The following is a 72,089-nucleotide window of genomic DNA, read 5'->3' as shown; positions in this document are numbered from 1 at the left end:
TAACATAGCGTAGTCAACTTCACAACTCACCCTAATCTATGAAAATGTATTAACATTTTTTTGTAATTTTGAAGATATCCAAACAAAATCAAAACTTGAAACTTCGAACAACCGAAAGCAACAAAATCTTGAAGATGTATATATATAATAACAAGATGAAGAACTTACAAACCAAGATAAAATTAATAACTAAAAGAATATAAAAGTACATACTATTAGGGCACAAAAATAATCACGCAACTATCACACCCCCTACTGACACTATCGTAGACGAGTATGACCGGCCACAACTCCTTTTTAATAGTGCTTAATAGAGCGCAAGGCCTATAACACCTCTGTAATATTTGATAATCTACTTATGCTATAATATGAGCGACTTTTTTTCAATGTGCTAAACTTAATAAACATAATATTAAAAAAACACAACCACGATGCATCTATGTAATTTGGGGATACAACAGCACCACTAAAAGTGTTACAAACCAAATCTGGACATATTCGGTTGTAATAAAATTATAAAAATTTAGATGTTGGTAGCCTAGAGAGTTAGAGTTCTAGCTCTCGTTTCACGTCAACCGGATGTCTGGATAAAAATATATAACTAAAATAGTGGAGCAACGTTAAAATAGAGCAAAACGGTAAATATCCGATATGGTGGTGACCGTCCGAGGGTAGCGAACGGCCAAGGGTGGTAGTGAATGGCAGCAGGGTTGGGTGGCTGCTGTAGGTGATGGTGGCTATTAGTTGGAGGTAGAATTAGGATGTGATCCGGGTCTGATCGAATCAATTCACGGGGAGATTGAGCTCGATTGATCAAATCTATTTATTTTTTAATTATTTCATGATGTAAGCCTTTTAAGGAAGTCTAATTTAGTCATGTGAGCCATTAAGGAAAGTCAAATAAGTGTTTAAGACAAGTCCAATTAAGTCATGTAAACATATAAGACAAATCCTAATTCGAGTCGTGTCAACCTTTAGGGCTAGTCCTAAAAGTTGTAACCTACCTTTATATATAGAGGGGTTAGGGCTCTTGTTAAGCATCCAAGCATTGAGAACTAATTGAGTTTAGTTATTTTCTTATTATTGTATTTATCGTTTTATCGTAGCCCTTTGATCGTCTTTACCTTTCTAGGAGTATATCATAGCCGTAGAACCTCCAAAGCTTTCAAACCCTAGCCACCACCTTCCTCCAGCAGCCACCTTACCCTACAGCCATTCACCATCCTCCGACGACTACCACAACATCAAATATTTACCATTCTATCATATACTGACCTATCTCCACTGTTTTATTTTTAACTTTTCATCCTGATCTCCGATTTATATGAAACTAGATTTATTAGAACTCTAACTCAAGAGGCTATCACTACCTAAATTTTCATAATTTTCTTACGTACGGATCAGTTCAGATATGGTTCCTAACAAATTAGGATTTCTAACTTAGATCTACTCATAAGAAAATAAATAGCTATGATTAACTTACTCCTACTCTTAGATTATCTTACTCTTACTCCTAAGATATACTTAGTATTAAACTAATTTATCAATGCTTAGATGCTTAAATTAATAAAGCCTGGCCTCTCTAAATATAGAGGTCATGTACAATGAATCTTATTTGGACTTACCCCTAAAGGCTTATATGACTCGAACTAGGACTTACCTTAGAGGCTTACATAACTTTATTGAACTTGTCTTAGTAGCTTATATGACTTAACTAGACTTGCCTTAAGGGCTTATATAAGTATGAATCAATTAAAAGATAAATAGACTCAATCCATCAAGCCTAATATCCTCATGATAAGATTCGATCTAACTAGGTTCGCATCAAAAATTAGTATACATAGTAAACTTCTACTTTTGACATCCAACACAAGCCACATTGGTATAATCAAAATGTAACTACTAGTAATATGCTACCAAAATTATATTGCAGAGAATCCCACTATACATTCTAACACTTTATAAGGGTCATCAGAAATAGGGAGAAATAACATAATGAGCTCACATCACAGTTCAATAAGTAGAATTGTTTTGAAAATCAGATACATAATTGAAAATATAATAAAGTAAGTGATACGATCCGTGTCTAATTGTATCTAATCATAAGGATATTGGGCTTGATGGATCGAGTCTATTTATTTTTTAATTGGTTCATATTTATCTCTTATGTAAGCTCTTAAAACAAGTCTAATTAAGTCATGTAAGCCACTAAGACAAATTCAATTAAGTCATATAAGCTTCTAAGGCAAGTTCAATTAACTCATGTAAACATCTAAGACAAATCTTAGTTCGAGTCGTATAAGTCTTTATGGCTAAGTCTAAATAGAACTCATTATACCCGACCTCTATATATAGGAAGTTGAGCTTTAATCATCTATGTATCCAAGCATTGAGAAATTAATCGAGTTTAGTTTTTTTTTATTATCGCATTTACTATTTTTATCGTAGTCACTAGATTGTCTTTATCTTTATAGGAGTATATCGTAACTGTAGAACCCTTCCAAACACCCAAACCCTAGCCACCACCTTCCTCCATCAGCCAGCCTCCTATACGGCCGTCCACCACTATCTTTAATTGTCCACCACCCTTCAACGTCCGCAGTAATGTTGGATAATTATCGTTCTGCTCTGTTCTGATCTTGTTCCACTATTTTAATTATATCGTTTCATTCAAATATCCGATTGGCGTGAAACTAGAGCTATTAGAACTCTAACTCACGAAGTTATCACCATCTAAATTTTTATAATTTTATTATGTCCAAATCAGTCCAGATTTGATTTGTAGCAATAAGCAAATAATTAATATTCAAATTTAAGCATCAAATCATAACGTAGAATCAGATCGATTACACTATACAAAATAAATCATTATACACTATATCACAATTAAAATATCAAAATATGTCAATTTAGGCAACCATCGTTAGCTTTAGCCCACTAAAGCCCATCTTATTTTAATTTGGAGATACCAGAGTATTAATGTATTGGCTCCACTGGTAGTCCCCATCCCTATTAATTATAGGGGTATCAAGGTTAGTCTCATTTATGTTAGGATTTTAGTGTTGGCAATTGTGTACAAAATATGCTAAGTATTTTTATATATGTACATGAGTATTTATACAAATCTAGAAAGTATTGGGATTGAAGAATTGCAAGATCAAAGGAGAAAGGTTTTTGCGTTCACACCGCGTTTGAACGCACTCTCAGGAGTTCACATATATAGAGAAAATACATTCAAGCCATTCAAACACGTACACAGGCGTTCGCACATACAGAGAACGTGTTCGAGACATTCGAACGCGAGCACAAGCATTCACATATACAGAGAACGCGTTCGGGCCGTTCGAACGCGTGTGTAGGAGTTCGCACATATAGAGAATGTTGTGTCTGTCATTCGAACGTAGTCAAGGGTCGTTCGAACGCACCTTGCATATGTTCACAGCACGTTCACACATACAGAGGAGTGTTTTTGCGGGTTCAAATGCAACCTGTGAAAATCAAGCCACCGCGTTCGAACGCACTTAAGCCCGTTCAAACACACCCGAGAACAAGTCAGGTCATTCGAAAGCACTCAGGCCGCATTCAAACGCACCTGCGTAATATGCAAATTTTGGACTTTCGTGATTACGAATATAACTTGGATTTGGCTCTATCTTGGCTACATATATAAGCATTGTGATGTCCTAACTCTAGGGTGGTTGGTGAATGCCATTGAAGGAGAATTCTTGAGGCTATATCGTTTCTTCAACCAACAAGGTCCGGCTCTTCTACAAAGCATTAAACTTTTGTCTTAAGGGCTATCTAGACGAAAGATCAATCTCGAGGGCTACTGAGGTTAGATATCAATCACGAGAAGCGGTGAATCATGGGTTCTAACGAGCAAGACTAAGAGGAACAAAGTCGTGGGGATCGATGAGTTGTTTTATGAGTCAGTGTTGTAGCTGTCATTATTCTAGTGATTGGTTTTGATCCAAGTTTGGATCCGTGATTTTTTCCGTTTAGGTTTTTCTAAGTTAAAATCTTGGTGTTCATTTTTGTTTTTATTTTTTAATATTTCTTTTGCTTTTTACTTAAGCAAAGAAGTGATATCATTGCCTAGGGTTTAGATATATATGTGTGTCTAGATATTTTTCAATTTATACTATGGGATACCAAAGCTTTTGGATTTCTATCATGTGATCACATTCTAGTGTTCGCCCATTAAGCAAGCCATATAATACATGATTCCTATAAAATAACTTCAACAATGGCTTTCAAGCCCATAGTCCAACATATAGCTTAGCCAAACTTTCAAATAATTAAATCTTATTTCAACATAAAAAGCATTAGATAAACAATCTAAAATATAGTTTTACAAAGCTTTCAAATAGTTAAATCTCATTCCGGTATAAAATCAGCACAAAGACAAATGTAAAAATAAATAATCTTACTCGAAATCTAAATCTCCATGCTTCAAGCACGCATTTGCTTATGAAAATCAATTTTGCTCACTCATAAGGTATAAAATATATTTCATTTTGGCTACATTCATAGATTAGAAAACCAGACCTAAATAAAAGATTTTGAAAACCAGATCTTGCACCAAAATTTGACTTGGAAGAACATTTGCATCCTATCTTGAAAAAGTCAAACAATACTTGAAATACTATCTACACTTCAATAGTATGGGATCACTTAATAACATCACCGTAAAGGGGGCATTGCGAGGTCATTTCTCTCATCTAACTTGTTCTCATATACACTTTCTTGTCACTCACTAGGAGAGCTAGGATATAAGATTGATGCTTAGGCTTTCTTCTTAGACTTTGACTTTCCATTCCTCCTACCGTCAACCCTATCATGGTCAAAATAAGGAATCACATACGATATGTCATGGCAATCAAATACATTATTCTTAGTTAGCATCAAAACTACCAAAAGCATGAATATAATTGTTCCTAGATGCATTATGCCAAATGTTATTCAATGACATGCTATTATTAGTGAAATATTTGACTCCACATGACCCTACCCTTGATCCCACAATGGTGACATGTAGAAACATAACCCTTTTAAGTTAATATTTCTAGATGTCCTAAAATCTGCATTAAAGTTCTCTACATGTTTATCAAAATTTACCTTACAATTAATACAAGAAATACTTACGTCACAAGATGATTTAACAAAAAAAGAAGAGTATATATAACATTGGAATTTTGGAGAAGTGGCGTTTGAGCATTTACCAGCATATCCTAATCCTTTTTTCTCCTTTCTCTTGTTTTAAGATCCAAGGAGTTGATTCAAATTTTTAAACCTTGCAATGTCAAATATTGTAGTCTTAGCGTTATATAACTCAAAATCAAGAGAAGTTTGCCCACCATATACACATTAACTTTCAAAAATTTAACATTATTAAGTAAACATATGTTTTCATAAGTTAAGGAGATTAAGTTTAAAAAAACATTTTTCAAATTTTCTTAGAACTTTTAAGTTTTCTCTTTGAGATGCCCTACTTCTTGACAGATTCCTCTTGTTTCTCCATCAATGTCATCTTTAAGCTTCAAATTTAGCCTCTTAACCTGGGAGTATTTATTGAAGAGTCCATCAAAGTTGACTTGGAGATCCTTTTCTCCATCTTCTTCTGTGTCGCTCTCTATTGTTGGACACTCCACAAGAAGCATTAGAAGATAATAAGGATGAATGGAAAGCCAAATAATATCTTTGATTCTTCTTCTTGCTATTTAGGCAATCTTGCTCATTATGCTCAAAACCTTGACAACCAAAATCAAAGGCATTAATTTCCTTCCGGCCTATCTTTGCTCTCAATCCTTAAGCTTTTAGCAATGGACTTTGAAGGATTCATTTGGGCTCTTGGTCAAGCTTTTTAGTCCATTCATCATCAACATTATTCACATTAATCAAAGAAATCACATGATCATCATGAAACATGGCAGATGATGATCTAAATGAATAAAAAGAAAAAGGTGATATGAGTCTACAAAGAAGTACATATGATAAACATTTGAAGTGCGCAAGCAATCAAACAAGGAGATATATATCAACTAGGATGATCTAAGATATAGAAAAAAAAATGTAGAGCAACTAGATCAAACACACAATAGTAAAAGATTTCATTTTATTTGCCTAACAAAGAAATAGATCTCTATCAGAAATTAATATAAACAGTTAGTGTGCAGCACACCTAAAGTTTTGTATCAACAAGTATATGATATCTAAGTAAATGTGATATTATTATAGCTACTAGATCATATACAAAACCACCACAGCTTAATAAAGAAAAAATAACATGCTCAAGGAATATGGAACTAAGGAACTCAACAAGCATGCAAAAACCAGCATTTATAAACCCTCTGGAAATGATCTACACACGCTATAATAATAAGTCAATGTAGAATAATAAACCATGGAGTAAGCAATCTCAAATAGGCAAAATTTTATTTGGAAAAAACCCTAGATTAAACCAGGGTAAAAAAGAATCGAACCAATCAATAAAATCAGTGTAGCAATTGTAAGATAGGCTTATTGAATGCCCATTTGATACCCGTGATTATATTTGTAAGGTCTTATTTGCTCAAACTCGAATGTAGTACTTTTCGTGATTGATTATTAATCTCAATGACTCGCGAGGTTGATGCTTTCGTCTCAGTGACCCTCAAAATAGAACCCTTTGTAGTGATGGGATCCCAAGAGAATATTAAAGCATCTTTCATACTAACTCTTCCAAAGCCGCGATCATGATCACTTCAAAACTTCAAAGTGAAGGCTACCTAAAAAAAATGAAACTTACATGAATACTTAGGTATGCTCTGATACCAATTATAAAAAACAAAAACTAACGTGAATATTTAGGTATGCTCTTAGACCAATTAAAAATTGTAAGAAATGCCCTAGGAGATGAGATTTATAACACGCTATCGATAATAATGTGCGAAAAATAAAGCATAAAAAAGACGATCGCAAACACAAAAGTTTTTACGTGAAAAAACCCAAAATCGAGTAAAAAAACTATGGATCCAAACTCAAATCAAAACTGATCACTAAAACTTGTATCAGTTAGCAATGAGCTTACAGATCACCTGCCGATCTCCACGACTCAATCCGTACCAACCTTGCTCGCTAGAACCCCCCGACACACTACTTCCCGTGATTGGTTTTTAAACCTCAGTAACCCTCAAGTTTGATCCCTCTATCTCAATGACCCTCAAGACGTAGTTCTTCTAAATCGAATGTAGATGCGATGAGATGAGAACGATTGAGCACGTTCCATCTAAAACTAAGAATTGATCTTTAATAGCCTCCCAAAGGTGATCTCTAGATTAATACTTAATGGTCCTCCATCCTAGGATTAGATTAAATTATTTTATATTCTTAGAGATAAGTTAAATACCTCTTAGAAATAAAACTAAATCTAAGTCAAATTAGATCTCACATAACTTCAGAAATTCCAAATTCGAATGCAGCCTAACTGTGTTAGAATATGATGACTTGAAGTGTGAGCACGTTGTGAACTCTGTATGTGTGAACACCTGCGGGTTGCGTTTGAACGACAAAAATAATCTCTCTGTATGTGCTAACGTGGTGTGAACTCTTGTATGGTGCATTCGAACGCCTTATTCAAACGGCAAACTAAATAGTTGAATACATAGTGTATGTTTCTTTGTCTTTAGGTAAACTTTCGTACTTCTTCAACCATCATGACACATTTTAAGCACTTTAATAATGATTCCAAAATCATTTCGAATACTTTGATTTTAAAATTAATCTTCCACTTTAATATTCTTTATCAAATATCTCATATCTTGTATATATGCTCATACATAAAATTTAGAAGCATTACATGAATATAAATTTGTTTCGAAATACAATTTGCCAATTATATAAGTACAAATAAATCTAACAAGACCAAGTTAGATCAGATCACATCATGAGGACATTTGGCTCGATGAATCGTTTATTTTTTTTTAATTAATTTATTTTTTTATGTAAGCTCTTAAAGCAAATCTAGTTAAGTCATGTAAACCAATAAAATAAGTCTAATTAAGTCATGTAAGCTAGTAAGATAATTTTTAATTAAGTCATGTAAGTCTCTAAGGTAAATCCTAGTTCGAGTCATATAAACCTTTAGTAGCAGTTCGAATATGATTGATAGTACCTGACCTCTATATATATAGGAATTAGGCTTCTTTGTTTAATCATCTAAGTATCCAATGAAGAATTAAAAATTATGTTTTAGTCTTAGACTATCTTAAAAGTAAGAGTAAGATAATCTTTGTCCTGTTGCAGGTAGGAAAAGAGTACCACAACTCAAGAATTTGTCGTATAGAAAGACAACAGTTATGCATATCAATTTTAAGGATCAATATCAATTTAAGGATCATCCTTACTGCCATCCACCACCATTCTTAGTCGTCCACCACCCTCCTACGACCATCGCAACGTCGAATAATTAATAATCTATCCAATTCTAATCTTCCTCCACTGTTTTTAATTTTATCTTTTCACTTTGATCCTAAAATCATGTGAAACTAAAGCCATTAAATCAGTGACTTTTAAGACTTTCCTCTATTAAAATATCATAATTATTTTATATCTAGATCATTCCAAATTTGGTTCGTAATAGTGATATTAAAGCCACCATTCCTTAGACATTAGTTATCACGCGATCCAAAACAAACAAGGAAAGAGCAACCATAGAGAACTAGGAACTTAAATTCTTGTTGGAGTTTCTTTGGCGCTCTCTCCACCACCAATAACCACTGACAATGAACCACCCACATAGGCAAAGGCATTGATTGAATCATCGAAGAAAGCCATAGAGAGCTCCGAGAGGGATGAGAATGTGATCCAAGCCTTGACAGCGATCTCCTAGCCCAGCACGATCACCCCATGCCAGCAACACTATCAGACACGGTGAAAACTGGCCAGGCACGGCCACCAACTCCAAGCCATGAGGGAGGGGACAAGACGGCCCAAACTACGTCCTCAACCCCTCCTCCGGCCGTAATGGAGGTCCCTCAACCATCGCAAAGCCTCACAATCATTGTTGTTGTGTCGAAGCAACTATCACCGTAAGGGCTAAGGACTTCTTCCCAGCGTAAGGTGGAAACTAGCTTTATCTTTCTATTTTGAATTTCAAATAAATCGGATAATCTACATGTGGATCCGATCCGTTAGGAATTTTACTCCTATAAATAGGGGTGGACATGAGTTGATAATGATCATTGAGAGAAATCTGAGTTTAGCCAGTTATTATTCTCGTCCTTATCTTTTTTTATATTAACCGTTGGATTGTCTTTATCTTCATATGAGTAGATTTTAACCGTACATCTCTTTCAAGCATCCAAACCATAGCCACCTTCTACCTCCAGCAGCCATCCTACTACACGGCCATCCACCACCACCCTTAGCCGTCCACCACCCTTCGACGACCGCCACAACGTCAGAAATTACCATTTTACCTCCCTGACCTATCTCCACTATTTTATTTTTATCTTTTCATCCCAACCTTCGATTTAGGTAAAACTAAATCCATTAAAACCCTAATTCATGAGGCTAGCTCCACCTAAATTTTTGCAATCATCCTACGGGCGAATCGTTCCAGATTTGGTCCGTAACATTGGTATCAAAGCCGACGTTCCTCGGAAGATGGTTAACACACGTTCCAAGGCCAACGAGGAGGCATCGACCATGGAGGACCATGATCTGATTTCCGTTCCTGTGGGAGTTGATCTGGCACCCCCTCCAATCCCACCAATAGTTGACGATGAGCCGTCGATGTGGGCAAAGGTGATTTTTAAAGATTTTTCTAACGAGATCACTAGATCCATTATGGAGAGGATGGACAAAGCTATTCAAACCTTGGCGATAGCCCTCTTGACTCACAACAGCCACCTTGCGCCGCCAACACTACCGACCACGACGGGACAAAGCCAATGCAGCCACCATTATCAACCCGTGAGGGAGGGGATGAGCCAGCCCAAATCGTGGCCTCAACCCCTCCTCTAGCAGCGGTGAGGACCTCTCCTACCCTGCAGATCTTCCCAGATGCTGCTGCCACGCCAAAACCACTCGCAATAGTGTCCGCGAGATCATCTTCCCCACCCGCGGTGGAAGCTAGGGACGAAAACCCTACCTTCTCACCAGCGGTTGTCCAAACGCTCACAACCCCTATCGCCATGACCAGTCTCTTCCACGAGGCCCCCGCACCCGAGCCCAGGCTGCCTTTCGCGCCAGCACTGGCTGGAAGACCGCTAGCCGCGGCGGTTCATGCTGCAGCAAATCTGCAGCTGGTGGCCGCAGGTCTGACACTCACGGCCACTAGTGGCCACGGCTGGCTTCCTAGGGTTGACTGCTAGCCAATGGTGGCCACCGCAGCCGTCGGTGACAGTCGGGTGGCCAAACCCGATAGCCACAGCCGCAGGGAGCTACCCTTACGTCGGGGTAGCTCCGCCGTAGTTTTTCGCCGCCACTACTCCATTGTAGTGGGGCCACTGGTCCCTTCCGCAGCCGTTGGGGGTCGATGGACTGGCCAGCGACACACCAGGACCGCCACTACAACAGCTCGAGCCCGAATTCAAGTTTGGCCCTCTATCGCCACTCACCGCCGTTCCACCGCCGCGAGGACCAACCAAGGGTCGACTGCCGATGATCCTCGATCGAGTCCAGCCACCGCCGCTCCCCATGCACCCAATGGCAGCACCCCTAGGCTGAATTCCAAATTCAGCCCTAGGGTTAGGTTATTGGAATGAAGGAGATGAAGCGCACGATTTTTCAAGGCAGGCCAAATTTTCGTGAATCGATTCGACCACTTCGTGCGAACCAGTTTGGAACCCATGAATAAGACCCTGAGCATAAGTACGAGCCCAAGGATGAATGATGGAATGAACCGGTGGGCCCGCGTCATCAGATTGAGCCGAACCCGCATGTAGCCCGGGGGCGACATGAGCCAAACTCATGGGCCTATGACCCACGAGACTAGCCTCGACCCCGAGGTCACTTCGCCCGTGATGACAGACCATATTTTGGGATACAAGCTCGGACCGTCAAGCTTAATTTTTCAAAATTTTCTAGAGGAGACCCGCTAGATTGGACCTATCTGGCGAAGCAGTTTATCACGTACCATGGCACGCCCGACCACTAGAAGGTCCAGCTAGCCTCATTTCACTTGGAGGTTGTGGCAATTAGGTGGTACCAGTCGGCTGAGCAGACTCAACCATTTAAGTCTTGGCAGGACTTTACGGATGCGATTTGTGCTCGATTTGATCCGACTTAGTACGAGGACTTTCAAGCCATGTTGACTAAGCTGACTCAGTCAACAACAATTCGAGCTTACTGGGAGGAGTTCGAGTGGATATGCAACCGAGTTACTAACTGGTTTGACTCGGCCTTGAAGAGTACCTTCATTAGTGGGCTTCAGGCTGAGGTCAAGGCTTTGAGGCCCACTACTTTTGAAGAGACCTTCTCCTTAGCTGTTCTGATGGAGTCCAAGTTGAATCAACTAAACCAGATCCACAAGGAGGAGAGAAGAAAGGCGACCCAAGCCCACGGCCCACTAGAGACGGCATCTGCCCTGACTCAGACTGCACCAACGGCTCAGCCTAACCGATAGATGATCACGCACCGCTTTGTGCCCAACGATTTGGAAGAGCGTCGAAGAAAAGGCTTGTGCTTTACTGTGATGATTGATTTACCCCCGGTCATAAATGCAAGCGTCAGCTAGCCCACATCATGTTCCTAGGCGGACTCGAAGAAGACGAACCCGAATCCACTTATTGGCACGACAGGTTATATGAGTACAAAGACGTGAGAGACTAGTCACCTTGAGGACAAGGTGTCGGAAGCGTGGTGGATTGTTACAATCCGACCACGTGGGTTAAGTCAAGTCGAGTCAAATTAGTTACTTAGCTTTATCTTTCTGTTTTGAATTTTAAATAAATCGGACAATCCGTATGTGGATCCGATCCATTAGGGATTTTACTCCTATAAATAGGGGTGGACATGAGTTGATAATGATCATTGAGAAAAATCTAAGTTTAGCCAGTTATTATTCTCGTCATTATCTTTTTTTACACTAACCGTTGGATTATCTTTATCTTCATAGAAGTAGATTTTAATCGTAAATCCCTTTCAAGCATCCAAACCCTAGCCACCTTCTACCTCTAGCAGCCACCCTACTACATGGCCATCCACCACCACCCTTAGCCATCCACCACCACATTTGGCTGTCCATCACCCTCTGATGATCGCCACAACATCGAAAATTATCGTTCTGCCCTCCCTGATCTATCTCCACTATTTTATTTTTATCTTTTCATCCCTATATCCGATTTAGGTGAAACTAGAGCTATTAGAACCGTAACTCACGAGGCTACCTCCACTTAAATTTTTATAATCATCCTACAGGCAAATCATTCCAGATCTGGTCCGTAACAACCTAGCTTTCCTTTGGTGGCAATCCAGCCCCTACCAACACTGAACTCCACGTCCAACACATTCCTCAAACCACCCACGCCTGAGCCTTAACCCTAAGGAATGGCCCTACTTCTTCTCTATCTCTTCTCAACTGATTACATCAATAACTACCATTGCCATCTCCACCACCGTACCAAAACCTTAGGCTGAATCTATCTCAAACCTAAAAACACTCAACCATCTAACCATTTGATCTTGAGTTACCACTTAACTTTGGAGATCCAATGTAACCCTAACTTCTTGCTCAAGAGTCAAAATCCAATTCCATTTTTTGGGGGTTAGGAAAGCGTGCGTTATAATTATTAATCTCCGTGACCCGCGGGGTTAACGCTTACATCTCAATGACCCTTGAGATGTAACCCTTTATAGTGCAGTAAAGATGGGATCCCAAGATAATATTTCAGCACCTTTCATCCGGACTCTTCCAAAGCCGCGATTGTGATCTCTTCAATACTTCAAAGTGGAGGCTTAAATAACACCAAGATGACCTAGGTTAGGTCTCAAATCCTTGTATAGCTCCTCTAAAGATAGCTCCAAACTATCACTCAAGATTTGTGAAAATAAGTTAACCAGATCAAATTTCACCCATGAGTTTGACCCAGGCCAGAGTGAGTTATGAACTACTATTTAATTTCTAATTTCCTAGAAATTTAGTTTTTTAAATCGATATTTGTTGTTCTAACCATTGCACCAAAACTGTAAATATATATTCTTCTTGCAAATTAGTGTCATAGAAGTAAAATTCTTAACTTCAAAATCAATATTCTATTTTAATATTCTCTATCAAACATCATAATTCACTTGTGCTAAAATTATAGTTGAAATATATATCAATTATATAAGTATAAATAAGACCGTATTGAATAAACTCAATGGATCTCTTTAGCTTCTAAGTCATAATGTAAGTTATTGTCCTTTGTAGTTGGCAGCCTTTCAACCTTTGGTTCGAAGAAGTCAAGTCTCCTCTAGTCCGAGGCTCCCACCCTGGTTTTCTTCTCTCCTAGGAGAGTTTACCTGATAGCCTTAATGGCAACCTTCCTTGTTACTAATCCTCCCGCATCAGCCTGGAGCTAGCATCTTTGGTGATCTCTGACCTTACCTTCCCTCTCTTCCATTTGGGGTTTGGGTTTTGGCAACCCACCCTCCATCTCTCCGACTTTGGAGTCTCCTTCAACATCAGCTTCCCCGCCTGACGAGGTTTCCACTTCTTTTACATCCTTGGACTTGCAAAAGAGTCTACAGATGATGACCTTGTGAAGAAATTTTCGGCCCTCCTCCAAGAGGAAAGAATGGAGGAGACCATTCCTCCTGTAGAAGAAAATATTCTACCCAACAGAAACCCCAACCTATGTCTGGTTGGAAAGATCATCTCAGATAGGGCTGGCAATATTCTAGCCTGAGGAACGCTCTCTCCCGGGCTTGGAACTTGGAAGGGTCTGTGGAGTTCATTGAAGCTAGCAAAAACACCTTCCTGATTTCCTTTAACAAGGAAAAAGATAAATGGAGAGTCTGGTTTGGAACTCCATGGACTTTCAACAGGGATCTCTTCATCTTGGCCCCATTTGCACCTAACTTTCCTATTGATAGTTGGTCCTTCACCAACTGCACCTTTTGGGTACAGTTTCATGGCTTACCCTTGGAATATCTTTCACCCTCCACCGCTCAAAAGCTGATTCTAAGGGTGGGGAGAGAAATGGTTGGCGAAGCCCAAGAAGCCTCTCAGTGGTCCAAATTCATTCAAGCAAGAATTAGCGTGGATATAACCAAACCTCTGGTGAGATCACTCTCGGTCTCCCTCCTCAATGGGGAAGCAAGAGAGGTGCAAGTTCGCTACGAAAGACTACCCCGCTACGGCTCATTCTGTGCGAGACTCGGCCATGACCACTCTGAGTGCATGTACAAGGGGGCTCTAGAAGTGAAAATGAAATCAGAGTACCCAGCTCGTCTTCACCCACTACTAGCTGACTTGTTGAAACCTATGTTCTAGAATCTAAATGGCTCCCTAAGCTCTCTTGAATCAAGTGTAAGAAGCGGTGGGTTCTCTCCGACAGCCCGCCAATGGAGGGGCTCCGTTCCTCTAAGGATAATCCAATCACTAAGATGGCTGACCTCAGTGACGTGTCACCCAACCCGGCTACCCTTGGGACTAAGGAGGACCAAGTGTCAAAGACCTGCATGAAATCAAGATCAGATGCTACTACCCAAGAAGTGACGGGCTTTGTGGCCTACTCCCATGCGGGGGAAAGTTTTGACAAGTCTTGCTACTGGAGCCCCAAAAAAGGGACAGAACTGCCCACACGCTAGCATGGCGTCTGAAGCGGGATCTGACAGCCCATCACTCGTCAATATCCCAATTAAAGAGGTATGCTCCCTAGCCAATCCCTACACTACAGCTCCAAACATACCACACACCAGGAAAAAAAACTACTATGGTTTCCAACCCAAAACTGCTCTCGTCATTGGACGAAACTGCCAAAAATCAGGCAGTTCACATCCTTTCCCCCAGCAGCCCTGCATCTATTATTCTAGAACATTTGGGCCTAGTACACACTTCACACCTCTCGCCACAGCCACTACAGTTTCCCCTACCAAAAGGACAACCTTGCTACCTGAAAGAGGCAGTGGTGCTGCCGAAGGATCGCACTCGATTTACTACCCAAAACAATCCGGTGGACAAGCCACCGGCACAACGAGAGGCGGCGAGGCCAAGCCCGCCGCAAGGGGACCTATGAACATTTTGTCCTGGAACTGTCGAGGGTGTGGAGGACCAGCAATAATCCGAAATTTGAAAAGCATCCTCCACAGTACTAGAGCTAAGATCACCTTTCTTTCAGAAATGAAGTGTGGTCTAGCAAAGACAAGGAGAATCATCTCTCAAGTCCCTCTAAAGAACTCTTTTGTGGTGAATCCCATTGGTCAGGCGGGGGGCCTCTGGCTCCTTTGGAAGGAGGATACTAGAGTCGAAGTGTTAGATGCTGACCAGAACTCCATTTTTGCCCATATCCATGGTCTCTCGTCGAAGATGGATTGGATTTTTGTGGGAGTTTACGGTAATCCACACAGCTCAGATCACTCTCCCCTTTGGAACAAGATCAACCATTTTGTGGCCAACTCCACCCTCCTATGCTGCTGCATGGGAGACTTTAATAATATTTCAAAGGCATCGGAAAAGGAAGGAGGACTCCCGTCAAAACAAACAAGGATGAGAAATTTTGCAGATTGGATTAGCAGATCCGGGTTAATGGATCTAGGCTTTTCCGGTCCAGCCTACACTTGGTCCAATAGAAGAGGTGCCAACTATCTTATAAGAGAAAGACTGGATAGGGTCCTCGTGTCTCCTTCAAGGTGTATGCTCTTCTATGCGGCGAAGGTGTTTCATCTACCCACTCTGCAAGCAAGCCAAAGAGTAAGTTCAGGATGGAGAACTGGTGGCTAACCATGGACTCCTTCACCACCTGCTGCAAGGAGGCCTGGATAATGACAAATGATCGCAACCTATCACTCTCAAAATTGACTAAACTCAAGGGCAGAATCAAACTGTGGGCCAGGAAGAATGGTCGTAGACCAAAAGAAAGGCTCCAAGTCATCGAGAAAGAGATTCTACATATCCAGACCAAAGGCTCGAGGGAGGAGGAATGGGCCAAGGAGCGAATCTTGTGAAGCATGCACGAGGACACTCTTCTCTAAGAGGAGATCTATTGGCACCAGCGATCTAGGGTGAGATTGCTCTGGTGGGGAGATAGGAACACGACTTTTTTCCATTCCCAGGCCACTTCCCATAAGAGGAAAAGCAATGTCGACTGCCTCAAGATTAATAGCAGTGAATGGACCCATTACTAGAGCAAAATTAGAAAAGCTTTTGTCGACTATTTTAGGAAGCTTTTTACTTCTAGCAACCCCTCCTCGGTGTCAAATCATCATCTGTTCAATAGCATGAATTGGCCAAGGATAGATCCTGGAGCTGCTGCTAGGCTCTATCTCAGCCCTACAAACAAAGAGTTCTGAAGAGCCTAGCTCTGGACTGGGCACCGGGGCCTGAAGGTCTAAACGCAAGATTCTTCCAAGTGCATTGGCAAGACCTAAGCGCCGCCATCTGTGAGGAAGTCAGGTGATTCTTCGCCGCCAAAAAGATAGACAAGGCGTTGAATAGAACCAATATTGTTCTCATCCCTAAGAAGGAAGCCCCTACCACGGATTGTGATTTTACGCCAATTAGCCTTTGTAATACTACTTACAAAGTCATCTCCAAGTTGCTAGCTATGAGAATCAAGCCGCTACTTTCAACTCTCATTTCCCCAGCCCAAAATGCCTTTATCCCTGGATGCCAAATCGTTGACAACCAAGTTATGGCTCAGGAAGTGATGCATTTTCTCAAAAACTCAAAGAGTAGGTCAGGGAATTTCATGGTTAAGGCGGACCTATCCAAAGCGTTTGATCGTATGGAATGGCTTTTCATCTGCGACTCACTAAAACTATTTGGCTTTCCAAACAACTTCATCCATCTTATCAAGGCTTGCATCTCCACGACTTCTCTGGCAATTGAAGTAAATGGCAAAGCAGACAGGTATTTTCTTCCTTCGAGAGGTATCAGACATGGGTGCCCTTTATCACCATATTTATTCATCATCGGCTCCAATGTATTATCACTACACCTTGAAAATGAAATGAGGCTCAGCAGAATACGAGGGATCAAGATAGCCAAAGCTGCACCTCCGATCTCTCACCTTATGTTTGCTGATGATTTATTACTTTTTGGGAAGGCTAACGAGAAGGAGGCGGCAAACTTCAATAGTTGTCAAGACCTATACTACAACTGGTCAAGACAAGCTATCAACTTTGAGAAATCGGCCATTCAATTCAGCTCTAAAACAAGTCATGGGCAGAAGAACATAGTATTGAATCTGGTCAAGGTAAAAAACCTAGACCGAAATGATAAATATCTTGGCAATCTGCTGCTTCTACCAAGATCAAAGGCAGAAGCTCTCAGTTTCATCGTGGATAAATTCAAACATAAGCTTGTGAGGTGGAAAGAAAAACAACTGTCACATACAGGACACCTAACTCTTATCAAATTGGTGCTTAGTGCAATGCCAATCTACTACATGGCATCTGCTATCTTCCCTAAAGGCTTGCTAGAGAAAATGACTACTCTCATGAGGAATTTCTAGTGGGGATTCGAAGAAGGAAAGAACAAATATGTAAACCTATCAATCTGGGGGGGCTCGGCATTAGAAGGTTAGTAGAGGTCAATCAGGCTCTTATGGCTAAGCTAACCTGGAGGATGCTGAGTGAACCTAACTCTATTTGGGCTAAAATATTAAAAGCCAAATACTTCAGATCTACTTCCTTCTAGAACACTAAAGGGAAGCAAAAGAAATCATGGGTTTGGAGCTCCATAGTTCACGTCAAAAACTGGGTACAACAAGGTGCTCGTTGGAACGTAGGCAATAGAAGATCGATTGCCATCATTGAGGATCCCTGGGTTCCTCAATTTAGTTTGGACCACATTCAATTGCCCCATGGAGTCACTCACACCAACCATCTGATGGAAGCGAGGAATTGGAAAGAAGAGTTGGTGAGGGCTATCTTCCCAGAGGACATTGCCTTAACAATCCTCAATATCAAAGTAAATCAAGCAGCAGCAGCTTACCTAGCTAAGCTTATTTGGATGTACACCCCAACAGGAGTATTCTCAGCAAAGTCCTTCTACAAGGTCCGTTGTGGTGCTGACCTGGCGAGCTCATCAAACCAAAGTACCATGAAGAGATTATGGAAGATCATTTGGCACAAGAACAACTCAATACCACGCATCAGAACTTTTATTTGGCGCTGTGTGGTGGATGCCCTTCCAGTACTATCGGTGCTGAATAAACACATCTCTACCATCTCCACAACCTGCACTATTTGCAAATCAGAGAACGAGACTATAGAGCACCTGTTGGTAGGGTGCAATATGGCTAGAGCTGTTTGGTTTGCCTCGAGTTTGGGTTACAAGTTTGACAACAGCCCCTCAAGGATGGACCTGTGGATCATGGAGCTAAGCAACTCCTTCTCTACTGAGCAACTTTCATTGGCTTTCTCAATTATATGGGCCATCTGGAAAGCTAGAAACAGCTGGGTATTCAAGCAAGTGAAGCCTTACCCTACTAAGATTCTAGAGGAAGCAATTAGGAATGCAAACCAAAACTTTGGCTACATCAATCAACCGCTATTCCCAGTATCCGGAAGGGAGGACAACGAGGTGGTAAACCCCTTAATGGGGGAGTACATCTGCTGGGTAGATGCCTCTTGGAAGGGCAATTGCAGTGGGGACATTGGTATTGCAATATGCGAATTCCTGAACACCTTTTGCTTGGGCAAATCTATATTCTTGAATCACTGCTCCGACACAAAAATGGAGGAAGCAATGGCGCTCTTGGAAGGTCTGAAAGAAATCCACAACATGAGAGTGACTTCTTAGTGCTGGCTTTTTAGTGACTCTCAAATGGTGGTTAAAGCGGTCAATGCTGTGAAGATTTGGATATTGGCTGGGAGATCCTAAATGTGATCAAAGAATGCAGATGGTGGATACACAAGCTACAGGATATCAAGATACTCTTTACGAGTAGATGCAACAACACTCTTGCTCACTCTCTTGCCAACCTAGCTGAGCAGAGAGACCCTTGTAAGATCTGGACCCACCCCCCAAAGGGTGAGGCTTGTACGTTGGGTATTTAAGGAATATATCAGTCCACGCACTTTCATCAAAAAAAAAAAGTTATTATCCTTTGTTACTTCTAAAATATTTCTCTTTTGTTAAAGGTCTCTCATGTAAGGAAGTCAATCGTCCTTTCGATAGGTTGGCTGATCGCGAGAGATCTTCTGACTTCGACTGTGGGGTCATCTGTGTTCTTTGCTTCACAGTTATTTACCTCATATCTTAGTGGGATTCTTTTGTTATTGGGGCTCTTAATTTTTAAGCTCTTAATTTTTAATTCATTGTTTATTTTTGAGGAAAAAAAAAGAGAATGTAAATCATCTAAATTTATATTACATATGGTAAAGGGTTTACTTTTACCAGTAACAGTTCTGAGCAGTTCTGTTAATTAAGTTTTGTGTGTATTGAATATCAAATGGGAATTGTTTAGTCCCATAACAAATAAAAGGATTATTATAGTTACTTTTGGGCTATATAGACTATCTAGACTATCTCCCCAACAGTGTGATCTATGATCTCTTCATGGCCATCATAAATAAATGGGATAATTTAACTTAGCCTCCTTAATTAAATTAGCATCACTTTTTATATACAAAACTTAAAAGTTTTTTATATTCACATAAGTCCTTTGAAGTAAAACAAAAATTAAAATTATACATAGCCCCGTGAACTATCACAATTTTTTACATACATACTTTGAACTTCTTTATTATCAAGGTAGGACTATTAAACCAAGAAAAATATCAACATAGACCCATCTAAGAAAAAAGAAAGTTATATGAACGAGGATCTATGCAGTAAAAGAAAAAGTTTAGAAAGTATATGCAGAAAATAATGATAATTAATTCATGGGAGTTTAGTGTAACTAATCCAAAAAAAATCTACATAAACCTCTTAATTCAGGGTTCTATGTGGTAAAAAAAAATTAAGGGAAGCATATAAAAATCGGTGATAGTTCATTGGAGCTAAGTGTTATTAATCCTAAGTTAATTATAACAACAGCTTTATCATCATCACTAATTAGTTGCATCCAAAAAAAAAGTGACTCTTAATTTCACTTACAGAATTGAGTCAATTCCTGCTTGAATTCTTGTAATTTCTTCAATCTGCATGTGTATATATATCTAATACAAGGCAACCCTCCAAATTAATCCACTGGAGATTAACTACAGCCTAAACCTTTTACATGCATGCTTCATGAGCTTAGTATCCTACTCTAGCATCCAAACTTCTTCTCCAATCTTCTAAAGAACTACTACCAAAGCCCTTCATTCCGTCCCCTCGAGTATCGTCTCTAGCTGTGGTTTCCAGTTTGCAGCACATCCAATGCTACGTTTACTTCTCCTCTGAAGCCCAGATAGCACCACCTCCAATGGCATCCTATTCGCAACCAACTCCTGCAGCTGTTGCTTTGTGATCACCACCTTAATTCTCTTACAACCGTCATCTTCTCGCGAGACGCCGACGCCGAGGCCATCGAAGCTCGATGATAAGAGATCGCCGACGAGCCCCGGCGCCGCATACTCAAGCTCTCTACTCGCCCTTGAGAGAGCAATGCAGTTGCCCATGGCTATGTTAGAGAAAGTAAATAGATAGATAGATAGATAGAGAGAGAGAGAGAGAGAGAGATAGAAAGAGCTTGTGAATATAAATAACTCATGGCAATTTGGAACATTAGGATGTAGTGGAGTTAACTTTATTATTTTTTTCTCCTCCTCTCTCTTTCTCTCTCTCTCTCTCTCTCTCTCTCTCTCTCTCTCTCTGCACTTTCATTGCGTAGAGTTGGCGAAGGAATGATGAGTGGGGGAGTAAAATAGGTAAAAAGTGAAGAGAGGTAGAAAGAAAGAGTATTTGATTTTAATTCAACGCGCATGCAGTTGGTCGGTTTAGTGGAGGGTGGATGATTGGTCCCCGCCGCCCCCTCCCCTCTATATTATATGTACTAGTTAACGGTGTGATTAACGCAAGATACTTAGATTAGAGGTTAATTTTCAAATATTACCGTCCACTTTAGTGATTTCGTGATTAATACCCTTTTCTTTGAACTATTTTTATATAATAATCTATTACTACTTTGACTCACGTCTACCCTTAACCCTACGTTATAGTTCTTTTTAATACTCTCTCTATGAATAAAAATTATAAAAATTAGCATATTAATCAAAACAATGTTGTTGAAAAAAGTGTACGTGGATTTATAATATTGATACTTTAGAGAAGGGTATTTTAGAAGTTAGTAAAAGTGAAAAGAAAAGACAAGTAGCTATTGAATTGACCTTATATAGTTAAGGGTGTGATTAATGCAAGGTACTTAAATTATGGGTAAATTTTCATATAACACCATCCACTTTAGATTAGTCTCCCAAGTCTATGAGTTATTTTTATATGATAGCTTACCGTTATTCTTCCTAACTACTCTTAACACTAGGTTATATATTATATATATATATATATATAATCAAGTTCACTACAATATCCCTGACAACAATGTTCTGAGAAAAAATCGATTTATAATAATTCTGATTAATCTAAAGAGTGATATAAAATTATAAGAAAAAAGAGACGAGTTTAATTATAAATAGCTCAAAGGCAAGGTATTAATCACCAAATTACTTTAAGATGTATGATATTATTCGAAAAGTCTCATAAATTATATGTGTTCTAATAGTTTGTAGCAAATCTTAACCCCATGTGGATGGATTAAACACTAACCTACGAAGTGAAAAAAATGCATTTAAACGAACCAATTATAGTAGAATTGGTAGGTATCTTACTCATGACCAAGGAGGTCATGAGTTCAACTCCAATCCCGAATAATATTGTGGAGAAATTATTTGGTAGTTAGTGGTTTAGTGGTGGCTTGGCTCGATTCAGTTGATGGCTCAACAATGCAGTTAGCTTGGAAGAACATCTTGACAACGCAATGGCTTAGAGTAGATCTCAGCGACATTTGGTTCAAAACAATTGTTCGGCGACGCATATAGCTTGAAGCCTAGACTAGACAGCTAAAAGCTCGGTGGGGCCTAAAGTGCCTCCGTATATAGGGAGGGTTGGCAGTTTATCCAACTCATATCTAGCATTCGGACTTATGAATGATCACAAAAAAAAAATACATTTGAGGTAAGAATTGTGTATATAGATAGATATGATCAATTTAAAGGATGGTTGAGGCTGTTCAGGTCCTAATTATCTTCTAACCGAAAGTGCAAAGATATGCTTCAAAAGAAGGATCAAAAGTTTTTGTGAAGATAATAGAAACACAACAAACTTCTCTTTTATCTCCCTTCTCCTTTCTCCAAAGCTCTCCTATTATTCTCTTTGGCAATTCCAAAGAAGAAGAGACAGTGCCCAAAAAGCTGCAACTAATCGGTCCCTTCTAAGTGGGGTCCTCTTTGATATATATTTGAGAAAAATATCTCAAACATTGATGGGCTTTAGATTCTTTCTTCTAACTCATCATACTTGCATCACTAATCTAGCTAGTTATATGTTTATCAAGCTTGCTTTTCTTTTCAGAAAATACTTTGATAGATTTCCTCAACTGTTGCTCATATACTGACATTTTATGTGATATAGATAAAATATCAACTATTATTATTAATTTTTCAAATATATATATTGTTGATGATGCCAAGATTGTGAAAGTATTTCATGGGTTGGCCTTAGTGCTTCTGCCTGAGGGCCTGCAATTGGGAGATTTTTGACCCTACTATCCCTCTCAAAAAGATATTTTAAGTGGTCTTAATAAGCTTAGTATAAAAATTTTAAAATCACTCAGAAAATTTGTTGAATTCGATAGGAAAATTTTCGTTTATATGGAAATTATTGAACCGGAAAAAACAACTTCATATGAAAAAAATAAAAATTCTCAAGACATTTAATTTTCTTTTAGCCGATTACTTATATTTGAAAATCGTTAACTGTGATAGTAATTGTAAATGCACCTAATTTTATATATATAATTAAAAGTGAATTAGACGTGTAAAATAAATTAGGGGCAAACTTAAAATAGTCAAAAAAAACTCTTGCAATTGGAATCTATTTTATCATGCTCTCTCTCTCTCTCTCTCTTTCTCTATGTCTCCTCCTCTCACTCTCACCTGGTCTTTGTGTGTGATTGATCTTACTTTTATACATATATTGTCTGGATGTGGATCATTGGATTTCGCTATCGGAAGTGCTCTCCCTTCCTTTGGGTCTATTTTTAAGTCTTAAGCATTTGGGTATTTGGGTTGGTAGGTATGTCTGTTGCATTCCTTAGTTGTTTTGGTCCAATTTGGAGGTTTCTGAAGTAGTGGCCATCAACATCTTCAAAGGTACAAGCATCATTTAGTTCCATTTTCAACTCTTGTACTGTGACCTAATGTTATATATTCATATACGCGCTCTTGAAGAGTAAAAGAATATAGTTCATCCTTTCCACTATATATATATATATATTACAATTTGCACACCTTATATTGAGATATAGACTATAGCATTTTAAATAGTTTGGGAGGCAAAGGGTGACAATTTGTTGCATCCAATTGGGTCCATTATCAATAAAATTGGTATAAAGAAGTCCATCACAAGATAATGAGATAGTGCTCACATAGTTAAGAGGGCTTATATTGTATAAGTACTTCTCAGAAGCATCGGTTTAATTGAAGCACCATTAACTTTCTACTTCTCTGAAAAAAAAATGTCCATCTTAGTAAGCTGTCAGGGACAGCTCAAGTAAGCCATTGATAGAAGAACCAATAAATCAATCGTTAAACTGTATGAAAAGACGCTTCATACCTTTGCTTAAGAACACCCTTATAAATGAAGATGATAAAGGAGACACATGCTTGATCTCTACTAAAAGAACTCTTTATTGTAAGCTGCTCTTACTTTGTAAAGAGTCTTTCCTCTTCTTCTTCTTCTTGCCCTATTTTTCATATCTCTACTCATGTGAGCAAGCCTTGTTACAATTGGAGTGTGTGTCAAAATTATCAGAACCCTGTTCGTAAAAAAATATGAGTACTAGACTCAAGTACTATTATAAGCGGTTAGGGTCATATCTCCTCAACCAAGAGGTTAGAAGTTTGGACTCCTATATAGATGTTAGAAGAATTTTGTCACTCAAATGAGTTGTGTCTCATGCACTGTGACAGAAGTTTACTTGTTTATATGAAAGCATATATTGGCTTAGTTATATAATACAATTGTTTGAAGAGGGTTGACCTCAAATATATAATGTATGAGAAAATTTGTGATAATTTAGAGTGGCTAAGTGTACTAATCCATAATTTTGTTATGATTCGACCACATAAATCAAGTTATAAATCAAGTTAATTGAGTCAGTGAGTTGAGTCGAGTTAGTCTAATTTTACTTATTATCTTTAATTTTGAATTAAAGTGGATAACTCGCATGTGAACCTGATCGACTATGATTCTACTCTTATAAATAAAAATAATTATAAAATAATTATAAAGAGTGGAATGATATTGTGTTTAATTATTTTTATTATCTCGTTTTTATCTTTATCGTAATCATTATATCATCCTTATCTTCATAGGAGTAGATCATAACATTAGATCCATTCGAAGCTCCCAAAATTTAGCCACTATCCTCTGTCATGAGACTGTTAAAGATTAACACGAATCAACACAATTATTAGAACGAGAATGGATCTGTTCAAACAGCCTTGCTGTAGATTAGTTTTCCTGGCATAAATATGCCGGGGTGTTCGAATGCCGAAACCCAAGAAGATTTACACTCTCTAAGCGTTTGAACGGCCTTATAGGCATTTGAACGCCCTCCTACGTCCTTGTTTGGCATGTTACGTTTGAATGAACCCATGAATGTTCAAATGGCTCATGAGTTTTTCTTCTTTTTTATTTTTTTGGCTTCAAATCAGCCATATAAATAGATAATTTGAGATTTTAGGATTTTGAAGGCTTTATTTGACAAGAGAGAAAGCTTAAAAAAGAGAGTCGCAATTGTATTAAGAGAGTTGGAGAGCAAAAACCCTTTATAAATGCATCTCTACTTGAATTTGGATTAGTGAATTGAAGCTTTGTACCACCCACAGATGTAGGCATATCATCGAACCACGTAAATCTTATCTCTCTCACTTTCTTCTTTGTGGCTTGTATTTATTTAAAGTTCTTATTTGTAATTAGCTTGGGTATTAGAATATCTCTACTCCTAGCATCTTGATTGTGGATTTCTTATTTGGTGATATTAGCTTTGCTAATATTTGATTTACTCTAATCTATTTTTCTTCCATTTGGATTTGTCTGTGGGTGTTAGGATTGTTTAGGATTGTTTTCGCTACCTTCTACTCATTTGGCATTTAGCACAACAGAGCCACCCTACGTTATAGTATTTCATCACTGTTTTTATCTATCCGTCATCCTCCAACGACAATCACAACGTCAAATAATTATCAATTTATCCAGATTCGACCTTATCTCACTATTTAATTAACTTTTCACCCCGATCTGGTTCAGGATTACGTCCAATAGAAAAACAAAGAATATCGCTACTGTGTAAACAAAGAGTTTGAAAGTAACAAATTTTTACGTAGAAAAAAATCTATAATAACTAATACAAAGGTATTTCAAAGAGGCGAAAAAGAAACTAATGATGAGGCCCATGTTAAAATAGGCAAAAGATTAGGAAGTTTTGTATAAGATGAATACTCGTCAATAAGCTAGCTAATAATAAGTAGTTATCACAAGATACATGAATCTTCCATTAAAAAGGAGCTCCATCAATCAACTACTAGACCTAAAGCAAATCCCCAAACCTCCTGACTTAAAAGTAAGTCAACGGAAAGCAATGGCCGGCCCACTAATGTTAAGTCAACCTAATGAAGTCTCCTTTAAAGCACCTTTTCTCTATCAAAGCAGATATATTCTTAGTAGCTTCTTGACCCCCACTCGAGTCAACCACTTGGTGAGTTGTCTTCAACTATTCAAGTAGGTTCTTTATTGGGTTGGATCTGCAATTGTTACAGATTGTTACCCATTAGATTTGGACCAATCCGAAAATAAAAAAAATTATGAAAATTTAGATAATAAAAATAGAGTTCTAACGTCTAGATAAAATGATATTATTATAATAGTGGAGAAATGTCAGAAAAGTAAATATCCGATGTTGCGGCAATCATCAGTTGTGGCAGATGGCCAATGGTGGTGGCGGACGGTCGTAAGGTAGAGTGGTTGCTGGTGAAGAAAGATGGCTAGGGTTTAAAAGTTCTATCTACTTCTAAAAAAATAAAGGCAATCTAAAAGCTACTATAAAAGATAAAAATGAAAAAAATAATTTGGTAATTTACCTAATCTCATATTCATTTAATGATTCATAATAATTAACACATGATCATTCCAATTTATAGGGGTAATAGATCAACACGTAGATTATCTGATTTATTTAAAATTTAAAATAATAAAATAAAACTAACTAACTAACTTGACTCGACTTAACTCACGTGGTCGGATCGTAACACAGATCTAATTATTTTAGGGTTTAGAAGAGTTCTATACAGATTTAACAGCTCTCAGAGTAGGGTTAATGAGATTAAAATAGTTAAACAAGAACACAAACAATTTAATATTGATGCTAAAATGAGTCAATCTATACTTTCGCTTGATTTTAACCTACCCAGCTTAAGCAACTTGCAACAGTTAAATTTCTTATCCAAAACTAGTGGTATATTATTAGTGCCAAATTTTTTGGCCATGAATAAATAGTCCGTAAAATAAACTACCCCTCCATCAATAAACCAACGAGCTCAATGTCTCACATCGAGAATAAATAATGTGAAAATTTAGAGTATGACATGGTCATTAACATGTCCAAAACTGGCCTCTTGTGAGTATAGATTAGATAGTGGTAAAATTATATCTGATACAGGTAGTGAGCTAATAATAAACTTAATTATCATATCTTCTAAGTAGAACTAAAACTCGGATCTAAATCTGGTTAAAGAGAATGTTATAAAAATAAATAAAAACTACTCCAGAAAGCAATCTCCTTAGAGATGGGAACTAATAAGTTTCATACGTCAAGCACTGTTCTGTATGACGATGGATGGAAGTGCCAGTGAAGTCTCTGTAGGTCTAAGCAATGACAGTGTGGATGAACATATGTTTGTTTCAGAAAGAAAGGGGAGTTATTCAAAGAGTGACAGCAATAGCAACAGAAAGTATGGACTCTTTTTTATGTGCCTTGCAAGAAAGAAAGAACGCGCTCTTCTCAGAGAGAGCAGCTGCCATGGCGTGTGTAAAGTAGCGTCTATTCACACTGCCACCACCCCCTCCCTTCCCAAAATATATAATGAACTAACCTTCCACTGAATAGGAATTAGCTAGATTTAATTTCTCTTATTTGTGTTGCACTCCAACAACATATATATATAGTCTTTTTTTCTTTTCTTTCTCTCTTTTTTTTCTAGCAATTATTATAAATCATACAGTATATTTTATTTATTTTTATGATTCGCACCTCATTTTTAAAGATTTTATAACCCGACTCCTCTCTTTTTTTTTTTATAATTCATATTTAAAACTCTAAATTAACTTTGACGGTACTAGAAAAGAGATATTTCGTTATAATATATAAAATAATTTATGAATACATAAATTACCTCTGTCTTCTTTTTTTTTCTCTTACCAAAAGAAGAAGAAGAAGAAGAAGAGGAGCGGGAGGGGGACGGGTGTGATGAAGAAAAGTGGTGGTGGTGGCGATGGCGACAGCGACGGTGGAGGGGTATGTGTGGAAGATGATTGAAGGATATAGAAAATGAGAAGGAATGGTACGAATATTTTAGTTACTTGATCGAATAACGTTAGAATATTAAATAAAAATTAGAAAAAAAAAGGATCATGTTACAAAATCATTAAAGATGAGATGTGAAATTATAAAATAAATAAAATATAGGATGTGATTCGTCTTTTTTTTTTCTCTTCCCAAAAGAAGAAGAAAAAAGAGGAGCGGGAGAGGGACGGGTGTAGATGAAGAAAAGTGGTGGTGGTAGCGGCGGCGATAACGACGGCAACGGTGGAGGAGGTATGTGGGGAAGATGATTGAGGGATATAGAAAATGAGATGAAATGGTAGGAATATTTTAGTAACTTGATCGGCATTAATCAGTCAAAATAACATTAGAATATTAAATAAAAAAATAGAAAAAAAAAGGATCATGTTACAAAACTATTAAAAATGAGATGTGAAATTATAAAATAAATAAAATATAGAATGTGATTTATAAAAATCCTATTCTTTTCAATTATATCCATTGCAAGATCCTTATTTGATGGAGAGTAACATATTTCTTTTCTTTTTCTTTTCTTTTTTTCGTCTGTTACTATTAAGGGGATCAAAAATATAGTGTTACTTAACCTTTATTAGTATCCATGCAAAGATAAGAATTTTCAAAGATATCTATATAAAAATTAAGGTTTTTTTAAGGGTATTATACATATAAATATCAGGTTTGAAGTGGTTTAACGAGAAGACCTATATAAAAATAGACAATAATTTAGGAGCTTAAGTATAATTATTCTTTAATTAAAAATAATTGAGCCTAGGTTTAGACTTAGGGTTTAGCGTGTTTCCATGTTCTAATACGCTCCAATAATTCCCCCTCTCTTCATCCCGTGAGCTGTAGTCAATCATTAACCCCCAATTTGATTTCGTCCTATTACGGCAAACTGAAACTCCACAGTTATAGCCAATTATAGGCTGCCAAGTGTCCAAACCGCATATTTTTATACGCCTGGCCTGCAGAGGATCCCGTTTGGATAAGATCTCGAGTGATGTAACATAATTGTAAGCTAAACATGAGTTTTTGTCAAAACTACCCCTCCAAAAAAAATTATTATACAAAATTATAAATCTTTGTCGCAATGATTTTCAAATATATGTTGATGTTATATGAAAATCTTAAAATTTCTTAAAAAATTGCCAATTTCACAATTTTCTGAGTACCTTTTTGTAAAATTTTCGTACAAGTTTAATTATATTTGAAAATTATTGATTAGGGCAGTAATTCTAAACACCTGCTTTTATATTTAAATTTTCAAGTAAATTAAAAGTGTAAAAAAAATTAGGAACAAACTTAAATAAGGTTCCTAACCTTGAATTCCTTTCACAATGACCCATCCACTTAGTTTAATAACATCCACTTGGAAAAAAAAAATGCCCCAAAAAATCTACATTATGGACTCTTTTCATTATTTTATTCTCTACCTTATTATTTTTTTAAGAAAGTCCCTATCTTTTGTATAAATTCCAATCATCACTTTAGTGTTATCACCAAAGCACGGAATTTAAAGACACGATAATGTAGGGTTTGAACTAAAATATTAAAAAAAAATCCACAAGGTAGGGTTTTTTTTTCTTAATTTCCAATAAGAAATAGAAATATGTAAGCATAGTCTTCTGAGCAGTATGGCGTGTGCTTGAATACAAACGGTTCCCGGACGGCAAAGGAAAGCTCCATTCCATACTTCCAGTGTGCTCAATATTGAGACACATTTATATCATGAATGTGTCTCAATACTTGTCCTTCTAATCCCTTTCCTTGCCGTCTCCATGAATTCAATCTTGACGTTTGTCTAACAACATTATCCAACTTGTCACATTACCTCGTTCACTCTCTCTCTCTCTCTTTCTCTCTCTATATATATATATAAGTTTAGAACAAAAGAGTAGTGCAAGTGTGATATAGAATGGGTAGTTGTGTTGGTAAGAGCAGTTCAATTTATCCTCTGGCGCCGGCCGGCGAGACTGGCCGGATTAGGGTTATGATGAGTGTGAGAGAGTTCAGGGAGTTGGTGGGCCGGACGAGAGACGACGGCGAGATCGGGCGGCTCATCGTGGAAGGATGCAGGAGAGGGAGGTGGGAGATGAGGAGTGTTTGTGGACATGATGAGGAGAGGGAGAGGGAGAGGGAGAGGAAGGTTGAGGTGGGGAGGAGTTTGGAGACTATTGATGAGAGGAGATAAGATGGTGATGTTTGTTGTTAATTAGTTATCTATATTGGATATTTAGATGAGAAATATTCTCTGTGTCTCTTCTTCAATTATTTTCTTTGTATTAATTTTTCTTTTGATGTACTTTGAATATATAGTCTACTTTTCCAACTCTTTTTTTTCTTTTAGTTATTTTTTTTTATCTTTTAAGAGTAGAGACATGGAAAAATTGTATATATTTAACACCTCAGTGAAGAATCAGTATCATGAATACCATATTAATGTATAATGTTCATGCTATATAATACTGTTTTCACTAAAAAAAAGAGGCTTAAATATATGTGGGATAAGCAAAATAGGGGCTTAAATTTATTTTTATTCTACAAATAAATAGGGGTTTAAATTATTGGTGTTAACTTCAAGGGCAGACACTAAAATAAGAGAGCAATATAGGGTTCACATGAGAGCTTTAGTAATTTAATTCTACAAAATGTCTTCCAAGCTATCTACTTCTCCGAGCTCTAAACTTTTCCTGATGCTTGAGCCATACATTAGCATTCTTCAAAGTTGAGTAAAAAAAGTTCAGATGAAAGTTCTGCGATGAGAGTGGCAGATTAAAGAGAAAAAAGAGGAAGAAGAAGAAGGTGAAGTAGGTAAAAGTAAATAAGTAATTTTAAGTTATCAGCTAATTAATATTTTCCTCCAACAATAATAAAAAGGCATAGAAAGATAAATTTAGGATATCTGTTGTTAAACGACGTTTAACGAGTTGTAGCTTTTAAGTCAAGGAGTATTTATACGCTTTTATAATGCAGAAGATAAAATAATACCGAGTCAAAATATAATTAAAAAATTAAATATAATTAAATTGTAAAATCCCTAGTATGCATGCACAAACAAAGGAAACACCTTTATTTCATCGAGGCTGACGATATTAATTTGACTCAAATTTCTATTTATGCATTGAACTTTTCTTCAGGAACTCTCTCTCTTGTTGCAAAACCTTTTGACACTGGGTCATGAATAAAACGTTTGGCGACCACTACACCCCACTGTATATTTAGGTGGGGCTGGGAAATAGTATTAGATTAGGAAATACGTGGACTGTTTATTTGAGAAATAAAGTTAATTAAAATGAGATATTTATTCTAAGAATAATTATTCTTATATTTATTTATATTATGAAATAAGAGTGTAATAATTATCTTTAATGTGATATAAAATGACGGAAAAGATAGAAAAAAAGTATTTTATTTTTTATGAAATTATCATAAATATTCTTTGATTTGATATAAAGTAGGTTGATGAGATAGATATCAAGGGTAATTAGTAATTGAGTTAGTGTGTGGTATAAGATATAATTTTAATTAATATTGTTTATATTTTATAATAGAATTATTATGATGTTTAGGTGTTATTCTGAAATTAAGAGTTGTATTTCAAAATAAGAAAAAAAGTATTTTCTGAAAGTGAATAGTTAGGAAAAAGATCAATTTTAGATTTTTAATTTAATAATATTCTTATATTCACTTGTATTCTAGAATAAGGGTGTAATAATTATTTTTGATGTGATATAAAGTGAAAGAAAAGATTAAAAAATATTTCATTTTATAAAAAAATTACCATAAACACCCTTTGATTTGAAATAATTTAGGTTGATGATGATGATATATATATATGTGTGTGTTAGTAATTGGGCTAATGTGTGGTATAAGATGTAATTTTTATAAATAGAGTTATTATGACATTTATCTGTTATTTTGAAATAAGAATTTATATTCTAAAAAAAGAAAAAAATTATTCATAAAATAAATGGGGGCTATATAACCCTAATAAAAATAGGACTAGATTTAGAAAACCTAGATTTGATTAAGTTCTCAACCAAATAATGTTAATTCTAAGTAGAACCCGTCAACAAATTAGCAAAGTTGATGTTGCAAAGTGACAAAGCTCAGAAAGGAGATTAGGTTTTCTCCCCAAGGATTGTTTGTCCGATGAACAAGTTTTGTTCAATTTTGCGTTTGTTCTCTTAGCATGTATTTTGTTTGATATTGTGATTTGTGTCTTTTGTTTGGTATGTTTACATATTTTAAAATATCATAACTACTGAAGATATGTTAATCTAGATTTCTAGATTCTTTGGTCATGGATGTTACCGGCAGATTTGCCTTCTTCTCGTTGTTCTCGTTTATTTTTGTATTAGTTTGATTGTTCTTGGTCCGACAAGTTACTCAAATGGAGCTTTCAAGCGATTGCGATATAATAGATAAACTCCACCCTGATGTGCCTCTATTTCTCTTTGCGCATGCTGAATGCTCGGTCTTTCAAAACTCTTATTTACTTTTACCTATTGTGTAACTATTGGCCAAGTGGAGGCTTTATTCTAGAGATTTGCTCTATCTCCTCTTTCTCTTATTATGCATGAAAGCTTGTTCAGCTAAAGTATAGAGTTTGTTATTAGGGTTCTTACTCTATTTCCTCTCTCCTTTTATGTATCAAGTTTGTAATTGATTAATGATATTAATGGCATTTCAGTCTAACGACTGTTTTTCAACAAAAAAAATAACAATAATTTAGTGACAATTATAATATTTTAAAAGTTTTCAGTAACAATTATGTAAAGAGTTCCTTCTTTTTTGGTTGAAGTGATTATGATTGTTGTATTAATTTCCTCAAACAGTTTATTTGCTGTTATCATTAGATAGGGGCTATCTTGTTCAGGTTTTTTCATAGTGAAACTGAGCCTTGGAATTTTCGCTTAAACAAAGAATCACGAAAAGATATCTCTCACATGGATCAACATATAAGATCATCCCTTTGCTTTGCTTGTATCTAAATCCATTCATCAGCACAATTCAAATCGAATAATATTTTATCTGATTAAATTTAGCGATTTACATATGTTTAGTTAACTCCAAGAAAGGCCTTAATACCCATCTTATTCTTTCTCTGTACATCCATTGAGCTTGGAGATTAAATACTAAATTGTGAATTATTTCTTAAGATATGTGATTTACGTGCTAAAGTGAACTAACTAGAGAGAGAAAAAAAAATGGCCTATCCTTCTCGGAGGAAAGTTATTCTCGTCTCCATGTGAATGTCCCACGTAGGACCCGTGAATCGCTCTTAATCTTCTTGTAAACTGCATCACCTGCGTCATCTCTGACGGAAATGCCAGAATACTTGCATTCTTTGATACAGTTAATTAGGGTGGCAAAATTTGACCAGACTCGATAACCCGATGTAATAATTCGGCATTTAATTTGGTTTGGATTTGGTATAATCAGGTTCAGGTCATAAACGGGTCAACTTGTCTAACCCGTTTAATAAACGGATCGGGTCAGGTCGAGTTAGGTTGAGTCAACCCGCCAACTATATATATATATATATAATTAAAACCCTAACCTAACCCTCTCCACTCTCCACTCTCCACTCCTCCAGCCACCTCAGCACTAACATTTCAAATATTTTTACCCCCATCTCTCTCTCCAGCGGCGATCGTCTGCCACCGCGTCTCCGCCTGCCGCCTCCCGCCTCCTGCATCTCCACCTGCCGTCTCCACTCTCCGTCTCCGCCCATCGCCTACCGCCAAGTCTCCTCTCTCTATCTTCGCTTTCCGCTATGTTGCAGTCTCCGCCTGCCGCCGTGCTGCCGTCCCCACTCCCCCTCTCCACCTACCGCAACCGTTTGCTGCGGTGCCTCTGTCCTTGTCTCCTCTTGCCACGATGCCTCCATTCCCGTCCCCGTCCCCGTCTCCACCTACCCTCCCCTCCTCTCTTTGCTACGTTCACTCTCCTCCAACTGCCTCTCTATCCCTAGCTGCATCGACCGTCTCGTCTTCCTCGACAGATCCGAAGCTCATGCCATAGGAACCAGCTCTTGGAGCCTTACCTCCACCGCTGCCGCTTCGCCAACACCAACACTGAAGCTTGAGCCAATTTGAGTTTATTTTTACTAAATTTTCCTGCAATATTGTAAATTATGCTGGATTTGTGTAAATGCGTGATATTTTGTCTTTGTGGGTGTTATATTACATGGGTTAACTGTAAACGAGTTAAATGGATGTAAAGTTAAATGAGTTGTATTGATGGGTTAAACGGGTGGTTAGATGGGTTGAATAAGAAATATAATATATTTATTAAACGGGTCGTATCAGGCTAAAAGGGTTATATAAAAAATATAATTTATTTATTAAATGTGCTAAACCGGTCGTGTCGTACTGTTTAATAAACGGGTCGTGTTCGTGTTAGTACTATCTTAACTCGACCTGAACCCGGCTAACCTAACCCGATTGCCACCCTTACAGTCAATCGTTGAGCCAGAACAACTTGAGTTTTTAACCAAACTTCTTTTACCCACCGCTAAATTTAATACCAAAAGAGTGTTTATTTTACTATAATTGTTAAAAAAACCGATTTTTAGATATAAATGTCAACGAGTTTAATATTTATATCTATAAGCTAACGAAATAAAATACATCTTACGAGCGATATATGTTTATATATATAATATTACAATTATTAGTAATTTATTTAGAATTTTTCAAATAAGACGATTATAAATTTTATTGAAGGAAAAGATCTCATATAATTTAGAGTTTGGTTAGCATGACTATAATATCTTTAGTTGGTTGTATGAGGTGCTTTTACCATACTCAGTGCTATAGTGGATCTGATTTATAATTGAATGCATATAAGTTGTACCGTGTTATAATGAAATTGAAGTGAAAACATTTTCTTCGCAACATGTTCTCTTTTAAATTCATCTAAATCTACATTTTTTCTGTTACTATATATAAAACACTAATCCGATCAATATCTTATATAATGCTAAACTTGTTAGCATTTTTTCTTCTTAGATAAATAGCGATAAATTCAGCATTTTACTAACGATTATAGTGAAACATACTATTTTTGGTATTAAGTTTGAGGTAATCCATTTATATAGGAAAAAAAAAGTTTGAAAGAGGGCTAGTTTGGTCAAAAACTAATGAAGACTTTGCTTTAAAAGGTTTTTTTTTTTTCGCATGTATACCCTTCAAAAGTCTTTTTATTTACATGTATACCTTCTAGCGTTGATACTTACACGTATATTACTCAAAAGTCAAAACACAGCTTTCGTTTGATATAACTTTTAAAGCCAATAATTTCTGCATGAGTATCCCTAACCATTAAAATTAGTAGAAACCAACAAAATTATCCTTGTCATAATTTCCGTAATTATCTCTTTTAAGGGTATATATGACCTTTTTCCTACTAAATTATTGAGACTTGATTTTATATTTATTGAAAAGTAATTGGGACGACATATGTGCAAAAATATAAAAGTTTTGAGGGATAGACGGATTTTTAAAAAGTATACACACAAAAGAAAGCCCGTCCCTTAATTCAATTCTTTTTATTTAAAGGCTTTCCAAATTTAACTGCTGTCATGTTTGTTCTTACTTTCTACCCTTTCCTCAACAGCAACAAAAGAAAACCGAAAAACTACTCACTTTTTATCCGACGTTTGAATCGAGGTACTTTGTGTTTACTTCCACCACTCTTAACTTTCCTTCAAAGTGCAGGAATTATTTGGTTCACGGCTGGGTGGTCTGGTTCATAAATGGACTAGTTAATCAGTGGTTTAAACAATCCATATTTGACCTAGACTGAACAGATTACAGGTCTAATGGCATGTGAGATCATCTCATTTGCAATTATGATGACGAAGCAACCACTAAACAATGTAGTCGTAGAGCACTGAGCTCTTGACATATATACTGTAGGTGTCTTGATATACAAAGAATTCTCATCTTAATATGACTTAATGCGGTAAGACTTGGAATTGGAATACATATATACTGAGTTGCAAAAAAAATCATCATACAAAGAGCAATGCTGAGATGAACGATATTCATTTTAGGGCGGAGCGGGCACACAGAGACACACAAACTAGTGCGAACAGAAAAATACGATTCCATTTAGATCTGATCAGTGTAAACTTAGTTGCGAACAAGGGAGCAAACAACTGAACAACATTCCATAGATCAGGAGTTTGTCTTGTTGCATAATGATGCCTCAATGTTCTAGCCAACTCTATGTGCAAAACAAAGAACAGCCCGTTCTTCCCTAGAAGTATGAAGATTTGATAAAAGGCAGAAAGGAAATGGTACAGCGAGATAACTTAAACCAAAAGACATGTACCTTAGTAATTTCTATATGTTTCGGATATATATATAGTAGTGCTATCAGCACACCATGTACCTACAAACATTCAATTCATGGGAGGGCGAGGTGCACGCGGTCGCACAGGAGTCTTTGACGGGCTGACCCTGGAATGTAGCAAAAGAGAGAATAAGTATGGACAGCAAATACAAAAGACACAAAATTAGATGTGTAATAAAATAAAATTGCAAAGGGAAAAAGAACGACTAGAAAGAGCATATACCTTATTGGCAAAGACCCCAGTACAACACCACTGCAGTTGAGCGCAGCGGTGGCACTCTCAGCCTGTAAGAAGGATATTCCAACTTGTAAGAAAAGCTCCAATGAACACTAACGTCAATGTTGTAGGCCAAGTACAAAGTAAGCTGGAGTAAAGGAAAAATGACAAAATACCAACAAGGGCATAAAAAATAATAAAGAAGCACACCGCACAGCACAGACTGAAAATCTAGTTTGTACAAATCCTAACTTCCTTCAATGATTAAGTGTGAAAACCAAGGAATAGGATTTCTTCTTCCATTTTTTTTATCAAAATGATTGCAAAAATGATGCATCACGAAATTGTCTTTATGAGACTTCCCCATTGTCATACCAAATGTTACATGACAGATAGGGGGATATTGCATTATCCAAAAGGTAACATTCTCCAGAAATCTAGTTTTATCAACGGCCCAATCTGACACCGTATCGGCTCTAAACTGAAGAATACAGATTGTTACACTTTGGATAAAGCACATTTAGAACAAATTTTCCTCCAATAAGAAGTCAAAAATCAAAAATAGAGTTGAAGCATCAAACATGGTCTCAAATTAAGTCAATGTATCAAACAGGCCAGAATGTCAGATGATGAGCATAGGCAAAATAGCATATGAAAATTCAAAGCATATAAGGTCCCCTTGTAGATAACAAATGGACTAGTCCAATTCAACATCCTCTCCTGGAACTTGGAACACAAATTATTCCCTTAGATATCCTGCAATAATGCAATTACTGATGCACAATTCTAATAGAAAATTTTTCACAACATCACACTTATCTAATTTAACATAAAATATGACAACTTTATCTTCATAATTGAAGTTGTGTAAAACATCCACCTAACAAAGGTGGTCAAGCTACTGCACAGCACACGTGTTTACGAGCTCTTATGCAGTCTAGCAATAAAACATTCAAGTATTATTTAAACCAATAATGTACATGGCATACTAAAATTGCATCTAATAAACATATAAACAGGTAAAACAAGTACATGGATATATTGAGAATTATCATCAAATCAATTAACAAACATGATTATATTATGCTCGTATTATTACTCAACTAAACCAACAAGTAAATATTCCCAGAAAGATTAGCCGAAGAAAATACAAACTAGGATACTAATCAACAACAAACTTAATAAAGATAGATATCTTTATCAATAATACAACCTATATTTATTATATGAAATGCAAACACGTAGATAAATAGCAGATAGGCGGTCCATATGCAAGGGCATGCATATGCAGTAAAATATATATGGATAAGGCCCAACTGCAAATTAGGAATGTATAATGTGTATGTTGGTGGTTTATGCACCAACACCACCTATGCAACTACATAAGTGGCCTATGAAGCTGCTTTAGTAATAAGTTTATTATTATCAGCCATCTTCTTAATATCAATGTTGTTTGCAATAAGAATCTATTTTAACAATGGCAGAAAAACCTTTTTACAAACTCATATATTGAATAGGACTTCAATAGCATTAGAAGGTTGAATATTTTGGTAAGGAGCAGTGCAAATATCAAGCATATAGCATAAGTTTTGAATTGACCAGAGAGAAAAAATAACAAGTAGTTTATCCATACAAGATAACTTTTGAATTGATCACAGAGGAAGAAACAACAAGAAGGTCTCTACAAATGTAATATGATTAAACAAGAATATATATATAGATGGCAGGAAGAAGGCAGTTCATAATATACAATCTCTCGTAGAAAATTCCCATAATCCATGTAAATATATTCACTGCTAGTGTAGCACAATTTAGAAATGCACTACAAATTGCATGGCATGAATCCCTCCAAATTCCAAACCATTAGAGTGGTACAACAAGCAAGCCTCTGACCAAACAAAGCTTCTTCATGTTTAGGATGTAATATGTTCCTACAAATCTTTTAGCTAGGTTTAATGCGATTTTAGACAGCTTATCACTCGTCCAGGCCTGGCAATGTATAACAGCTTTACACTCACGATTCTCCACCATTATGCTACATGAACAATCACAAACTAAACAAGACCTTATGCAGTATAGGCAAAACAATTCTTGCACACAGAAGTAGCAAGATAGACAAGTTCCAACAGTATCGCATGAAGTATGAACATAACATAGCCAAATAAAGAGCACTATCTGAAGACAAATGAAGTCCCATATGGTCCAGGCTCAAACTGTAGAAAGATTTTTTCCAAGAGTTTCAGGTTTCTGAAAAAGACATAATGTTTCAAACTTTCATCATTCCAGGCTTGAACTACAATAAGCTTCTACTAAAAGTGGCAGGTCTTTGGAACTATCATTCATCTACCCTTGGCTCATTATGCCTAGCATACCTATATTATAATAGGTTAATTATAATACTCACTTTTGCTATTTTATTAGATAAAGGTAATATTATGAAAGAAAAAATCTAAAAAATCCTCGATACAAAGGACTTCACACCACAACAGAGGAAGAAAATCAAGATGAGTAGTTAAATATATTGCCATACAATGAAATAAACACTTGAAATGTTACACAAGAGGCATTATCAGTTGTCACAATACTTGTTTACCCATATGTATTGCGAGTTTCAAATGGGCACGATCAAATGATTAACTAGAACATGATACTCCAAATAAATGGGGCGACCTACAGGAATCTTCTGCCATCTTTCAAATTTGAATTGTCATCCATCAACTAAGAAATGCAGATACATTTGACAATTGTTGGATATGGCAAGTTGGAGACTTCATTAAATCAATGATAGTCATACCGATCGGTAAGAGGTGTATTGACAGTATATCGACACGTGGCACAAGGGATGCAGCACGACAAAGATAGCCACGCTAACGAGCACAGCCGCATGCCGAGCCATGCCAGTTCGGTACGGCATGCAAAGCTCTATTTTTAAAAGTTTTCTTATTTTCATCAATTATCATCAAATCAACCTTAGTTCTCGTGCATGTTCAATATTTATATCATATCATAGGAGAATTGCAAAAATTTTATTTGTATGAAGACTATGAGACATAACAACAAGCATTATTGTCAACAAATGAGTTTTAAAAATTATCTATAGTATTCAATGCAACATTCTTATATTATTTTTGTGCCAGTAAATGAAGTCTTTGATCATTCTCGTCATGCTACGTTCAACTAAATATTAGTTTTAGATATCAAACTATTATCAATTAATATTATATGTTGGAAGTTATTATGTGTTCAATTTTATTATAGAGTATTCAATCATATTATGAAATGCTCAATCATTAATATTAGTTATAATGAATATATTCAATCATTTATGTTTTAAATAATATTTATGTTTAATTGTTGTTTTATCTTTAATAAAGATAAACCACTATGATACAGATTTTAATACATATATTTAAAGCAAAAACCAAATATTGACATGCCAAAAACTCAAAAATATTTCTAAATATTCTAAAATTTTTATTAAACATATTATAAATGTATACCAATGGCACACAAAGGCATGCCGACTGGCATATGCCATGCTGATATTGCCACGTGCCATTGGCATGAACCCTTATTGCCACACAACACTGCTCCTAGTAGCGATCCGTTCACCGTTGTTGCTCGTTTTTCCTCTTTGCCACTCGTCATCGACCTCATTGTTGCCTATCGCTCACCCTAACTCAATGAAAAGGTGTCGCTCGAGAAGCTCGATGGCGAGCGACAAAAGGCGAAGGTAAATAGTCTCCCTCCTCTTTTTCTCTCCCTCTCTTACGACACATCCTTGCCGTGTCGGCCAGTGGTCGGCACAGCCATCCTTGCTTTAAAGCATTCATTCATCTATCTAGAAAGAGAAATAATGTATGAATAAATCAAGGTACTACTTCGGTACTTCAATGGAATTCTAGACTTCTAGTGTTTGCTAAATGGTAACCAATGAACCCTTGGTCAAGAAAATGAGAATTCCAACTATTCATGTTGATACTACAATGAAGGATTTGTTTAATAAAGATTTCATATAGATACTACCCATGAAACTGTAAATGGATAATGACTTGGAATTCACGCAAGAGCATAATTACTATAAGATGCAGATCTCCATTTTTGTGAACTTTTCGTCTATTAAGTTATCAAAACTTCATATGTCCAGTGTCCAGTATAAGTCAAACACAAAAGGTTTGCCACCATGCACCCCCTGAACATCATTCAAGTCATTGAAACAACCTCTCTAGCAGTTACCACAATAACTTCTGCAGGATGCTCAAAGCTTGACTTAAGCAAAGGGATTTCCCAAAGAGCTTATACATTGTAGATTTGCTTCAATACAGAAATTCAAGCAGAGGTGCTTCTTTCAGTAGTAATAGGATAAAGGGTGGATTCTATGGCAAGGGTTTGATCGTCCGATTAACTGGATCAGAGTTTGGATATGCACAGCCAGTAAAGAAATGAAGAGAGATTTTTAGAGTTTGGATATTCAAGTGCCAGTCATGAATCTTGTGCCTTGCATATATCATCTATTGGACTTCATGTATCATAGACCTACAATAAAGGGTTCATCATCTCAAGCTTCCAAAATGATATCTAATTCCAACTAGTGCAATCAAATGCAAAGCATGAGTTAATACAACAAGCAGACCCAAGAAGTCCATTTAAACTGTCATAATACTCTTACATCTTTGAATTATGTGGCACACACTACATGAAGGCAAGAGCATTCTCCAATAGAGGTGATGTATCAATTTTAGAGACCACCCAGTGAGATGATCAGATGACCATTCTCTTGAAAATCCAAATTATACTAACTAGATTATCGACCTGGTCTCTAGGAACTCATCACCAGAGATAGCTATATCACCATCAAAATTGGAAAGAAAAAAAAAAAAGATGGCTACTCAACTTTCTTCTTTTCTAAATGGCAACAGCTGTCTTTCACATGTGACCCTCTCATTTAAAATAATATCCATATAGGTGAAAGTCTTCACAATGCACCATTAAATAACAAGGGAAACTTATATTTCACACCCTTTACATTCACAAATTTAGGGTTCAAAACCTACCATTGAAATATTTTCATTTTGAGTTCCTTGTTTTCTTTATTCTGAAAAACCACCCCAAGTTAGATGTAACCCAACCAAAGGTGATGTAAAGCAACAAAGAGCATTGCCGTTAGTTCCTAATTTAATCATTTGAATTTTATTTTCTACATCTATCCTTATGTATCCCTCTTAAACATATAGGAGAGGATATTTTCAGAAAATTTAGTGACCAGAATTGAATCTAACAAAATATTGTTCCACTGATGCCCGCCTTTTAATTAGCCTTCTTTAAGTTAAATGTACAGTAGGGGCTCAAATCTAACAAATTAGGGTGTGAAATGTAAAATAATAAAAATTTTGGGGTGTTTTCTAAGAATAAAAGCCAAAACATGTGGCATGAAATATAAAGTCCAAGGGCTTATCTGGGTAAGGAATATTCCCGTAGGAAATTCCAAATGTAGGAATTGAAAAGTGAAATTAGAGGATCCTCTGGGAAATTTCCATTGGATTGATTTAATTATATAGTTTGGATTTTTGGAAATTTTGGAGGAAAAAAGAAAGAAAGAGAGATATGGGAGGAAGAGGAGGATGTGGTGGAGGGAGGAGTAGGGTGGTGGCGGTGGTGGTGGTGGTGAGGTGGATGACTAGGTGGTGGTGGCAGGTGGAGAAGAAGAGTAGTGATAGGGAAGGGAGAGGGAGGGATAGGGAAGAGAGAATGTGAGAGAAGAGAGTGAGGGAGAGGATGCACATCCTTCAAAATTTTCATCCAAACACCAATTTAGGAAAAATTTCCTATCCTTCTAGAATGTTCTAAAGGAAGTTAAATTCCAACAAATTCCTATAGGAATTTAGGCTATCTGAACAGGCCCTAATAATAGGGTGCGAACCATAAATAAAAATTCAGGATGTGAAATGTAAGTTTCCCTAGATAACAAGACAGAGAAAACAGGATGTAAAGGCACCAATTCTCATATCATAGTTTTTGTCCATTAGTGTGATTGTCATTTTATTTATGTATCATGAACCACCTAGTATCTAACGGGTCCACATAAGTCACAAAAGATATCATGAGAATTAATATACATCCAAATATTCATGCTTCACATCCTTATAGAAGTTAAGTGCTTTGAATTCTAGGAAACACGCATACCCCAAAATTGGGTAAGTATTTGTATCTCATACGTTTTCAGAGAATCATGAATTAAAATAATTAATTTTTATTTTTGGATACGGTTGGATTCGTTGGGGATTTGTTCCAGATACATTTGGATCGAGCAGGTTTAAATTTATAAACTCGTAAAGTTATTAATTTACTCACCCCTCCCGTATTCGTTCTCCCCCTCTTTCAAACATTTCGAGCCCTAGCTCTCTCCTTCTCTCTCGACCACAACGACGATGTCATTCTCTGTTCTCCCCCTCTCAACGACACCATTCTCTCGGCACTCGACAGCGGCAATCTTCCTCTCTCACTCTTTCACACCAGTAGTTTCTCCTCCCTCTAGTTTCTCTTTTTTTTCCCTCAATTTCTTCTTAGTTTTTTCTCTAAATTTTCTTCATTTGATTTCTTTCACTTTCCCCTTCTCAATTCGGTTTTCAATTTTTTTTCTCAATTTTTTTTTCTTCTTTGTTTCTTTTCTTTTTTTAGTTTTTTCTCCCTTGTTCTTTGAAATTTGCAAATTTTCTTCTCTAAATTTGTCTTCTCTGTCTTATTTACAGTTTAATTAATTTTGATATGGTTACTTAAGTATTACATGATTAAATATAGTTACTTAATTCTGATATGATTACTTAAGTATTACAATTTTGTTAATCCTCTCTCATAGTTTTTTCAGATAGACTCATTTTATAGAAATTTGTTTACAAATCTGTTGCTTTAGGTTCCTAGCTCAGCTACTTATATTTAATTTGAATGATGCAGTTTCATCTTCTTAAATGATAAATTATTGTAGAAAAACCAATTATATGTTAACTTTGAACGTTAGAATGCTTATATTAATACTACAGTTAGATTAGTATAGTGTTCGAACTTAGAATTTCTCTATTTTACTTTAACCATAGATAAATGGTTATTGAAAGTATGAGTCCAGTACTAGTAGCGTGGCGGCACATGAGTGTGCCCCACTTTGGAAATATGTAACCAAATTGGAAAAGATGGGAGAAGGAGGAGGGAATACGAGAAAAGATGGGAGGGAATACGAGAAAAGGATTATAGAGGAGGCTGAGTAAAAAATAAAAAAAACTCTATGCTAAAGCCAATTTCATTGCCAATATCCGCTCAACGTGGAACTTCTAATATGCCCTTTGCAACTCCTAATATGCCCTATGAACCAAAGAAAAAAAGGATTGGAGAAACAGTTTTTGAGAAGTCAATTAATATGGCTTCTCGTAATCAATTACACAACAAAATTGTTAGAATATTCTACTATGATGGGTTACCTTTTCATCTTGCTAAAAACCCATATTATGTTATGTCTTGTACTTTTACAACTAACTATTAAATAGTAAGTTACTTACCTCCTAGATATAATATGTTAAGAACCATGCTTCTCCAACAACAAAGGGCAAACATGAAAGGTTATTGGAACTTATTAACGGCACATAAAGGAAAAAAGGAGTTAGTATTGTGCGTAATGTCTGAACAGATGAACAAAGAAGACCTCTTATCAATTTTTTGACAATGACTGAGAGTGGTCTCATATTTTTTAGAGCTATAAATTGTGAGGAGTACAAAGATAAGTTTTTTATATCTAACTTGATCAACAAAGTAATTGAAGAGGTGAGGGCATAAACTGTGGTACAAGTCATTACCTGTGAAGCATGGATACGGATATGAGATACGGGGATATGAAGATACAGAAACGGGGATAAGATAAATTTTTAAAAATAGGATACGGATACGGCATGGATACACCAATAAATAAAATAAAATATTTGTGATTTGTTGTCAACTAATATAACATACAGTAAAAAATGATAAGATAAAAGGAAAGACAACTACATATTTAATATCTACATGCCAAAAACTTAAAGAATAATATTGTAATAGAAACTAATATGAAACTTAAAATGTTAGTAAAACATAAAACCTAATTCAACTATTAGTCTACAACTAATTTATATCTTTAAATAGGTTTTAAGTTATGTGTTTAATTTATTATCAAATAAACAAAGTCTTAAAGTATCATGAAGGATTAGACAATCGTATATACATATAAAGTATATGTTTTATATCATCTTTTAGCACAAAAAGAAAAAAGAAAAGGGATTTGATGATCAAGAAATGTATCGAAGTAGTATCGGAGTTGTATCTTGTTGTATCGGAGCTGTATCGAAAATTAAAATTAATTTTTTTAATTCGGATACTCCTCCGACCGTATCTGATACATATCGGGCCGTATCGATATCCGATACATATCGGATACCGGTTCGTAGGGGCAAACGAAGTATCCGTGCTTCATAGGTCATTACTAATAATGGCCCTATTTGTAAATTAGTTGGGATGGGAAGGCTCAGTATTCAAATATTTTTTGGACTTCATGTGTCATCCGTACCCTCAACCTTAAATTAACAAATATATGTACCTCAAAAAACACTGAGAAGAATGAGCTTATTTTTTATGAGTGCAACTAAATATCCATTATGGCAAACGGATGAAACGTGCATCAAAAACTTTATCATGCAACAATATATGCAACTAGTCATTTTTAATGAAATTGTAAATCTAAAGTTGCTTACTGTTGCAGATACACGTTTTGCCTCAATTTTTGTGATGCTAAGAAGATTCAAAACTATCAAATGTGGGCTATAAACAATAGTTGTTAGTGATAAATAAAATTCTTATAAAGAAGACGATATAAAAAAGATATAATTTGTGAAAGAGAAGATCATTGACAATATATGGTGGGATAAAATTGAATATGTATTATCTTTTAATAAGCCTATTTATTCAATGTTGTGATTTGCTGACATAAAACAAATCTTGCCTCTATTATATTGAAATGTGGGATGATATGATTAAAAGAGTGAAAACAGCTATATACAAACATGAGGCAAAAAATGAAGATGAAGAGTCATCTTCTACTTAGTTATGCATAAAATTCTTGTGATAGGTAAGATAGAAGCAATATTCATCTTCATTGTTTAGTACACTCATTGAATCCAAGGAAAGTTCAATGCTTAAAAATTTATTAAATAGTTATTGGTTCTTTTTGGTTTATAGTATTGTTAATAATTTTTAAGCTCTTCTTACTAGGTATTATCCCACAACCTAGATCAGTGAGATTTCAAACCAATCTCCACACAAGGACCTAGAAATTTCTCGTATTAAAAACAAGTGTTTGAAGAGTTTCTTTCCAAATGAGGAAGAGAAGAATTATAAATAATAAGTATGCCAATTTCTCAACTACTATAGAGGATTTCGGTAACTATGACTTTATTAAAGATAGAGATATTCTTGATCCAAAAAAGTGGTGGATCATTCATGGTGCTTTCGTAGCTAACCTTAAGAATTGAGTGCCTTAAATTACTCAGGCAACCATGTTCCTCATTATATTGTGAGAAGAATTGGAGCAAATATTCATTTATTCACTCAATGAAGAGAAACAAGATAACTCCACAATGAGCAGAAGATCTAATTTTGTCTATAGTAATTTTTGTCTCCGCTCCGAAAAGATCAACCGAGTATATGGAAGGGGAGACCAAAATGTGGGATGTTGGAGGAGATTCATTCGACTCATTCAATGGAGCGAATATTCTATAAATTGCTAACTTCTTACTTGACGAACCTGATTTAGAGTTCATTGTATTCATTGATGAAGGCAATGAGAAGAATGACTTAGATGGAGATGAATAATTAATGTCATTGCCAATTACACTACTGACTTATGACTACTCTCATTTTGGTGTTATGCAAATCGTGAAATGTTGGCGAATGTACTTTATAAACTTCGGTGCTATGACTTATGAGCCTATGAGTTGATCATATTAAATAAAATGATATCTACTATTCTCACTTTGGTGCATTATTCGTTGAATGTTGACGAATTATTTGTCTAATTGTCTTTGATATTTACTACTCTCATATTTGCTATTAAATGCTTATGTATATAATAGATATATTAAAATTTGAATGCAACGTTATATGTAGGTTGTTATTAGAATATAAATTTCTTTTTACGCATACACATGTATAGATTATTAGAATATAATTTTTCTATATAAATCTTTTATTGTCATATTCTAGATGTATCATATCCTACTTTTTGAGAATTTGTTGTATCCCCGTATTCGCATCGTATCTATATCCTATATTCGTATTCATGCTTCATAATTAGAATTGCTTGACGAAATTCTCTTTATCCCATATATTCAGCGTAGCTATTTAAGACGCTAAGTTCTCTTAAAAATATGTTTTCAGCATGGTTCCAAGTTCCAACCGATCCCGCCCGATATAAGGTATCCCTTCTCTTCTCCCTTCTCTTCTCTCTCTAATTTTTTTCATTTCTTCTCTCATCAGTGCCCCATCTCTCTCATTTCTCTCTACTCTCTGCCTCTAGCATCTCCCTCTCTTCTTTTCTCCAATCTCTTTCTCTGTCTATCTCACTCTCCTTCAATCTTTATTGCTATAGCACAAAATTTGTTGCAGTAACAAAGAGTGAGAGAGACAAGAGAGAGTGGAGAGAGAGAGAAAGAGAGAGAGAGGGAGAAAAAGATTGAGAGGAAAAGAGAAGGGTAAGAGAAGAAATGAAAAAAATTAACGAAGAAAATTATCTTGTGACGGTTGAGAAAGGGAGGAACAAAGAGATTGAGGGAAAAAGCGAGAGAGAAAGAGGAAGGAGAGAAGAAATAAAAATAAACAAATTTTGCCTTGTGGCAAAAAGAGAGAAAAGGTAGAGCAAAAGGAAAGAAAATTAGAAGAAAAAAAAATTGCCTTGATAGTAATAGAGCAAGGGAGAAAAAGAGAAGGAAAAGAGAAAGAAGAACCAACTCAGTATTCATTAAAGTTTTGAATAAGTTAATATAATTTTAGTTTTTAGACTTCATATATAAATAATTATTATTTTTTTATCACCTTTCTAAATTTTTAGAAACTATCCGATATTTTTAAATAATATTTAAAATATATATAATTAAAAAATGCCTTGATTCGATATAGGTAGCCGATACAACCGATACGTTTTTTTCCGAATGGTCAATCCCAATCTTGATACCGAGTTTTGGAACCTTGGTTTCCAACCAAATCTAGAAATTCCTTAAGCTGAACTGCAAACTATGAAGCTAAGGAATTTAATATATTTAACAAAATTCCAGCATAAGTTCATAAAACAAAGGCTACTGACCATTACAAACTCAACAAAAGCAATGCGAGTGGAATGATGATAGTCCCCAAGCAACCTCAAGCGATAGACCTATATCAAATAAGAATTGTGTCATATGTTTGCTCTTTTTATAAAGTAAACAACTTTGAGTTATTCACTCTAATAAGCATTTACTAAAAAAATTGACTATATATGCATGTCAATTTATATATATATATATATATATAGAGAGAGAGAGAGAGAGAGAGAGAGAGAGAGAGAACCTCTCCACATATCGACTCAAAGAAGAGCTTGACATCAGCTTGAGTAATCTACAGCAGATAATTTCATTAATAGAAAAGTTGTGCTACAAAGCTCGCACAAGAGGGAGCACGGCATATAATTGATTTGCAGCCAACCTTTTTGTCAATATTTGTACAATACACAGTCCTTGCACACATCTCACGTTCATCATCAGACTGAAGGCCACAATTAGAATAACTAGTTAGGCACTTAAAAATTTAGTGAATGTGTAAATTGTTGTGAGATTATTTAACTTACCCTTGGCAAGAAGGATGGATTTACAGGTGCAATAGCAGTTTTTGAAGGAAGGACTCTTACGGGATAATATCCCAGCACTGTTCCTGACAAATTCAAAGCAGCTCTAGCACCCTCTGAAGATGCATAAGAGCATGACAACAGTCAAATCATTTCTTAATTATTTTTTTGATGCTGGTAAGCATATTTGACTATCTTCCACCAAAACTCACCCTCATCAGTGAACTCTATAAAAGCAAAACGGAGAACAGAATTTGGATCCCCACACACACGGCAGTCAACAACCTTCAAAATTAATGCAAAAAATAAGTTCTAATGCAACAAGCACCATGAATAGCACAAAAGAAATAAAGGGAACTTACCTGCCCACAGTTAATAAAGAGTGCCGCAAGCTGTTCTTCAGTAACCTAAAAAACAAAGAAGTTAATATATAGTTCTCCAACATAGGAATGTATAGAGAACAATGAAATACACAAAGGTATAAGATTCAGTTTTGGGCAGATCATACATACAAGATAGTCAACAGAAAACCATAACCAATGTTTAAAACTTAGAATACCATGAAAAAACAAATAATATTTAAACGTTTAAAAAACTTCAAAATCCACTCTGCTGAATTTATCTTAAATGTATACACTTGATCACAACATTCACCAATTATCCTAGCAGAAGACAACATCTGACCAAAGAAAAATAAAGACAAAATGTATCACTCCCTGTCAGTAGGGACCAGTAAAGTTCTAAAGTGAGCAAATTTTGATTCAACAAGAAAATAAAAAGAAAAAAGAAAGCACGCCTTTTGAGTACTTAGGATCTTCAAGAGTCAAGCTCTAGTGGATATTGTAAAAGGACACTAGCCCACAGCTTGAATAGCCTGAGGAGCTTACATAACAATTTTAAAAGGTACAGGTAGAAATGTAGGTATTGAGAAAGAAAAGAGTTCTCAGTGCAAACAGTTGTGTCAAAGGTGCAAAGGAAGCTAAAACACTTTTTTGTGAGATAGAAACCAAGGTTCTAAGTATCGGTTTCAAAATCAGGATTGGGTGCTTAAAAACGACATATATCAGTCGTCTCTGTTGTATCAGCCTTAGTTTCGGACAATTCGGGGAGGAGATTAACTAAATCGGCCATATTGGCCAATCTGTTTTGGTGAAATGGATCAGGAGCAACCAATAGTTAAATCCATGATAGAAACCTATACGTGAAATGTGAGGAAAACTTTAAAAGAGGAGCATCTGATTATGTAAGGAGTGCAGAAATTAAGAGTTCTTTCACATAATTACCACCAAACACTTTTCGTATATCACAATTGCCACTACATTCTTCCAAATATTATGATCATCATTGAAATCATTGGACTCTTCCAAAATTGTCATGCTGTCAATTAAATATAAAAAATCACAATTAAAAGTTAAAACCTAACCAAGATAGTGAAATGATCATTTACTGTTGTATAAATCGTTTGAAATGGTCGAAAAGTATCTAATGCTACTTAATATTATAGTAAAAGTAAATCTAAATCATGATCCAATTATCTTGATTTTGTTCCAATTAAACCATTGACATATTTTAACATTCAACACTTTGAGAAATAACGGTATTTTTGTCATTTAGATATATCCATTAACTTTAATATCTACCTATTAGGAATATTCTGTGAACATCCTTTAAACTTAACTGTAACGGCAATTTTTAAAGAGCCCGATAATTTCAATGGCTATAATGAAATTTTGCAGAATTTAGTGGCAACTTCAAGATATTTGAAAAACGTAAAATGCCCAATTAAGAAAGAGTCAAACATGAAGTAACAATATAATAGGATCAAAAACTTACTCTTCCTACTTTTGCTCTCCAACAAGTACATATCAATTGGCATAGGGAGATGATATTCTAAGAGGGGATATTGTAAAGACTGAAACCACCAATTGCAACTTATTGTGATTGTTAAGTATCAGAAGAATGTCTGTTACATTAGTGGTGTCTAAAGGCCGTGACCCATCGAAGCATCAATTCCTTTTCAGTTGCACAAATCTCCTTCAGGTGCATCACTAATTCTCCTAAAGCTAATGACATGAGCTAATGATGAATAAGTCCCACATGAACATTCCTTTAAATGCCCAATTGTTGCAAACAGGGGCACAGCCATGCAGGAATTTCAATTTTAGAGGATATTCACCTAGAAATACTTGTAAAAATATTATCTTTTAAAATGATGTAATTAATAAAAAAATTTAAGGGTGGGCGGGGTGCCAATTTGTGTTATTTGTAATAATTTACTAAAAGATTCTTATACCAAATAAAAAGAAAATCCAAATCCCAAATCTAAGAGGGAATATGTATGATACACCAGAAAAGTTCATATCTTTTAATTCCCGAAACATCCTTTTTTCTCGCTGACAAACTATAACTACAGCCCTTTAACAGATTATCTTCCACGTTTGATTCCTAAATCCACCAACTAATGATCATAAACTTTCATAATGTGAACTATACCAATTAGTAAATCCTTATATGATTGCTCTTCAGTTAGGACATCTTCCAAGGTTGGAATTACAAGACAATTTTGATATAACTATACCTACTTAACCCACCAACATCTTGCCATTCCTTTTATTCCTAGATACTAATTACTTCTTGCATCAGAATTTCAATGCAATAAAATAAAGCACTTGGCTTGTTATTCTTTCATCTCAGAATGTAGCTTCTTAGATGTTTCGGCGCATTTCCTTTAAGATACTCTGAAGTTGAAACCAAGATCAACAAAAGAAGCAAAGAGATGTGGTAGTGATCACCTAATTACCATGATTCGAAGGATCGGCCGATCTCGATCCTAATCAATTGACTAGGATCAGGTGGGATCATCCGATCTAAGGTAATCCCGATTCAAATTTCCTTCTCTTTCACTATTTCTCTCTCTTCTCTCTACCATAGCTATTACTTCTCCGATGTAGAAATCTAACTCTAGCAAACTTTCACTATGTGATTTTTTTATTTTATTTCTTTCTCACTCTTCTCTTATTTCTTCACTATAATTTTTTTATTCTCTCTCCTTCATTGCGGCAAAATTTTATTCTTTTTGTTTCTCTACTCTCTCTTCTTCACTGCGACAGTTTCAAGTTAGTACTTTTTTTAGTTTTCAAGCTTCATATATGAGTAATTACTATTTTCTTATTTTTATCATTTTTAAAAAAATAATTTAAACTTTTTTTTATATTTTTAAAAAATATTTAAAATTTTATGTAATTACAAATAGTCTGATCTAATCTGAGTGGCCGATATGTATTGTTTTTTGAAAGGCCGATCCTAATTTTTTGAACCTTGCTTACTATTATAGTTTCTTGAAATTAAAAAGAAAAGGCAAATGCTCTAGTTTCTTGAAAAAGTACTTTTATCCAAACTTATGAATGTGGAAAAAAGAAACACTTAAACAGTTTGGGCATGTTAAATAGATACCTCCGAGACCATTAAGGATGTAATTTATTTCAGGCAGATGATGCAATGAAAAGGAGACGAAGACCAAAAGAACGTTTCAAAATTTATAGCAATAAGACATAGCCTCTTTCTTGTTAGAGTGATACAAGGAGGAGACCTATTTTTTTTGGATTAAGGGTCTCTAGATTCTCTACTATCTAGAATTAGATAGAAATGACAGGTTTAGAATCAATTCACCAAATTGATTCTCTATTTCTGACAAGTATGTCATGCAACCATTATGCAAAAGAATTTGTAAGCTTTAGAATCACCCAAAATGCATCTCTAATTGCCCATTATGCAGAAAATGTAAGCACACTAACACGTAACTGTTTGTCTCATGCATATATCGTTTATCAAACAACTATTCTATGGGTATCAAGGAGGCTGGAAAAAAATTAAACTAAATGAAAAGGCAGTAAATTAGAACTTACAGATAGATAATTAGAGGGTTGGTTGGATAAATGCAAGGCTCCAAAAATGATATCAAGATCAGGATCGAGCGTCCAGAAAAACAATACGTATCGACTACATTGGTCGTGTCGGTGACCCGTATTGGATCAGACTAATTTTTAATTACGTAAAATTCTAATTATTTAAAAATACAGAAAAATAACAAGGTAAGAAAATAATAAATATTTGCTATGAAGCCTAAAAACTAACAAAATCTATTGACTTACTAAAAATGTAATAACTTACCAATAATTAGCATTTTTATTTCTTCTCTCTCCCCCTTTTCTTTTTTCCTCTCTTTCTCTTTCTCTCACTCTTCCCTCTCTGATTGTCGAGGCAAATCTTTTTTTCCTTAGTTTTTTTATTTCCTGTCTCCCTCCCTTCTCTTTCTCTCCCTTTTACTGCCGCAAGGTAACTTTTTTTTCTGATTTTTCATCTCTCTCTCTTCTCTTTCCCTCTCTCTCTCTCGTCACTCTATCTTACTCTCTGCTACTGCAGTAGATCTTGGTCGGAGAGAAGGAAGAAAGAAAACAAAAAAAAATTCAAAATCAAATACTAAACTGAGATCGCCGGAGGTCGAGCTCATTGGATCTCAATCGGAGTATGTCACCGAACGTCGTGGTTGCCCGAATCTACATCAACTGCCACTGGTTAGGAGGGAGAGAAGTGGAGAACGAGAGAGAGAACTCGTATCAATTTATAATTGATATGGATCTGGATCCTTCTTGGATTCAACTTGTATCAATAGAAAAATATCCGTATTGGACAGGATTGACTAATCCGGCCGATACCTAGATCAGGATCAGCCAAAACCTGGATCCATGGATAAATGGAGAAAGATAATCCTACTTAGGATATAGTACAGAGGTACTTGGCATCCTGAAAGATAAAGAGAGGGAAAAACTAAATTGACTCCCAAAATACTTCTACTCTATAATGGATTACAAGGTAAATTATCCCAGATGACAAATTCCGTTGAAAATCAAGAGCTTTCAAGAAGGAACCGAAATCACATCATATCCAGGAAAGCAAGTTTAGCATGGATAGCATGAAGAGTTTCATTTGTTCTCGATGAACTAGGGTTTGAGTCAGATAATGAAACTGATATCTAAGATAATTTGTTGCTCTAAATTCTAATTATTCAAATAGAAAATCAGAAGGACAGATGGGTTAGTCAAGCACAGATTGTCTAATGTCAAGCTTGTCTAACCCTATAAAGAAACTTTAACTGCATACAAATAGCCTTTTTCACATGAAATTCTTAAACCTCAATGTAACAGTTATTCAATATAACGTCAATAACAATTACTACTTCTCATTAGACCTTACACAATTGCAGCTAAATATGTAGCTATCCAATAAGCAAACATGAAATTAAGGGCATGTCTCACCTCTTTTTCTTTATTTGATTTCAAAACAATGAAATAGTAAGCAAGAAATAGTTCTGGTTAATTCCATCAACTTTTTCCAAAATTATACTGCCATTCTGCTTCCAAGTATTTTGAATCTAGTTATAAAAAGAAAAGAGCAAGATTTTTAGCAGGGTGGACCACCCAAAGTCTAGGTAAGTAAGCGGAGTCTTGAGAGATAAGACAACTGGAGTTAGAACAAAAGAATTAGAAAAATATTTAACTATTAAATAATAGCACAATGAGTGAAAGTGAACTTTGCTCGTCTGGGTGCCAATGAAAGAACCAGAAAATCCCCATATTAGCACAATAAGTAAATTATCACTAACCCCTTCATAGTGTGTAATACAGGAAAACAAACAATGATTATTGGTCTTAGGAGACAATCAAATTCTCCTAAACTCTTATAGAATTAAGACAGAAGCTTACTTAAGATATTTTCACAGAATGGCCTTCTGGAAACATAAATTCCAAGCTAGCAACTTTAATGAGAAACTGTCTTGAACCTAGGAAGTCCTATTGTCTCAAATCTACAAAACCACTGATCACCACAAAAACTCGAGTTTATCTTCAAAGCACGACATCAAAGCAAATGTTAATCAATTCCCTTGTAGCCATTTCAGCAAGCTTAGACATAATTTCAAGAAATCTGTGTCATACTAGCCAGGAGTAAGAGAAAAGACAAGATGAAGCAGAACATGATGCATTTCTCCGTCTATAGCATGTTCTATAGTAAGTGACTAAGGACAAAATCTCGGCAAACAACTGCTAGTCTGACGTATCAGAATATAGTCCGGATAGCGCAATAACTGAATCAAACAAGGGAAATCCAGATGGAACTAAACTACCAGTAGAGTTGAACCTTATGGTATGTCTCATCATCCAAGGACCAAGATATCAATAAAAAGAAGAGAGTTATCACCTGATGATCTATGTCAGACACGTAGACAGTCCTCCTAATCACCTCCTCTCGCTGTGCCTGACTCGTCCTGCTGTTCATCCGACGCTTCCCTTGACCAAAACCATTCTTCTTCTAACCCAATCATCATCAACCAAAACAAATTTTAACACAATTAAAGCATGATTAAACGAAAATGACGAACGGAAGAAATAGAAAACAGGAGATCACATTAATCGACGTCAAAACCCTCACCCGTCTTCCACCACCGCCATTAGCACTCACAATTCCCACTCCACTATTACCCCCAGACCCATCAAAGAACCCAAAACCGGCGTATCTGTTCCCGGCTGCGGCGAGCGACGGCGGCACGAACTCCTCCGCCATCGGGTTCAGCTTCGAGAGTAGCTCCTCCAGATCCCTCATCTCCCTCTTAAACCCCTCCCCCGCCGCCGCCTCCTCCCCGTTCCTCGCCACCTCATCGCCGGCGCCGGCGCCGGCGCGGTGGGGAAACTTCGGGCCCTTCATCTGCAAGGCGGCGGCGGCGGCGGCGGCGGCGTCATTCCGCTGCCAAAGGACGCCGTATCCGGCGGCCGGATCCACCATCCGCACCGCCGGCGACGAGTGTCGGCCGTCGAGATCGCCGGAGGCGATCGATTCTTGCCCTCCGCCGGTGCCCCCGTTCGCGACAAGATCGATGCCGTTGGTGCTCTCAACGACGACCATGATGCGTTCTTCCTCTCGCGCTCTCGTCTCGCTTATTCTGTTCGCCTGTATATATATGTAAGAGTATATATTAAGGGAGGAGAGGAATAAGAGTGATTAAGATCACCGGGTTGGATCGGGGCACCGCCGTGGAGAGCAACCAATCGGACTAAAGAGATCAGAGGGAGTAGGGTCGTGGTTGGTGGAGCAGAGAGGAGGAGGTCATCGGATCGTCCGTTGCCTCTCTCTCCTGCCCTTTTTGGACCTTCCCCTCTCTCTCTCTTCCAGTCCTAAACCTTTTCCCTTTTTTTTCCCTTTTTTCCCCTTATTCCATTTTCTCAGAAAAGAAAATAAATTGAAAATATATCTAATAGTTAAGGCCCAAATGTCATTCGAGGCCCATGGGATGGGCATGGACGATGGATGGATGATGCATCATCCATCACGTAGCCGTATGTTGACGAGTCACATCATGTATGCGAGCGTATGGGGGAGGGGGATGTATGGGGCATCATGTAGCATGGGGGAGGAGAGGGGATGTCGAGGATCCGCCACGTGTGCGGCGTGCAGTGTGGTATCATTTTGAAATGGGAGAGAGTGGATAAGTCAAAATGGAAGGGGTCGCTTTCCGTGCCAGAAACCGCAGGCGGCGAGGGAGAGAGAGAGAGCCGTGGTTGTCCGGTAATTCTTATACTGGTCGTCAGTTTTGAGTAGTTGGGGGGGGGAATACGGATCGGAAGTTTGGCCCAAACACCGGCGACCATTTTTGACAACTTCTTGCTGACGTAGCGTCTCGACGTGAAATAACTTTTAAACTAGTATAGTTATGCTTTACTTTAATCAAAATATCTTAAATCAAGTTAATATAGTGTTGGAAACATGCAAACTATAAAGAAAAAAATACGTAGAAGGAACTTGCAAACTTTAAGAAACTAATTATTACTAATGATTCGTAATTGTTCACTATGGTGTATTTTGAAATCTATGGAGGAACGAGTGTTAATATTTTCAAATTAAGATCACTATATTTTTATCATTCAGTCTAACCTCTTAATTATAATTAATAGTCACAAAATTAATTAGCTCTTGTTTCTTTATTTCCACTCCACAAACTTCCCCTCCAAACTACTTTATCAGTTTCATCTAACAAACTTCTTCTTCAACTTTCTCAAATATGAGACAATTAGTTCTTCTTTCTTGACTTACTATTGTCTAAAGAAAGCCATAAATACTTAATCAACAATTCCTATACTTTACAATTCAAAATATTTTTTTCTATTTTTTTCTTTATTTTTTTCCTAATATATCAAACAGCTCTTCTCAAAGTTATATTTTTAAACCAAATATTGCTTCAAAGTTATAAAGCAAAAATTTCAGAACTACAACATCTTTGTTGTCGGTCCTTAGAAATAATAATGTATCATCAGCACTAAGAATTAATAATATTATTTTCTCAATCCCAATCTAGAAATCAACCCCTATTATTTTATCTTATTTAACATCTGATTTAAAATCATCTAGGAAGCAACCTCTTTATTTGAGAACATCAGTTAAAAAATTTCATATCACTTTATCGTAAGCCTTCTCAAAAGTCCAGTTTTAACATGACACTCTCATTCATTTTTTTTTTTAACTCCAAAATATATTTCATAAGCACTAATCATGTTGTCCAAAATATATCTACATTTAATGAAGGCACTTTGATAATTAGCAATTAACTCATCAATTACCTACGAAAGTCTATTAGTAAGAGCTGTTATAATTATTTTATAACTGCAATTTAACAAGTTAATAGGTCTAAAGTATGTTAATTTTGTCAGCCCAATTATTCTTTGGAATCACATAGATCATAATATAGTTGAGTTTATGCAAATAACATAATCAAATAGATCATAATATAGTTGAGTTTATGCAAATAACATAATCAAATAGATCATAATATAGTTGAGTCTATGCAAATAACATTCTCTTTTATAGAAAGCTATGAACAAATTTAATCATTTCCTTCTTAATAATGTTCGAAAAATGATGAAAGAATTTCATACTAAATTTATCTAGTCCCAGAGTCTTATTTTCAGCCATAGCAACAAAAAAATAAATCACATGTATTTCATCTTCACTAAAATGAGCAACTCTTTATCCTGCCCTAATCTATCCTAGTCACTCATCTTTCTATAATTAATGGACAAATTGCTCCCCTTCAATCTGAATGGAAAGAAAAATATTATTCCTTATTTTCCTCCCATTGATCATTTTATAAAATAAAAAAAAAAGATGTATTGATATCTCCTTAAAGTCAACTTTAATAGCATAGATCTTTACTGTCACTTCATCTCTGTTTTATACAACTAATATAATTGTGCAGCATTTTTTTTGTTAAACTCCTAATTTAGGTTTCTATTCTCCTCCAATAGGTCAAGCTAATTCACAATCTAAATCAAAGTATATTTTTAAGCCTAATCATCTCTCTTTTAAACTCTTACTTTATCATCTTATATTTTTGTCTTAATTTTTTAAATTTCAATCCATACCTCAATTGCAGAAGCCTTTTCAATCTCATGAGATCATCATATTTTTAGCTCATTATCATCTATCTTATAAAACAAAAAATGATCCAACCTGAGAAAATAAGATTTGAAACTAATGGCCCAATGTCAACTAACTGAGGCACATGATCATAGTAAATTCTTAGTAAAACCATAACTATTGTCAGTAGATAAATTCTCTCAATTAGTGAAAGTAAAAAAAACTCAATCCAATAGAGTAAAAACATAACACTCTCTCATATTATCCTTGAATATTTCAGCTCGTGAACTTTCAACTTATTGATCGCTACATAAAAAATTCTCCTATCTTTATTGCTAAATTTTTTTTCTTTCCTATTCTTTTTAAATTTGATAGTATTAAAACCACCACCCAGCAACCAATAATTTTCATTCCAGTTTTTGTTATCTTTAAACTCTTCTTAATAAAATTTTATATTACACCACTCCTGATACCCATAAATATTAGTTAAGGCCCACACTTAACATCGCTCTTTGCTAAACACTAATAAAAAGAGCATGACTTCTTTCTTCCAATCCAGCACTTCTAACTTCTCATCATTAACATAAATAAGGACTCCCCAAGATGTATCTACTGAAGGCAAATATGACCAACCGTTGATCCAACCTCCTCGTATAGTCATTAGCGCCCTATATTTACAATTCTCATATTTAGTTTCTTAAATACACACAAAATCTAGAACTTCATGCAGAATAAGCTCATTGACTCTTTTTCTTTATTTCTAGTTTTATCATACCTCTAATATTTTAGAAAATACATTTTATTATTGACTTAGCTAACCCCCTTCCGTCTTTCTAGTCCAACCAAGAGAATCCATATAATTTTCTACCATTTCACTCTCAAGGGTCTTTAAAATTCTCAAATTCTCCATATTTTTTTTCTTCTTTAGTATTATCCAAATTAATACCACAAGTATGAGCAATAAATAATAATTCTTCATCGAAGAATTTAGACAAACATAAACAATATAAAAAAAGTTACTTGTTACAAATGAAATCTGGACCGATTTAAACGTTAAAAAATTATGGAAATTTTTGTGGGGGTAACCTCACGAGTTATCTAATGATTTTAATTTCATATAAATCGAATGCCAAGATGAAAAGATAAAAGTAAAACAATAGACATAGGTCAGAAAGGGACAGATTAGTAAATATCCGACATTACGACCATCGTCGAAAGGTGGCGGGCGACCAAGGGTGGTGGTGGACAATCGTATGAGTGGGTGGCTCATGAAGATAGATGGTAGCTTAGGTTTGAAAGTGGAGATAGAGTTTCTAACTTAGAAATACTCTTAGGAAAAATAGACGGCTACGATTGAAAGTAATGCAAAGTAAATAGACTTAACTTAGCTAAACTTAATATTCCAAGCTTAAACAATTAGGACTGCACTCCATATATTTATATGGGGAATAGTTGGGTATTACGGAGAGTAGAAGAAGAGGAAGAAGAGAGTCTTCACTAAGGGTCTAGGGGAATAGGCCAGTCGAGGAGATTAAAGGCGGTATAGCTGTCGTAGGAGAGAATAAGAGAGGAGAGGAGAAAATTTGGAGAAAAAACTCAATTCATTCAGTAATCATAAGGTTGCCTTCTACATATTTAGAAGCTAACTTAATAAGCCAAACAGTCAAAGGAAAGCCCTAGAAATAGTGCAGATTCGCCGAGCGCGTTCGAACGTAGTATTTGTGAATGTATATAGGCGTTTGATTGGGGGCGTTCGAACGCAACATCGAACACGCTAAATACGTTCTCTATATTTGCGAACGTATGTGGGCATTCGAATGTAGGCGTTCGAATGCGACTTCCTTGCGTTCGAATGTGACCATTAGAAAAAAATTTATTCCAGAAAGAAAATAAAAGAAACTCAACTCGAGATAACTAGGTCTAATCCCAGTCATATCAATCCAACATGCTTTCGTCACCTTGTCCTTAAGGTGTGAAATGAAGGAAATGATCAATGATGTCCATGGAGATATCCTCCCAGATGCGCTCCAAAACGGGCAAAGGCTATAGTAGTCCAGTCGGCCTCAAGGAATCGGTCTTTACCCGCTGATAAATATCACAATTCCACACGAATCTCTTTAGCTCCTTCTTCATTCCAGCCCATGTAGCACTCTTGGAGAGCCTCTTGTAGGTCCTCAAGAGGCCCTCATGTCTCGCCTCTAGTGTGGAATGGAAGAAATCCATGAGTCACCTCCGTCATCATCACCGGGTACTCGGATGTGCCCGTGATCCAACAACAGTCCTCCTCTACTCTCGAGCTCTAAGTGACTCATGGGGTCACTCTCCAGCTCGTGTATCAACCTGGACACCTCTAGATCCACAGCGCCTGCAGTCCTCAAATCAACAAGAAAGTGAAATATGGGTGTTAAATAGGCCACAAGCTCAGCGAGCGCGAGCTACTGTGAGAGTGCATCTGCCACCCTATTTTTCGTCCCCTTCTTATACTACAACTCGTAGTCATATCCTAGTAGTTTGGTGACCCATCTCTTTTGCGCCAGAGTGTGAACCCACTAAAGAATGACAAACTTCGCTGATTCATTTGGATCACAAACCGTCGTCCGATCAAATATGGTCTCCACTTGGTCACTATATGCAGGACGGCGAGCATCTCTTGTTCGTATGTAAAAAGCTGGTACGACCTCTCTAATAAAGCCTTGCTGAGATAAGCAATAAGTCTCTCGGACTGTATAAGAACAGCCCCAATACCTGACCCGGATGCATCGCACTCGATCACAAATGGTTTTATGAAATCGGGTAGCGCCAACACCTGTACAGTCGCCATGGCGGTCTTCAGCTCCTCAAATTCTTTTGTCGCTATCTTGGTCCACTGGAAGGCATCCTTCTTCAGCAATAAAGTGAGGGGTGCCATAATTTTCCCATAGTTTGCCACAAATTTTCAATAGTACCATGTTAGGCCTAGGAACCTCCACAGCTCACAAACCGTTGTTGGTTACGGCCACCCAAGCATACATGACACCTTGCTTGGGTCGGCTGCCACACCCTCTACTGAAATTTTATAGCCAAGGTACTCTTTGTGCTCTCCTTAAAGGCATTTGCTTTTCTTCACCTTTAAGGAGTGATCCGCCAACAGTCCTGACACTGAGCGTAGGTGAACTAAGTGCTCCTTCCAGGTCCTGCTATACACCAAGATGTCATAAAAAAAATACCACCTAAGGAGTGGGCGGAATATATTATTCATCAACCCGTAGAAAGTTGCTGGTGTGTTTGTTAAACCAAATGGCATTACTCGAAACTCCTACTATCCGTCTTGAGTTTGAAATGTAATTTTGTGAACGTCCTCTGCTCGCACATGAATCTGATCATAACTGACGCGGAGATTGAGCTTGCTGAAATATGATGCTCCTATCAATTCGTCCAACAGCTCTTCTATGATGGGTATCGGGTACCAATCCTTGATAGTGATAGTGTTCAATGCACGATAGTCTACACAAAAATGCTAGCTCTCATCCTTCTTTCGCACCAGTAGCACCGGCGATAAATAAGAACTCTGACTCGGCTAGATAATACTCTGCTCCAGCATCTCAGCAACCAATCTCGATATCTCCTATTTCTAGATGTGAGGATAACTGTATGGCCGAATGTTGGATGGTTCTGCCCCTGGAATGATCTCAATCCTATGATTAGTGTGTCTTACGAGTGAGAGTCCTTGTGGAACCTCAAATAGAGTAGCAAAGTCAGTCAACAACAAGCTCTAGATCATCACGTGTACCTAAGCTAAGAAAGGTCTCAGGTTCGGTTAGTGCAATCTAGAGGAAGTATGATGGCTTGCCAACTTGGGGAGCTCCAATCAATTGATGAAGAGTGGAGCTTGGCTGTGTCCGAACCACGTCAAGCTGTACGACCCGTCCGTCTCGCTGAAAAGTGAGCCGGCCGTATTTGTGAAAAATCAAAGGTCACTAGGCTAAGGCTTTGAGCCATTGAGTACCTAAGACCACATCCGCTCCTCAAAGAGCCAATGGATACAAATACACAATGAAGTTGTGACCTTGCACCTGGATGGAGACACTCCTACATATGTTGTTAGCTCAGAGTTTTGGTGCCGTCGCCGATAGTCACTTTGAAGTCGATGGTGGGCTCCACCTCAAGTCCAATTCTTCGCACGAGTTGCTTTTCCAAGAAATTGTGCATGCTTCCTATGTCGATGAGGAGACGCACACACTATTTCTTGACTAGCTTATCCACCCATAAGGTCTTCGGGGCGCTCATGCCAGAATACGTATACATGATATCTTGGCTGGTACCTTTGTGTCATCCTCATGCCCATCGATCAATATAACGCTACTTGTCGCCTTAGTGCAACGATGGATCGGAGTGAACCTCTCGTCCCATCTAAAACATAACCCCTTGGCTCGTCACTATTCCACTTGTGCAGGTGTAAAAGTATGGACCTTGGGGGGTGCTCCACCTCCTCATACTCTTGGTACAAGCCTTGGAACAACCCGTGGCCCTGTTGTGGTCACTGATGCTCCCACAGCCGTACTCTGTACGCCAATCGCCCCGATTGCCCGTGGCGCAAACTTGTTGTTCCAGCCGAGCTTGGTAGCATTCTTCAAGGCTTGATGCTTCTGGTCCATCCTAGTTGCATCTTTAAAGGCCTCGCTCAAGGTCCTAGGTCATAGAGAGAGTACATCAGCCCATATCTCCTCGCATAACTCAGAATTAAAAGTGTTGATTAGAATTTCTTGTGACCATTATAGTCGACACCGACTACTGGTAGGTAGCAATTAATGTCTTTTGGACCAGCTTTGATAAAGTGGCATTGTAGTCCTCAAAGCTCGCAGTTCCAAAACGCCTAGATAGGGTGTTTACGAATGCCAACCATCCATCGAACATCTAGTGGGCACTCATGAATTGTTTCCAATGTAATGCCATGCTTTCCAAATGGAAGCTTGCCAATAACACTTTCGCGTCTTCTGCTGTTCCTTGATACATAAGAAATTGTTTAGCACAAAAAATCCAATCCAAAGGATTACCTCCTTGGAACTTAGAGAACTCGAGCCTCGCCATTCTTCTGTGTATATGATTATCGCTCCATATCATATACGAGTTTAGGTCCAATGGCAAAAGATGTAGAATCTATACATGTTTTCTTGGCACCTCTGATCATCTCTCTCGTCACGCCAATCGGGATCATCCCAATTTGGCCAACTCGCATCTATCTCAGTGCGGTTGAGATTGAGATTTGGACACGCCCCTTCTGCACCCCTTGGTAGATCATAGGGGCCCTAGTAAGGTCCTCTAGGGCCGATGGGTGGTGACAGCAATGGTTCATTTTGGACAAGGGTTTCCCTAGCTCCTAGTTGAGGCAACATAGCCGTAATTGGATTTGCTAATGTTGGAATTTTTAGCATGCACACGATGGCTGCGAGGTTCCGCAATATAATTTTGATATTTTCAGTAATGGCGTGTAATTAGGGGTGAAAACGGGTCGGATTAAGTCCGACCCGACCCGCTATCCGATCCGGATTCGGATACGGATACGGATAGCTATTTCCAAAAATATCCGGATCCGGATCCGGATACGGATAGCCTTTAGAAAAAAATCCGGATCCGGATACGGATACGGGTTTAGTTGATTTTATCGGATACGGATTCGGATAACGGATATCCGTTTACCCGCTTAATAAATACCCAACTAAAGTTAAACCCTACCTCTATCTCTCATCTACTCACCATCTCCTCCCCCAAATCTCCATCAACCGCACTGCTACCCGCGGCGCCGCCCTCACTGCTAGCCCTCACGGCCTCACCGGCTCACCCATTTTCACCGCCTCCCTCCTCCGGCCCTTCCTCGTCGACCTCGGCTCTCCTCCACCGGCCCTCCCTCGTCGACCTCGGCTCTCCTCCACCGGCCCTCCCTCGTCGACCTCGGCTCTCCTCCACCGGCCCTCCCTCCTCCGGCCCTTCCTCAAAACTATTGGATGTATGTAATTGATGCATTAACTTGCATGGATTAGCCTGCATTAGCTCTAAGATTTTCTACGCATTACATTTAATTTGTTTTAAATTAGAGAGTAATTCAATTGATGAGTAACCATTTAGTACGCCTTAAACTTATAAATATCTATACATCACATTGATATAAATATCAAGATATAATTCAACTGAAGTCTATCTCATGGGTATGATAAACCTAATCCACTGCTAAATATGACAAGATACTAATCTTATATGTTATCATGAACAGTTAGAGTGACGGGTGTGAAGGACTAACCCAAAAATTAATCAAACGAGACAAAAATGAACAAAATAAATACATTATAATTGTGAGGTGGGCTATTTGATGTGGTTAATGTTTGTATTTTAGTCAAGGATGGCAACTGATCATTAATCTCATGTTACCCCTTTTGACTGAGTTACAATATTTAAGTAAAAAGAATCACCTGTTTAAGTTAAACTCATGTTACCCCTTTATTTTCAGAATTTATCACGAAATAACTATACACTTTCTCTTTAAATTTATTTATTTATTTATTCATCAGAAGTAGTGTCATTTAAGTCATTAGAGTATCTCTTCTTGAAGTTTCACTGTATCATTCACTCAGATCATCCATATATGATAATATGATGCAAACAAGTGAGACTACCATTTAATTTCTTAATATGAAGTACTAGACAAGTAATCCACGAAACATATTACTTCATTATTCAATTTTTACTTAAATTATTGCAAAAAATAAAGGTTAATATACCTCTCCTGACAAGACTATTCCTGTTACTTATCTAAGTAGACCTACTATTAGCATGTCTGAGTTCATAACAAACTAGTATATTTAACTTTTATCTAGTCTCTAGGTAACCTAAGCAAAAAACAGGGCATTGTTGATTTCAATTGAGCTTTTCAATCTAAGAGCACTCTTTCAGAATGGAAGAACAATAGACTTTCTGCCTATCAATATTTCATTTTAAGGAAATCAAAGGGACAAGATTTGTTCAAGAGAAAATAGATTTAAAAATCTTTGTAAACCCTACAACCATTTGTCTCACATGTATAATTAAAGATTGTTACACATCAAACTTGAAGATTTACCTTATCAATGTATTTGTATCATGTCTTATCCATGTCTTGCATCCTGGGTCCATCGTTCATAGTAGTAACTAGTTGCATTAATTTTGCTTAAAAGTGTTGCAACTTTTTTCATAGTTTTATCATAGAATTTGTAGTCTAATTCCTTGAAAACATATTCTCTTATAGTAGAAGTATTACATTAATAATGACATATGTTTTACATGCATGGCATTTATGTTTTACATGCTTGACTAAATTACCTCTGTTTGCATATTTTGCAGCTAGTTATTTTCTCTCCTCTCGTCTGATATTTTTGCAATTTGGTCCAAATTATTTGGAAGAATAATTAGTTTTCAAAAATTATTAGACTGGTAAGAATATTTGTATTTAATGTATTCTCTCTTTTATGCTTTAATCTTTAATGTTTTAGCTGTAATTAGTTTTAATATCCATGTTTAGGAGTCAATGGCATCTACAAGTGCATCAGTTCAAGGTGACACCTCAAGTAGTGTTTTTAATGATGATAGAACAAAGAAGAAGAAGTTGACATCGGATGTCCGGAATAATTTTGAGAAAATTGAAGAGACAGAAGTAATTGATGGAAAAATAATTCGCAAGTACAAGGCAATATGTAAATATTATCGAAAGCAATTTAGTGGGGAAAGTTCTATGGGAACATCACACTTGAGGAACTATTATAAGAACAAGCATAATAGAGATAGAGGGCAAATGGTACTCAATCTCACAAAAGTTGGAGAAGATGGAATGTTAGAGTCATACAAATATAATGAAAAAACAAGTCAAAGAAAACTTATCATGGCAATAGTAATGCATGAATATCCTTTCTCTATTGTAGAGCATGAGTATTTTATTGACTTTATAAAATCTCTACGGCCTGCTTTTCCAACAAAGTCACGGATTACTATCAAAAAAGAGATCTTGGAACTATATGTTGAGCAAAAGAAGATTTTGTATGATATGTTTACTTCACTTTCATGCCGTATGAGTGCTACCATGGATCTCTGGACTTCTAGACAAAATAAAGGATATTTGTGTGTTACAATACATTTCATTGATGATGAATGGAGTATTCAGAAAAGAATCATAAATTTTATGCATTTAGAAGGAAGACATACATGGTTGAATCTCTGTCAAGCATTTCTAAAGAATATGATTGATTGGAATATTGACATGAAGCTCTTTTCATTAACTTTAGATAATGATCGAGCTAATGATGTTTGTGTTAAAGATGTGGTTACTCGGCTGAATGGACAACAAGCTCTTGTTTGTGATGGCATATTTTTTCATGTTAGATGCGCCACACATATTATTAATTTAGTTGTGCAAGATGGTTTGAAGAAAATAAAAGATGTAGTGGAGAATATTCGTCATATTATTATAATTCTCAAAAATTCACCTTTGCAATGGGAGGAGTTTCTCAAAAGAGCAAGAGAATGCAATTTAGATACCAATAAGTCTCTTTCAATTGATGTATCTACAAGATGGAATTCTACATATTTGATGCTTAAAGATGCTATATATTATAGCAATGCATTTAAGAGACTTTATTGTGCTGATCCAATTAAATTTGCTGCATGTCCAACAAATGAGCAATGGGATAAAGCAGCAGTGTTATGCAAATGTTTGAAAACATTCCATACGATTACTGAATTGCTTTCAGGAACTTCATATCCGACAGCTAACTTATTTTTCAAAGAATTTTGTGCTATTCAGTTGCAAATTAAAGAATGGTGCAAAAGTTTTGATGAACTTGTTCTTTCTATGGCAACATCAATGCAAGACAAATTTGATAAATATTGGAAGCAATGTAATCTTATACTAGCACTGGCTTCATTTTTGGATCTTCGGTACAAAATGAAACTTATGGTGTATTACTTTCCTAAAATTTATCCTCTTGGTGGTGTTAAGGAACTTGAGGAAGTTCGTGAAGTCATAAGGAATTTGTATAATAATAAATAATAGCAAATTTTCTTCCACGTCTGATCCGGATGTGAATATAAATAATAGCCAAGTGTTGCAGAGTGGTAGAGTTGATTTTGATGTTGATGAAGATTTAGAGCAATTTTTAAGTGAGGAATGTCAACAACAATCTATTAAGACAGATTTGGATCAATATATTGAGGATGCCTCACTTTTATGGCAACGTAATGACAGTAAATTTGATTTATTATCTTGGTGGAAGACAGAAGGTAGTGGAAAGTATCATATATTATCACGAGTTGCTCGTGATGTATTAGCAATTCCAGTCGCCACAGTTGCATCTGAATCTGCATTTAGTACAGGTGGCCGAGTAGTTGATGTTTATCGTAGCAAGTTGGATCCCGAATCAGTGGAAGCTTTAGTATGCACTCAAGATTGGATAAGATCTAAAAGAAAAGGTAATGATTATAATATTCGATAGTATTTTATAAAATAGTATTGTTTACTAATGTTCATATACTTTTTTCTTATTAGGACAAATAGCATCAATTATTCATGATGTTGAACAATCTGAAGATGTTGATTTAAAGGGGGAGTAATCATATTGTAAGTATTTTTCACTTTATATTTTAAGTTGATTAATCTAGTTTCTTTATATTACTTTTAAGTTGGTTAATTTAGTTTCATTTATTTTGCAGATGCACTTGAAGAGGAGGGTTGTTTGAATGGTTGGATGTTTTGATGTTTTGTTCCTCTAACTTTGGGATGTTGATAATTTTGAAGTTCATGTAAACTTGTATCAACTCTAAACTTTATTTTGATGGATATTTTAATTGCTTTTGTGGTTGATAATGTGAACTTGTGTTAGGATAATTTATTTACTTTTATGGTTGACAATGTGAACTTGTGTTAGGATAATTTATTTACTTTTATGGTTGACAATGTGAACTTGTGTTAGGATAATTTATTTACTTTTATGGTTGACAATGTGAACTTGTACCAGGATATTATATTTGCTTTTATGGTTGACAATGTGAATTTGTGCAACAATGTTATATTTGCTTTTATGGTTGACAAAGTTAGAATCTCGTTACTGTTGTTGTTGTAATTTTTTGATCAAGGTATAGATCATTAGTTTATGCACATTATGTTTGTTTAAAGTCTATAATTTCTTTTGTTTTTTTTTTGCACCGTTACTATCTTTTTGCCGATGAATCAGTTCTCAAATACTTTTAAGTTTTGTTCAAATTGTATTTGAATGGTTTTAGACTTGATTAATATTCGTAGTAAGTTCATATTAATTTGTTTAAAATTTGATACGTATTTGTTTAAGATCCGAAAATTTATCCGAACACTATCCGATCCGTATCCGAAAACTATCCGATTCGTATCCGAAAATTATCCGTATCTGTTTTCTTAGGATATGGTTTTAATTTTTGCTATCCGTCAAATATCCGTATCCGAATCCGTATCCGGATAAAAAATATGGATCTGGATATGGGTTGAGCACTATCCGAGCCGTATCCGATCCGTTTTCACCCCTACGTGTAATGCTAGGCCACCCGATGTGAGATTGAGTAATGACGAAGGCGAGGGGCGATCAGCGAGAGGTGACGGCAACGGCGAAGGCGAAGGTGAAGGTGAGTATCCTTTTTTTTCTCTCTCCTCTTACGGCACGGCTGACAAGTGCGGCAGCATATGGCATGCCGTAGTGGCGGGTGGTCAGCATGATCCGTGTTTGTGACACGTCCATCGTTGATAGATAGAATAATGTTTTATTATGTTATACTTTAACACTCTTCACTTCTGGGCTCGAAAACCGGACTTGACTTAAATAAATGGAGCTTTATATTTAAAATTTTTTATACCATTGTCTAAGTGTCTACTTTAAAATATAAAGAGCTCTATTTAATTTACAAACCTTATTTTCTAAGCATTTATCACATAACCTTCCAGTTGCTCAATATAAATATCTTCTTCTAATTCACCATTTAAAAATTTATTTTAATATCCATTTGATAAACTTCTAAATTACAGATAGAAGCAATAGCAAACATAACTCTAATAGAAACAATCCTTGTTACAAGTGGAAAAGTCTTAAAATAATGAAATCATTCTCTTTAACTATAACCCTTGGCTACTGATCTAGCCTTATATTTTTCAATACTTCCATGTGATTTAAATTTCTTAGTAAATACCCATTTACATTCTATATGTTTAGTATTAGGAGGTAAATCTGCTAACACCCAGGTCTTATTATTCCTAATAGATTCAATTTCATTATCCATAGCTTTCTTCCAAAGATATTTATTGGGTAAAGACATAACGTCACAATAATCTATAGGATTATTTAAGACCATAATGATGAAAATTTACTATCTTAATTTTTTTGGAAAATTTGTAAAGTAGTGGAAATCAAAAACAGAGATTTGCGTTTTATTTAGGCAAGATGCTATAAGCTTCTTTAAAAATAATAGTAATTTTCCTATCAAGGTACAAATGGACTCTTGAAAATTTTATCTTCGGGGTATAATGCCTCTAGAATCAAGTTTTTAAGGATTTTGAAAACCAATCACCAACCCAAAGATCAAGAAGAAAATTAAAAATCAATTCTTTTGTATGAAAGAAGAGGATCAAGAGTATGATTACTTTTTACATTCTTTAGATGCTCTTTACCTTTTTATTTAAAAGTTTTTGAGATAAAATAGACATTTTTTCGTAGCAAGAGAGACTCATTCGAAATGGCACCTTTTGGACAAAATGGAACCTTTTTCCTAACAGAAAACAACTGTTTTTGTAAATCATTCAAACTAGTTTCAAACGTTGGATATAATTTACTCTCTAAAAAATTATATTCGAACAGATCAATCTCATTTGAACAGTTTTCCAACAGTTTCTTTAGATAATTACCAATCTAGTCCATTCTAATCTTCCTCCACTATTTTATTTATATCATTTCATCGCGACCTCCGATTCATGTGAAACTAAAACTATTAAATCCCAACTTCCGATGCACCATATAAATTTTCATAGTTTTCTTACATCTAGATTGTTTCAATTTGGTTTGTAACAATGATATTAGAGCCGAGATTTCTTGGACAATGATGAACATGTGATCCAAAGCTAATCTGTGGGAGATCGTGGCCATGGAGGAACAAGAATGCATGCATTCTCCATATTTGTGGAGGTTTCCTCGGCACCATTGGCAATAGACCTTGGCAAAGATCCTACTAGTCTCCCTCTACCCCCTGCACCACTAGTGCTATCGGCCATAGTGGAAGCAACCTCCCCACAGCATGGAAGTCCAAAATGTAAGAGAGGGGAAGTATCGAGCCAAGCTGCGACCAAAGCACCACATTTGGTTGCAGTGGAGCTCCTACCATCTCTACAAACCGTCCACCACCGACGTGACATCGAAGTATCCCCTAGTGACGGGCCTATTGTCATCTTTCTAAGATGCAGTGGAAAATAAAGATCAAAACCTTAGTTTTTTATCGACAGTGATCTAGGCACTTTTGGTCAGCCATCACCACCAACACCTTCCTTAGACTATCCGCAGTCAAGCCATGACTTAAAATTGCATGCACTAAGACCTTGGCTTGCACCACCCATGTTTTGGGTAGACCATGGCTCGAACAAGTTGACCCTAGAGCAGAACCTACCATAGAGTCCTCCTTATCAACATGGCAGGCTAGACCCATACAAAGATCGGGGACATGTTGTACAAGAGAGATGGAAGGTATGAAAACCACTATAAACACCTTAAGAACAACCTTTTAAGTCGTAGTGTTCGAATAGCATTCAAAAATTCCAAGAGCAGTTTTTGGGCGTTTGAACACAGCTTATAGCTATTCGAAGAGCGTGCGAAAATACAGAGAATAATTTTTAGCCATTCGAGCGCACATGAAATTCAAGTCAGGTCGTTCGAACGCGCATGATTGGCATTCGATCGCACCATGAAAATTTTGCGAAATTTGGGATTTTGTGAGTCTAGACTTGATTTAGATTTGACTTTATCTTGCTATCCTATATAAGGATTAGGATGCCCTAACCTTAGGAAGGTTGGTGATTGATTCTGAAGAGGAGTTCTTAGAGTTATAATGTTCTTCCACTAATAAGGTTCATCTCTTCAATGCACCAAGCTTTCGTCTTAAGGGCCATCTAGATGAATGATCAATCTCGAGGGCTACTGAGATTGAAGATCAATCACGGAAAGCGATGAATCACGGGCTCTAACGAATAATACTGAGTTAAACAAAGTTGTGAGGATTGACGGGTTGTTTTATAAGTCAATCTTGTAAACTGTTACAAGTTTAGTAATTTATTTTGATCTGAGTTTGAATCCATGGCTTTTTTTTCATTTGGATTTTTTCATGTAAAACATCATGATGTTTATCTTTGCTTTGCTCGTTGATATTTATTTCCCATATTTACTGAAGCAAATGGTTAGAATTATTGCTTAAGGTTTAGATACATACACATATCTAAGTTTTTCATTATTATTAACGCATATACCATTTCATCGTAGTCATTAAATCACATTTATCTTTATAAGAGTAAATTGTAACCATAGAACTTTTCCAAGCATTCAAACTCTAGCCACCATCTTTCACCATGATCTACACCCTATTTTACGGCTGTCCACCACTATCGTTGGTTGTTCACCACCCTTCGACGATTGCCACAACGTTGGATATTTATCAATATATTCCATTCTAATATTTCTCTACTATTTTATTTATATCTTTTTATCCTTATTTTCAATTTAGGTGAACTAAAATCATTAGAACCCTAACTTTCGAGGATACGACAATATAAATTTCTATAATTTTCTTACGTCCAAACATTCTAGATTTGGTTTATAACACTCATATTTTATTTTATTTTATATTATCTACAAGAAAATACCCTACATTCTATGCTATGTTCTTTTGGGCATAAAATGCTACAAGCAAGATGGCTAAGCTGAGAAGAAAGTATAAAAAAATAAAGCTTCCAAGAAGTAGAGAATCCACCAAGATCCAAGTTTTTGCTTTAATCTTTCTACCCTCCACTAGCATTAGGAGTTTGTGGTTGTGAATTATTACCTCTCCAGCTCTCCCTATGTACAGGCTTTTTTTTCGCCAGATGTCAGACGAAGGGAAGGGAGGGAAGAAAGGAAGGTCAATGAGAGGAGAGAAGAGAGACAGGAAT

At 36.4% G+C, this 72,089-nt stretch overlaps 2 protein-coding genes across 6 annotated transcripts; one reads left to right on the top strand and one right to left on the bottom strand.

Annotated features, from left to right (window-relative positions):
- The first annotated feature begins 16,817 nt into the window (after positions 1–16,817).
- Positions 16,818–19,394, top strand: LOC140773376 (uncharacterized). Its single transcript, XM_073115894.1, has 4 exons — positions 16,818–17,381; positions 17,825–18,893; positions 18,986–19,171; positions 19,273–19,394. Exons 1-4 carry the CDS (start codon positions 16,818–16,820, stop codon positions 19,392–19,394), a joined length of 1,941 nt encoding a protein of 646 aa, XP_072971995.1.
- Positions 19,395–35,928: 16,534 nt separating this feature from the next.
- LOC140768577 (polyadenylate-binding protein-interacting protein 12-like) lies at positions 35,929–55,668 on the bottom strand. Of its 5 annotated transcripts, none has more exons than XR_012105778.1 (11): positions 54,887–55,668; positions 54,680–54,790; positions 48,787–48,831; positions 48,637–48,709; positions 48,428–48,540; positions 48,286–48,345; positions 48,151–48,198; positions 47,909–47,977; positions 36,544–36,605; positions 36,300–36,427; positions 35,929–36,224 (listed from the first exon to the last, which is right to left on the bottom strand). XR_012105778.1 is itself a non-coding variant. In XM_073108912.1 (11 exons), exons 2-11 carry the CDS (start codon positions 55,379–55,381, stop codon positions 36,370–36,372), a joined length of 1,134 nt encoding a protein of 377 aa, XP_072965013.1. In that variant the 5' UTR covers positions 55,382–55,426; positions 55,488–55,668; the 3' UTR covers positions 35,929–36,369. The 5 variants fall into 5 exon arrangements, 4 of the variants coding, with proteins under 4 accessions (XP_072965013.1, XP_072965021.1, XP_072965035.1 ...); XM_073108912.1 differs by having other exon boundaries at positions 35,929–36,427; positions 54,887–55,426; positions 55,488–55,668; XM_073108920.1 differs by having other exon boundaries at positions 35,929–36,427; positions 54,680–54,787.
- Positions 55,669–72,089: the final 16,421 nt, after the last annotated feature.

The sequence above is a fragment of the Typha angustifolia genome, chromosome 2 (assembly GCF_048772165.1).
Source record: "Typha angustifolia cultivar Huaian chromosome 2, ASM4877216v1, whole genome shotgun sequence".
NCBI classification, from domain to species: Eukaryota; Viridiplantae; Streptophyta; class Magnoliopsida; order Poales; family Typhaceae; genus Typha; species Typha angustifolia.
The sequence above is the reverse complement of the archived record's forward strand: the minus strand, read 5'-3'. Positions and strand labels throughout refer to the sequence as shown.

Excerpts from the sequence above, each read along its gene's own strand:
- LOC140773376 (XM_073115894.1), top strand. The coding sequence starts at position 16,818 with ATGGCTCAGGAAGTGATGCATTTTCTCAAAAACTCAAAGAGTAGGTCA. Across the intron at positions 18,894-18,985 it reads AGCAATGGCGCTCTTGGAAG|ATTTGGATATTGGCTGGGAG; the intron begins GTCTGAAAGAAA and ends AATGCTGTGAAG. Across the intron at positions 19,172-19,272 it reads CCCCCCAAAGGGTGAGGCTT|GTCTCTCATGTAAGGAAGTC; the intron begins GTACGTTGGGTA and ends CTTTTGTTAAAG.
- LOC140768577 (XM_073108912.1), bottom strand. The coding sequence starts at position 55,381 with ATGGTCGTCGTTGAGAGCACCAACGGCATCGATCTTGTCGCGAACGGG. Across the intron at positions 48,710-48,786 it reads TCTTTATTAACTGTGGGCAG|GTTGTTGACTGCCGTGTGTG; the intron begins GTAAGTTCCCTT and ends TTAATTTTGAAG. Across the intron at positions 36,428-36,543 it reads CTGGGGTCTTTGCCAATAAG|GGTCAGCCCGTCAAAGACTC; the intron begins GTATATGCTCTT and ends GCTACATTCCAG.